Here is a 72,043-nt window from a genome sequence, read left to right as displayed (position 1 = left end):
AACAGCGTTTTCACCCAATTTCCATTATTTGCGTTGAGCGAAACTGAATTTCTGTATAGCCCACGGAATTTCTCGGCAGATAATTGGGAATTGATATTCCATCGCTTTGACGATGCATTATAGTGGAATTCGCTGTTTGGCTCACTGCTCCATGAGTGACTTACGTTGTAAAGTCGGTTGGCCAATACTGCGAGGAGAACTTGGACGTGAAAGATATAAATTCACCTGTTCATTGATAATAGCAGAAACATTGCTGTCACCAGATGTACATTAAATACTAATAATATAGTACAGTCACTTTCGCAGACAATAAAATATGTTCTTGGGCAAAAAAAATTATTCGCTCTTATTTTATCACATAAAGAACCATTGTAAATCAACACGCCCAATAGTATGCTTATAGGAGTAAACCAAGCCTATGAAGTGACAGAAAACCGAAACAAAATTACATCTGGTTCATGTAAAAGTCGAATTACTGAAGAATTTTGCAAAGAAGTAGATTTTTGTGGCCGTTTTGATTATCTGATTGCGATTACTTTGCATTGCGTATTACCTAGTACCGTACATCACAATGATTAAAGAAAAAAATAGAAAATGGTCAAATGTGGTAAACATATTCAAGATAACTCTTCCATGTACAAATTTTAGGAACCTCCGCACTGAGAATGGAATATTCCATCGGCAGCACAAAAAGTTAGCGATGTCAGTTACCCTTCAGTATGATAAAACTATTCAACTACAGACTATTTATGATGAACCTCCGCACTGAGAATGGAATATTCCATCGTCAGCACAAAAAGTTAGCGATGTCAGTTACCCTTCAGTATGATAAAATCATTCAACTACAGACTAGTTATGATGAACCTCCGCACTGAGAATGGAATATTCCATCGTCAACACAAAAAGTTAGCGATGTCAGTTACCCTTCAGTATGATTAAAAATATTCAACTACAGACTATTTATGATGAGCCTCCGCACTGAGAATGGAATATTCCATCAGTATGATTAAAAATATTCAACTAGAGACCATTCATGGTGAATACTGAAATTTGAAACAACAGCCACCTATATATAACATATATATATAACATCAAATCGAGTATATACATGATTTGAATTCACAGAAGTAACCTGCACAGCAGAATAAAATTCGAAGCAAGTTGCATATCTTCATGATAGTGACCTTTGTCGACTTCAAACTTGTAGTGAAGGTGTACTTCAACAGCTAAATCTGCACCCCTTTATACAAACCTTGTGCAATTGTGATATACCAAAGAGAAAAACGATCATTAGATTGTTACGGGAGTATTTATTCGGTAATTTGTCTCAATGTTTAGAGTTTTGAGTGGTAGTTATCATAGGTTACATTTCGAATCACAATAATTGTTACAGTATTTTAGCGGCACGCCTTTAAGGTAGCGCTTTAGACTTACCTTCCTTTGGTGTGTTTTGACTTGCCGATCGCGAAGGTTCCATACTTCGATGGGATGCTCAAGAATCAGTGACTGAGTGTATATAAGGCTGGTTGTGTTGACGACACACACACACACACACACACACACACACACACACACACACACATATATATATATTCACGCAAGGACTTACACAAGAGTTGCGTTATCATTCGGCCAATCTACATTTGTCTGGACCCGTGAAGGTCCGGGGTAGAAAAGGCCTTCAGCAACCCATGCTTGCCATAAAAGGCAACTATGCTTGTGGTAAGGGGCGACTAACGGGATCGGGTGGTCATCTGTTTGCCTGTTCGTCAACATCGACCTACATGCAGGACAGACCGCTTTCTGCATAACATTTAGTAGAACTGATTCTCACTCTCGAACCAAGACTCTGGTGACTTGATATTATATTTGTGACCCGTTACTTTAGATTTGACTCAGTTACTTTGCACTAGAAACCTCTATTGTGAATTTTTGTATCTTACTCTTTGGTCAATACATAATACTGAATATTTTAGACTTGTCTGTGTTATATTTTGTTCGTTCTGAGGAGATTTCTTTCACCTGTAATTTTGTCACGGCAAATTATTAACCGTAACAGGATTCACACATCTAAAATATTTCTATCCAACACGCACTAACAAAACCTTCCACGCGACAACACCAGTGTCAAAATTAAAAGTGTTTTCGTTTCGGTTTCTGTTGTGTTCAGTAATCTGAAATAAAACCACGACCCTTTGGGATTACAGTTAATCTTGTTAGTGGTTATTAGAGGAAACATGGCATGCACACAACAGAGAGCTGGCCTCTTCATCTGTCACGTATTAGCGTATATGTGACCGAAAACCCAGATTTATGGATGTTAGCTTCTTTATTGTGGATAGCACGACGTATGCTTGCTCGGTCATCGGGTGAATAGTAGGCAGTACCAAGGGGTATATATACAGAGGCACTACAAAGAAAACATGTTTAACAACGTTGAAGACCTTTGAGTTAAGAAATGTGTCTGTAAAGCAGTTTTCCTAGACGAATTCTCCCATGAGCATGTGTTCATGGTTCACTCTGAAATGATGACACACCAGTTGCTGAGGTGATCGCGAAAAGATAAACATATAGAAAGACAAGTCTACCGTTCACCTGAAGACATACTACATTTCTGAGCAAAGAAGTATACTAGATATCATTTTTGTCTCTGTTGAGTCGCATTTGAGTATAAATCCTGTATGCCAGAGGTAAATCATTTTGAAAGTTAAACAAAAAGCCATGTTATAAAGTGATCAAATAACGTTTGAGGTAGGGAAGTGTGACGTTATTTTTATTTAGCATCACTGAACACAGAACACCAACCAAGGATACATACAAAGCATAGCATGTAGTGCCAAAACGGTGAATGTAATGAATTCAAATCTATATTCGTCGCCATATCCTGTGTTTTAAAAGCATTTCAGATGTGAAATGTCACCTAATCTCTTTGTAAAGAATGTAGAGATATTATATTATTTACAGCACATTGCATCTATTGTTCAATCACTGCACAAAACGTTACATACACAAAGACACAATTTACATAATTGAAACATACATGCCAATGTTTATATACTTGTATATATTGATTAGAATATTCAGGCTGGAACGACGTAAGGTAACAGCCACAAACAGCTTTATACAACATTTGCGTGAGACTGTCAAAATGTGTCATGGAAACCAAATGAATGTCATGGAAATGCAGATCGTGATCTGTTGTGACAAAACAAATGTCTGTCAGAATCTGAGGATACGCTTGAGATTATTTTCGTCACAATGACCTTCGACCGTTGAAGATCTGAGTGAGAAGTGGTCTTCAGCAAGCAACCCATACTTGTCATAAAGGCTGAGTAACAAGATCGGTAATGAGGTTCGCTGACATGGGTCATATGCGTCATCATATCCCATTTGCGTAGATCAGTGCTCCTGCTTTTGATCACTGGATTGTCTGGTCCATATTCGGTTATTTATAGACCGCCGCCATACACCTGGAATACTGTTGGGTTCGGGTTTAAACCACAAACCAATGTGATGATCTTTCTTACAGTTTGTACGTTTGTACAAAATTCTGTATGTGTCACTTGATATGTTTTACTTATGACAGTTTAAGCCATGGTTATATCTGCGCTAAAAGTAATTTCCTTCGTCAAGTATTTGGATCAAACGTGAGGCACGGCTTTAAGAAAGTAAGAATTTTTAAAGATCATTAGCCAATTAAAACGAAATAGTGAATATATGGAACAACATAGAACAGTGTATGAGCACTGCATATCTATGAAATACTTTGTCACATGGAACTCCAGAGAGGTGTGCAGATACCTGAATTAAAGAACGTCGACTACATTTCTTACACGACTGTACGTTGGAAATATAAAATCATGTAAATGGGGTAAATGGTTTATATTCCTAGGTTCTATCCAGTTTAATTATCACCCCCTTAATGTTCGTCGATTTCAGCTAGCATGGTGCAGTTGCATTCGTAACGGCCAGTCTCTTTCCGTGACCTACAAGAAGACTGGTACCAGGCTGAGCACAGTACGCCATTAATGCCAAGAATCGTTGCAAATCATCAAGTCGCGTGTAGTAAAGTGTAAAATGTGGTCAAATAGTTTCTTTGTGATTATCGATTTCCATTGTTACTTCCGTGATTATAATATTAACTAAGGACATAGGAAACGTACTTAAAGTGATTCCTTGCTTTATTTTAAATATACTGCCGCTTTCCAGGAATAGCTATGTTTGGAAATTATCTGTTTGGATATCTTTCCTTCGAAATAGTCCTAAACTAATTTCATCTTCGTGTCCCCTTGCGCTAAGACAAGGTCCAGTCGAGAACATGGCCACCAGAGGGTTACGAATCGCCATCCGGCTGGCTAGAATGACCCGAGTAGTTACGAATGGGTGCAAGGGTGAAGAAAGATGTCACTGTACTTGTGCCTATCATATGTCATAAAACAACATAAAAGAGATTGCAGGACAGACACACGTGAAGTAACAACTCCGTAAGTGAGTTCCTTGCATAGCGTCGGGGATGGATTGAAGAACAATCCCACTGCTATGTTGCGGATTGGTAATTTGTGAGATTTTGGTCTGGGCTAACAGCGACATACATACGAAGCTGCTTGACTAGACTGATATGTAGTGATATGTAGAAAATATATGTTACTCTCAGCGTTAGTAAACTGTTTGTGGTCTGTTTCGGGCACATTCACGTAAGTTATACACATGTTGTCAAACTCAAGTTCTATGGTGTGAGCATTCCAACACGTCGCTACCTTCACCAATTTCAGAGTTGTCAATTTGTGGTCGAGAAATTCTCACCAACTTTTCCATCACACTTTCGGTGTTGTCAAACTCGTGTTTGACGTGTGAAGTTTTGTCAAACTCGTGATGTTTAGAAACAACAACCTGCAGTCAACCTGTAACGTGACTACACCAGTGGAGACATTGGAGCTCAAATGACACGAAAGTTTGACAACATGTGTTTAACGTGAGACAACTTTCAAAATGTTAGCAACGTGTATAGGCTACTATAGGGTAGGAAAGTGAGATTGATTTAAGAAAATAGTATGGACGGTGAATTCAAACCATAGTTTTTATTGAAGTGAATAAGAACATACAAAATTGGTTACATTCACAAAAGCGTCTCACATAACCACACCCATACACAGATGATCGTTCAAAACTGGGAACCACAAATGAGATGTCTCTTTTAGATGGTTTTTTTTATTATTGTTTTGTTATTATTAAGTGCAATAATACACACGACACATGGTAGTAAACACACACACACAATATATTGTTTATTTTATACTAAAAATATGATACAGTTGAGCAACATTTTGCTAAATACAAAATTGAAAAAACCAAAACATTTAATAGGAGCACGATTTCCTGTTCAAAAGAGTGCAAGTGTGATGACCTTGATCTACTTCTTCCAAAAGAAATTACTGGCGTAGCAGCGAATCTTCTGGCAACTGCAGGCATATGGTAGGATGATCCTCTCCCTGGAGATCTGAGTGAGAGCTGGGAGACCTTCACAGAAGGCCCACACTGAGAAGTACTGGAACTGGCGGATACATCGTGTCTCGCTGCCGCTACTTGAGAAGAAGTTGTCACACTTCTGGCAGCGAACGGTACTGAAAAGTAGCCAAAGCATAAATCAATATTTCCCTTCACTAATGCTTACTCGTAAATGAATGTTGACAAATGAATTTCAATTTGTCTACAGTTACAACAAATTGAACGAAAATCTTGAACGAGGTTTGTTTGATGATAAATGCTTGGTCTTGGTATGTCAGTTTTATCACATATGTTTGAGATTCGAATTCACGGTCATCGGAACGTTTTCTTAACTGGGCCTCACTTGCTAACTCTTAAATCATGTCAAGCAAGTATATTCTATGCAACACTGTGTTTTATAAATTTACATTCAACCGTGATGCTGGGGCAGTGGAGTAGCCTTGTGGTTAAAGCTCGATTTCCCACATGGATACAATGTCTGAAGTTCATTTCTGATGTACCTCGCCGTGATCTTTCTGGAATACTGCAACAAGCGGCGTAAAACAATACTCGTTCACCCACCTTCTCATTCAACCATGATGTGGAAAATGCATCTTGTGACACATTAGCAGATTCCTCCAGTAGGTCAGGTAGGCCAGAAGGCATCGCTTCATACACGATTCAGACAACAAACCTATGTTCTTCGAAAGGGGTGCGCGTAGCTCAACTTACCCGCATACAGTAAAGTTGATCATTTCTTGGACATTCTGAATGATCCAACATCTTGCATTGTAACGGAAGAAACTCCACAACATGGGGTTAGACGAAGGGCAGGTATTTATGGCGCTTGTAAGTCTGAAACGACAAATGGTGTCAGACCGAAATGCATTTTAGTAATTTACAGTGCAAAGACATGTGAACAAAGACTTTGCGTTGTGCAAAGGTTCATTTTCCATATATGTTTATTTCCCACAAATTGCCCCTATAGCACTCATTTACATGGACATATATTGTAGAACTAGTGTATGTAATGTGAGAAAAGATAACCCTTTCTATGGTTTGGTGATTTCGAACAAAGAAATTGTTTAAATGAGTGTAATTCGTGTTTTCATTAAGAGATTGAAATTTCAGTAAATTTGAACGAGCGTTCTATATTGCGCTTGTAACTCTCACGCTCACAACAATTATCAATTATATCGAAGCGTTTTTTAGCAACTTTACTACTTTCCAACAGTAACCGTAAGTACTTACACGGGATCTGCGGGTACTTTAGGCGCGGTGGGAAGGACAACCTCTCTCGCTAAGCAGTTGAGAAGGTCGGGTCGATTGGCAAGTTCATTGTTGATGGCAGCTCTAAAATAGAAAATAAAGAATAAGTTACAGACATTATCAAGTGCCAGATTTTACGGCAAAGTTAAACATATTACAGGTGTCGGTGTTATGTGTACGAGTATACCATACTTACAGTGGGTACCCGGTAGGATCGCTTGACAAGAGGAGATCAGCTGAGAAGTCGGTTTGTTGGGGACAGTTGTCGGTGCTGACGTGTGTGTTGACACCGTAACCAGTGTTAAAGTGTTGGTTACTGAAAAACCCGCTGAAGTATTGGTTGTTGTTTGCGTCGTTGTTGCTGACGCCATGGGCAGCTGGTGCAGTAGCGGGAGCAACGTTGATGGTGGCAGGGGGTGGTGGAGTGGCGACGCCAGGCAGACCTACTCCGCCCCCACCAGGGAGAAACTGGCCCGACAGCATCGTGGGCAGAGCTAGGGTCACCAAGAATATGTAAACCTGAAATTATAACATTCAATTACGAACGGAATTCATAAATATATTAATATAGAATATAAACTGTATTTGCGAATTTAGAATGATATTATCATACCAGTTTGCTCCCAGAATAAATAGACCCTTTAACTTAATTTGATATTATTTTAAGGGGTTTAAGATTATAGAAAGTGAATAAAACGTCAAATCATTTGCATTAATAGAACTTGGATCTCTTATCTTAGAAGAAAAGGGATAAGAGACACTCTTTATTTGATTGCTTGCTTGTTTGTACTGTTTGTTTCTTTCGTAGTTTATGCTGCACTCAGGTTAGCTCACAAAAGCTTTTAGATAGTCGATTCTTAACCCAACACATCAGTGATTGATATCATGAGCATCGATTCACCCCGTTGGAATAAGAGAGGACACCATCAACCAGTTCAACCATCAACCAAACCATCGACCCACTGGAAGCATGGCTAAGTATCACAACCTGTCCTTAAAATTCTGCAGGATTAAATACGCTACTAATTCAAATCTCAGTGATTAACTGGAAAACGTACATATGAAACGGCACTACCATCGCTGTTGATTGCTGCTGTGAATCGGTTAAGATATTCAAGCAAACCAGCCACAGAAACATATTACAGATGAGCTAGTTCTTTTGTATCACTGAAAACACAACCCTACCCGTTAAAATATTATCAGAAATTACGGAGTCTTTCTAAGCCTCGTCCTACCTTCATGATGCTGTAACTTGCCGTTGAAGATCTTCCGTCTGGTTTCTGTAGATCACAGTTCTAGGTGTAGACTGTAGATGACTGATGCTGAACACTCCATACCACGGTGTATATATACCAGAAATACAATCCCAATAAATCTACCCCCATGGTCAAAAGAGCCATTAAGAATGTCAAGTTAACACTGCCTGCATGTGAAGAAAGGGAGTGTTTAGGATTGATAATAGATATGGATTTGGCCGCTTGTTAGGAACAAACAAGCACTATTTCATCTCTGATCATTATTACATTGGTAACGGGGTGGGATTACCTTGACCATCGTCCACTACCGCGATGCCTTTAGATAACCATTATATGTTAAGGACACCCGGCTGTGACGTTGCCCATCTCTACACACATAAGCTTAACCTAATGATAGCAAAGGGGATTACATGTCAGTCGATGATGTTTGAGTTAAATCCAATTGAAATTTGTGAAGGAAAAGCAGATTTAAGACTTATCATCCTTTGTAGGGATTGTGTGGATAACAGGTGTATCGTACCATGTGGACTTCGTGATCACTATATATATTTCTCGTCTAAAACATTAATACGTTGTGTGAAACCAGGATATAGATAGATAGATAGATAGATAGATAGATAGATAGATAGATAGATAGATAGATAGATAGATAGATAGATAGATAGATAGATAGATTAATGTACGCAAATGTATCATCTAACTTTCACAATAAATATTTTTCTACTATTTGAATTCTTAAGAATATCTATTACACGAACGAAAACTTTAAAATCTGTGGTTAGATTCTAAATAAAGGTTGAACACGCTCCCTGAACAAATTCAGAGAAAACACGTACCTTTTCTTTAAATGTTTTGAAGTTATTTTTTAAAAATGATCCTTTAGATGTTTCATTTTTGGCGTGATGGGGATATGGAAAATTAGATGAAATCATATGTTTTACAATGTTGATCGAGCGTCATCAATCTGACCATTTTGTATTTAACTAATAATCTTTTACACCACACCTGGGCATTTATTTTCGCAGAGGCGGAGAAAACAGAGAATAAAATAAACGTTAAATATTCTTCCTGCCGGGATGAAACTTCCGGGCATGAATATTGTCGTGAACATTTTCAAATTCTGAATATGTTTCTTTTTTAAATTACATGTTAATACTTTAAACAAGGTGAGATCACCGATGACATGTGTCAACCATGTCAGCGAGCCTGATCACGCGATCCCGTCAGTCGCCTCTTACATACAATATCGACCGCGGACCTTTACGGGTCGACTTCGATAAGAAGGCTCATTTCGTTTGTTTGAAGACACGTAGTTTAGATAGAAAACACAAAATGCGTATTGCGTTTGCAATGTAAAGTTTACACATTCTATACAGGGCTAGATCTAATCATGTCTTGTGTGTTATAAGTTTGTACGTGTAACATGTGTGGCCGCGTTTGCCAGTATCCAAGCTATAAAACTGTCTGTATAGTGTACATAGAATATAGTATATAGTACTACCTATATAGAACTTAGTGTATAACAAATGTCCGAAGTGAAACAGGTGTTAAATGTTCATACTATTGAGACCCAATCAGCACATGTTACGGTAGACGTCTCGCAAAGCCGGGTAAATATGTTTAAAAGTTTGGCATAAGATTATAACAATTATTTCTCTCATTCCATGCAATTGCATTGTTTATTTTATTTTTATAAATTAACTGTTAAACTATTTGCAAATTTGGACTAAAACTATTTGAAACAATGAAATATAAAACGTAATCGCCAGAAAACCATTCAAGCAAAGATACCCCATTGCACCAAGCAGCGGTGACAGTTATCACTAACTGATCACTGAAAATATGTGTTAACACAAGATGTTCGCGAAAAGATATAACAAGGACATGTTTGCGACACTTCCGCCATGGACACAATTTGCCTAGCAGAGGGTGAGTGGGTTCATTAGTTCACAGACTTGATTGGAGAAGATGATCTATCCTGTTCAAAGGCAGGTCCCTGTTTCACAAAGCTATCATGGAGCTAGATCTGACGTAAGACTATATTACAGTATAGAAGTTGACAGTCATTACACGAAGATAAAGTTGTGAAATGGGGCCCTGTGAAGTGACTAGTGGTTAAAGCATTCCTTTTGTCATGCTGAAGACCTCACGTGAGAAGCGCACTTCTGGTGATAAAATTATAAGCTTTCCTTTAAAAACAACATAAACGATCACACCAGGGAAAGCTCTGTGTGTAAGTTACAATTATGCTATCTCAGTACATCGATCAATTATCGTTATTATTATTGGCCATATACTTGATGATACATGAAGGATTTTCCTCAAAATACTTAAATTTCGCCGTTCACCTCTCGGTCTCGTGCCTGTGTCAGACAGGTGTCGTGACCATCATGTATCATACTCTCTCTCTCTCTCTCTCTCTCTCTCTCTTTCTCTCTCTCTGTGCGTGCGGGCATGCTTGCGTGTGTGCGCGTGCATGTGTGTGTGTGTGTGTTTAATTTACCCTTTCAGTCTTCCTTTGTTGGTGTTTCATTATTTTACTGAGTGCCCTTTTTATTTTATGGATATAAACTATGTCACAGAACCCACGGTTTCTACTTTATGTTGTGTGCGTACCCTGCGTCATCAGTAGCATCTGGTTAAAACACTTGCAAAATAAGGAAAAATATTAAACATAAAATAGGAGGAAATATGTGACGTCGTGAGAGGCACATTCGGCCCATGTGCAATAACATGATCCAGAATTAGTTTATTTTTGGCAACTGAAGGCAACTGAAGCTATACATTATTTACTCAATGCTTAGGCAATGCTTAATATATTACACAGGTTTAGAAGAATGCTGGTATCATTACATTGCATCATTTATTAAAACTTAATGATATTTGAATATTGATCAAATTTTGGGCAAATATATATTTCGTAACATTACATACATCACAGACAAAAACAAAATGTAATTCACCCTGTGGGATGTTATTGTTTCAACTCTTATATATTGTTGAGGTAGAATTATCATCTTTACTTCTTTCATTACAAAGAAAGGGGTAGGTGATGAAGTCTCGGTAAGCACATATGTCGTCTATATTCTTTGAAATACACATTTGAAACATGACACTCTGCATCTAATGAGGAGTTGATAGTCTTAAGCTTGTAAGATTCATTAATTCTACTCAGTATGCTTTTCGCTTTTACTCCAAAAAGCCCTGGTTTTGTAATTATTAATATTGCTAACACCATGACTAAACCACACAAATACAAACTCGTTGATGTGTATCAAACTTTTAAATATGGTGTCCATGTCTTCTAGCTAGCTGAGTTGAGATTTTTCATCAAACATTTAACATATCTATTAACACATCCTCATACAATATCTACCACTCTTCTAATATAGCATTGCTGAAAACAGGTTTACAAGAACATATTTCCATAAGTGTACATAAGAAATGTAGGGTATTGTTCAAATGTTGTACCAAGGTGTACTGGCGAAATTCAACCACATCAGTTGAATTTAGTGACCATGAGAAACTTTGCAAGGTGTCGAATCTGAGTGGGTTTTTTTTCTAATATAAAGATGTAAATACATTGCATGAAAATAGCATCAAGGTGCATGGGGGGAATGGCGGACAGCAGTGGACTGTCCAGACTGATAAATACTTGACTGTAGATAATATAACAACCGCAGTATCAAGGGTGTTCTTGGCTGACTGACTAGACATGAGTTTCGTCTTGATATAATATCTCCAGCTGCCCCTCCCTCTGTGTCATGTATGTATGTTTGATAGGTATAGCCATACAGAGGGGCTGAGGGTTGGGATGCGGGTTCTAACGGGTATATCTAACATAGTAATTACTTAAGTACGAGGGGGTGTTCTAACGGGTACACCTAATTACATACTTAAATATATGCAAGAGGTGGATGATGGCTGGTCTGACGCATATATCTAACATGCTTAAATTTTAAACTTTAATTCTAATTATGATAACTAATATCATTTACTCAATTAGATTGTTATCTAAAGATCTTTTTGTTGTTTTGTTGTTACGGATTTGGAAAAGGCTCAAACATTAAATGAATACTTTGTTTATGTATCAGATGCTTGTGATCGGGGCAAGACTTTGCCACCTATTTGCCATCGCTGTGCTTAAAGTATAACAAATGTCATTGTATCCTCCTTGGTTCAAGGAATAGCACAGAAACGCTGTGAATATGTTACGATCAGATTGTGAAATCAGTCATTTCGTGAAATGATTAAGGAGGTCAGCTATCTCGCTTCATTTTGTGTAACAACGATCAATATACTTCAGTCATTTCATGAAATCTGGTAGACAGGGGTTTGTGAGGTGTGTCCGCTGAAACAAACATGTATGAGTTCTTTAACGCCAAGCTGAAGTCAACAGTCGCTGCCACAATAGTTTTAAGTGTTAGTGACAGTAAGTGATATTGAAATTGTGATTCACTTTTGTAGATTGAATTACTAAATGAAATGTCATGAATAATGATTATTGTTACACAGAATGATGCGAAATCACTGACCCTCTTTCACGAAATGATTTATTTTTAGTCATTTCTTGAAATGACTGATTTCACAATCTGACTTAACATATACATTAAAGAAGAAGTTGACATCCATATCTATATCACACTTGAATACCAACTTCTATATGCCTATTAAGATCCCCGTGAACCTATTTCCCAATACAATTTGCGTAACTTGTCGACGTCCAGTTTGACTTTTCCAAAGTTTCGAACCACGGTTTTTCAAAAGTCATTTATCCATGATTGGAATAATCTCTCACAATCTAATCTTATTCACAATAAAGTCTTCCCATTCATGTCCATCGTCTAGATTTAACCTATCATAACTGGGTTTTTTTATAAAAAATCTTAAATATTTCCTATTTGGTGGAATGACGATTAATATTCTATGCTTGCCTTTGTGGTGGTATTGCGGACGTTGTCAGTCATTTATTTCTAAACTGATCAGCGTATGTTGCCGCTTTGATTTCATTTGATGCAAGGCTTTGAAATCCTAGCAGATGGCTTGGATATACACACCATTGTGTACGGCAGTCTGATTATGCCACTAACTATTAACTCAAAATGTTTCTAGTCAAGTCCTGAAGTTCAGACCTTTCAATTAACTGTGAAATACGTCTTGCCTCTGTTCATTGTCCATTGCATGTATGTTTCGATGTATGTGGCGTCTGAATGTGCATGGAATATGTAATTTTTACAACAAATGGAATTCGTAACAACGGCAATACATGTTCATGGAACCCGTGAAGATCCTTGTTAGAAATGATCTTCAGTAACTCATGCCGTGAAGATCCGGGTTAGAACTGATTTTCTGTAACCCATGCTTGTCGTAAAGGTGGTCAGACTTGCTGACTTCGTTGACATATGTCATTGTATCCCAACAGCGTAGATCTATGCTCATGCTGTTGATCACCGAATTGTCTGGACTTGTCCTACAGACTGCAGTCATATAACTGGCATAATGCGGACTGTAACACTAAACTCACTCACTCATTCCTTCATGAATATAAGTACAGAAACAAAATGATAAGCTGTCGAATTGTTTATTGGTATAAATGATACAGTTACAGAAAGAAACAGTTCACATTTAAGCTCAACTAATAAACCAAAACTATCGGCTAAACGTTCGTGCAGATGATTACTTTGAGTAAATATCATCTACCTGCTGCCTCGAATATACAACTGTTGACCTTGACCTCTGATCCCACTACAACTGCACATAGATGTCCACATATATCTAGTGGTGTCCGTCATTGGCGTAACAACGGAGTTTGTTGCAGCTGCAGCTGACGGGCAAGATGATCCTCTCCCTGGAGATTTGTTGAAGGTTGGGAAGACCTTGACAGAAGGCCCACACTGATACATACTGGTACTCCCTGATACACTGGAACGGGGACTCTCCGAACCCTAGGCTGTTCTTGCCACAGGTGGTGCACTCGCGCGTCCTGGAATGTACAACAGTGTGAGTGAGTGCGTGAGTGAGTGAATGAGTGAGTGAGTGAGGATGGATGCACTTGGAGGCCAAGAGAGTGAAGGAGTTAAACTGAGTAAAATGGCATATTATTTCAATTTATATGCATTATTGATCCTGGTTTACTGCGTCAACTCTTACTGCATGCAGTGGTCCCAATTGATATTACTCAGCTTGTCAAAGTTTCACACTTCTTTGAAATAATTCACATTTGCATACATGTACTAATATGATCAGCAAGATTCAAGCTTGAGTATCAGTTCCTATGAATCTAGTTACGCTCAGTGAAACATTTCGACCAGCAACTCACAGGCATGTGACATATCTGATGACTTCCTGGAACTGCCGCAGTATCCAGCACTGACTGTTATACCGGAAGAAACTCTGAAGAGCGGTCTCCAGATATGGACATGTTGGCTTGGCACTGACCAGACTGCAAAGAAATAGATAAACGTTCAGTCAATACAGTACAGTACGGGATATCAGAACAAACGGTCGGACTAAGTGTCAGTCGTTGATAAATTGATACCAGTAGGGTTACAATTAATCTTCAGCAATGCATGATTGTCGTTTGATCCGACTGACGGGATCGGGTGGTCGGTGGACTTTGATGCCGGATGTCATCGTATTCCATTTACGTAGATATATGCCCATGCTGTTGATCACTTAACTGTTTGGTACAGACTCGATTGTTTAAGACCGTATATGCTGTCTTAGATACATACATAGGGTCAGCTGGCACTGCAGGAGCGGTCTCGGGCACTAGTTCTCTGAGCAGACAGTTAGCCAGGTCTGGGCGGGCAGCTAGTTCTGCTGCTATCTGGTCTCTGTAAAAGGAGATTTTCAGCCAGTCATCATTATCATCATCAGCAGCAGCACACTAAACACTCTGCTTATTATCATAAACGTTATTATAACTGGCGTTATATTATATTGTTCAATTTAGAAACTGTTTGTGAGTCTGGATAACTGCATTTAAAAATATTTGCAAGAAATTAATTCAGAGGGAAGTTCTGGTGGTTATATTCACATGACAGTAACACAGAGACACTTACACGGGGTATCCTGTAGGATCTGGATTGAGTCGAAGTTCTTCTACTAAATCAGTCTGGTTGGGACACACTTGTCCGAACTGATTGTGTCCAAAGACGTTGGCGCCAGTATTACCAAATGTGTTGTATCCAGTTCCAAGGTGGTTGTTGTTGAACACGTTGAAGCCATTATTGAAACCTGAAGTTATTACATGATTACAAGATGAGTGAAATCAGTAGCTAGACTACTTGACAAATGATAAAGGACGCTATATTATAGAGTGGCTGAAGTGAACAAATAAACGACATGGCAATACGGCGGTGATGTCTTTAGAACACTGTCACACCTCAGATCACGTTGGGCGACTGTCTGTTGCTTAATAATATTTTTTCACGTTTCAGATTGTTTTGTTAGATTTCATGATCACGTTTGTACTGTTGGAATGTTTATTTACAGTTTATACGAAAAAACGTTAGTCAGATATAATATGAAAAGGATAAGGAATGTAATAAACAATGTTTATGTTTACGTAGAAAAATATATTTCTACAACGTTTAAAGTAACGTAAACAAAGTGTTGTAGACAGAGCGATTAGTATGAAACTTCTACTGTCTATTCTTCTAAGTGATGCAGATATACTGATTGTATGCATACCATGATGAACGTTTGTATTCAGCCCATTTCCCAAAACACCTGGAGTAATACCGTTGAAAGGAGAAGCAGCCACACATGACACACATGCGATTAGGATCAGTCCGGACTGAAAATAAAGTAAATGTGTTTGTGAAAGCAAACAATTAGTTCAAGTCAGTGCTACACCAGGTTGTTTTGTGATAACGGCCTAAGGTTACTCTTGTCTTAGAAGACTTCCACTTTCCAGAAATCTACATGTATCATGCATGGTGTGATAAACTTTTATCATGGTTTCGGCAGCTACATCAGCGGATCCTGGTTCGATTAATGGATACAACTCTGAACGCTTTCCTCAAAACCGCATGAGTTTTATAGAAACAATGCCTTTTTCTTATTAAGGCAAATAATAATGCTTGCAAGTTGGAGACTTTATAGCTATGTATACATACTTATGTTAGAATATTACAGTCGCTTCTTCATACTATCACAAAAAAATGGATAATAAACAGTTAAACTGTCGAAGTGTCCATGTACCACTTACCATCATAGTTGTTTCGTTGCAAGCGCAGATAACATGTCTGGACAAGATCTCGTCTTTATATACCTGTTGAAACTATCATCAACTATAGCTAATGTCTTACACCTATTAGCATTAACAAACTGGCCTCAAACACCTTTGAATATTAGTTTGATATTAATTTTAATACCTCAAGATCAACAAAATCTAAAGACAAAGTGGTTTCACAGGTTAAAAGGTGTTACTCAACGATAACATTCCCGTTTAACTACATCAGGTACGATTGTTATTAATGCAGTTAAGCCACAGGGTGCATGTTGGGGGTGCTATCCCTGAATGGTCAGTAAGCTTGACCAGTCCGTGTCAGTTGCAGATAAGATTAAGACGCAGGTGGGCAGTTGCAGCTAGTGTGCTACCGCTCGGCATGACCTCAATGTTGGGATTAGTGTGGATTACTGGAGGATATCGGGGATTAGCTGCTCATAGCAGTCGGGATCGGTTGATGACTAATACAAAGGCTTTAAGCTTGATTCACACCGACATTGGGATCACACGTAAGACGTCAAACCTGTCCAGACATGAGGGAACTTGGACACATTTCTCAAGACAGCTTCTATATGGGGATCATGAAGTTAATATGTTTTCATCTAACTTGCGTTAACCGTTCCAACAGTAACATGCAAAAAATGTTGGCTATTGGTTGTTTACAGAACAACACAAACATCGAGACACCTAGATCGAATGCTAGTAACTAATGGGTTATCGAACAAGAATGCATCGACGTCGAATTATAGGGTTCGCTCCAACTTCACTTTATTGTATGTGAATCGGATGCTAAATCTAAGTGGTTGGCCCCTATGAGATGAGATTGTTTTCGCACCTACATCTTCAGAGCAACTGTACATGCATTTGTTTCTTGTAGAAACTGTTTTACGGACCATGTCATACATGGGATACACTCCGCAATAATTATTGAAGATGGCAGATTGATAACAATTGTACATCGTTTCAAGTGTACATCGCAAATAGCCAGGACATGTTTGCATCCAACTCATGGTGAAACACCATGTATTGTTTTAACATTTCAAGGGACATGTAGTCGATGATGGGTGATTTGAAGCTCGTATATCTATCGTGTTCTCTTTCATGGATTTATCTACACCAACCTAACATGTTTTATTTGTGAGTGTAAATGACATAATGATTGTGTATTCACACGCGTTAAGCACTACCAATCCAGACTTATTAAAAAATATGTTATTTACCTTTGATCTAGAACCCGAGGCAAGAAACTACGACAAAAGGTAACCATTATTCTTCACCAAGAATCAGTCACATAAGATGGTTCAAGCTGCTATTAACATGACAATATTGACAAAGAACAGTATATAGTTACGTCGTTTTCTAATTCATACATCCATGTTGCCTTAATGAATGGGTGGCATGACGGAGAATGCAAAGAGGAAAAGGGAGACAAATACAGGAGAAAGGCGGTATAGCTCTTGTCAATAATAATTTCTGCATATACATAGACTACCATATAGCTGGAATAGTGCTGAGTGCTGCGTAAAAGTAAACTCACTCAAGCTCATTGTAAACTGAAAAGTAGTTATTGTTTGTAACAGTGACAAGAATACCTACTATGACATACTTACGTAATCGCTCTGGGTCTCCTTTCACACAGCAACCTTTACTAAGGTTAACCTTAACTGCCATTCTTTAACATTGCACTAAGTCTAAGGTAACCTTAGTGCAGTGTTAAACAATGGGAGTTCAGGTTAACCTTAGTAAAGGTTGCTTTGTGAAAGGAGCCCCTGAATTATAAACAAAGACATAAACAGGTGATTCGAGACAGACGAAAACGTACGTTAGCAGAGGAAATAAAAAAAGGTAAAGTGTTAAACGTGAGTTTGGTTTTCACAATATCCCAGCATTATCCGACGGTGGACGCTAGCAATTTGCTTCCAACATTGTACCCGTATCGGGAATGGAATATGTGTCTTATAAAGTGACGAGCGAACGTTTTAACACAAGAAGGATGATAAAGGCTAACAACTACTCTCTGAAATGAACATATTTTACAGAAAATAAAAATCATAATACACAGATAAGATGAAATGAAAAGGAGCCTGTAGACTCACTTCATTTCTTGACGCTCTGATAATCTAGACTTGCCATATTTTCTAGACTTGCGTGAACTTGGATATATTATCATCAGGTTCTGTGTGACAGAGTATGAATGATACAGAATGTAGTATTTCTACTTTCTTTCCAAATGACAGATTAGTAGTTTTTTCTTGAATGAAATACTAACCACAAAAATATGTCCAGGACATCACGTGAACGTAGCATCATTCCCCAATAACCGACCTTACTAAGTATAAAATTTCAAAATCTCTACTATGGTATAGATAAAATATTCAAATGTGTACATGTATACCGTGATGGAAAATATGATTGTCGTGACGAAAACAGGATCCCGTCTCAGATATAAGATCGTCAAACACATTTTATGTTTATGTCTAAATACATGGTATGCAAGAAGCATCTGTATGGTGTATTTGTAAAATCACAACGCCCTATCTACATATATATTTATATGTCGATGTGTGATCAAGTGATAAGATACATATACCACACTAATTGAGCACCTCTCCCACCAAATCCATGGAATCAAGATATATCTTTTTATCCCTGCATGTAAGTGAAGCATCTTTAGTACGGGCGAATCCTGTTGAAAAATGGCTTTGCATGATGCAATGAAGGATTTTGGAAGAGCGGAAACTCGGTGGTTCGATTCCCATTTACGCAATACTCAGTGACGTCATTGGGCAACAGTTGTTCTGTATAATGTATTCACCTGTCGGCATACTGTAGTAATAATGTGGCGTAGCTGATGTATTTATTGGATCCTGTTGTTTGCCATAAATTATGTTTCCTGATACGTGTGGACTGAATGCAATTTTACGCCGCAATCAGCGTTATTCAAGACACACCGTGTGCTTGAGAGAAGGGACACATAGAGACGCTGATGCATGGCTAAACACAGATATTATGCTTGTATATATGCATATGAATGTCACTAGCTTTATGAGCACAACAATCCTGGAGGGGTTTTACTTTAAGATCAGCAATATGGACTATTCAACCCAGATTTTCCATGTCAAACTTATAATCAATTTTAGATGACTGTAATAATGCCACAACCCTGTTTCCGAATTTTCACACTTTTATTCATAAAGCATAGTATAAAACACAAGCATGATAAGGCTCCTCAAAGATTCAAATTATTCACAGCGCCTTAGACACACTGGACATTTTTACAGGAGCAGTATTTGGGAACACGGACGGCTTCCTCTCTGATCCTCAAAGTCGCGATGTTGTAGCTGTCGCAATAGACCCAGACGTACATGGTGTCGTAGGTCTCGATGCACATGTTGCGGGACTGAAAAGCGTTGCTGTGGTGATGGCTGTTACAGTAGTTGTTTCTGAAACAGTGGTCAAAGGTCACACAAAGGTCATTAAAACATGCTACTGGTAGTCCCTAGAAAAAATAGCATCATATTCACACTATCAAATTTTCAACAGGCCTAACGTTTCATTGTTACAAGCACTTGCTAAAATACAACCACTGTAGTCATGTACTGGCTAACGGCTTGCGATTTATGTCAGAAAGTACTTGCTAATGGTTAGCGATCAATGTAGAAAATTGCAGGTACTTCATAATGGCTTACGATCCATGTCAGATATAAAGTGAACGCTTTAGTTAGTTTTATGACATTTCATGTTTTCGAGACTTACGTCTCTTTTGTTTTTCAGTATATCTGTACTTAATCGCTAGGGGAAAATTGATTAAGCTCGTATCCACATTGTAGGATTGCGTTTACTGAGTTTAAGCCTCAAAGTTAGATCACCTACACCCATTTTGTAATACCCTACGACCAGTAATGGAATGCCCTGGATCATTCACGTATTTACGAGTGCAGAACAGTATGGATGGACTTTGTATATGAAAGTCAGCAGGCTTTGTGCGTTCTTTCACACGCACAGATATGACAAAGGCATTAAACCGACAAGGAGAACAATTCCCACAATATCTGTACATTATTGTTTTAAGAACAAAACAAAAACGAGGCTAAACTTAATAAAAGAACCCATTAATGGCTGGATATAAAATTCCAAGGGTGACAAAAACACCAGCAGGTTGATTAAAGGATATACAGCCAAAAGGTGCAGCGCGTTAGCCTTGGCGTGATGATGTCCCCGCGAGGGGTTAAGCCAAGAGGATTACCCTTAATCCCTGGATCAAGTCCGAGTAATACACATAAAAGATCTGCCACTGCCAGATCGTTGGGATGGGAAAGTAATTTCGGTTGAGATATTTTGAATTTGATCTGACTCACGTTGTGTCTGGGGGTTTTAGGGCAATTATTCAAAATCGTGTTTCGTGTTTTCTCTGATTGTTGTGTCTTTGTTCTGAAAATTTCCCCGTAGTTTTGGTGATTTTAGCATGGTACAGATACACTAGTTTGTACGCCGTAGCAGCATGTGGCTTTGTAAGAAAAACACATCGAATATGTTCTTATACACTGCCTCTTTGTTTCATGTAGACTGTAAGAGTTTATTTAGTTACATTTCATTGCCAAAATATTTTAAAGCCATTATGAAACATATCGCTTTGTGGTGTTTACTGATACAATAAATGTAAACACAGATCAAGTACCGTTAGTTGGAAAGAAATGTACCTAAATCTCAAACTCTTCAAAATGATTTAATCGTTTAAAACAATAACCTTCAAATTTCGTTCAAAACTAGAAATGAACATACGAATCCGTGTAAGCATTGTACTCTTTGGAATCCCACGTTCAACGTTGGACGTAAAGCATGGATCATGGGTGTGATGCTGTGTGTGTAAGGTTCGCGTAAGATCCGTGTGCGTGTGTGACATGCGTATCAACCTGTGGGACTTACGCGCAATATCCGTAGTCCACTTCCTGCAGATCAGCCAACACCCAGCATCGACCGCCATACCTTTCGAAGCTTCTCAGTCTCTTTCTGATTGTTGGACAGGAATAGGAATAGTCTCTGAAATCAGTGATCACCAGCGGGTCAATTTCATAAAGATTTATGTAAATTTCTTACCAGTTTTCAAGCTTTTCCGTTTTGCTTGTTTCCTTGTTCTGTTCGTTGTGTTACATCATTGAATGTCTTTATTTGGCTTTATTTGGTTTCAATTTAGTTTCTGTATGAAATGTTGAATCTGTATAAACATGTTGTTTTTTTTGTACTGTTTGTGACATACACGTCGAACACGTCGCTAGTTGGCTCGGTAATGGCCGGGGGAAGGTAGATGGACAGGTCCAGACGCTGGGATTTCTCAAGGTTGATGGCATCACTAAAACAGAAAATAGATGATCGGTTGTCATGGTAACATGCTGACGAACTGATCATCTTCATCCAAAGCTCCCTGTATGAGTCTATTGCATATCTAACATACATTTGTTTGTAACGCGTTGTGTTAGTATCAAAGACGGGGAAAATATTGACATTTTCTGATCTATTTTGTTTTATTCCAGAGTGTGCCCAATAAATACAAATCCAAAACATGCATTGTAATATATTGTAAAATTGTTACCAATAACAATAAGTAACCGTTTATGAAATTAATATGAAACGTTACACCCGTGTCAGCTATTAAGACAACATTAGTTTTGAGAAATAAGATGTACAGAAAATGGCACGGTGTGAATATGGTGACAAAAATAGCATTAAAGAAAATTAAGTAAAATTTCGCTCTTTCCTTTCGTTTCACTTTTCACATTGATGGAAAATAGACTAGCCTACATTTATAACAATAAAAACATACATTTTAACTACAACGTTCCGTATGATATTTTATGAACTACAACACAATCTTACATTGGGAAACCTTCAGCGTTGTCAGACAGAATAGCAAGATCAGCTTCAAGGTTGTATGGCTTGACACATTTACTGTTGACGTCCGGGAAGTGAGTGTCGAGGTGGTTGTAGAAGTCGTTGTAGTGGTTGTTGTAGTGGCTACCGTAAGGAACATTCTGTTGGGCAGGTTTTCCAAAAGGGAAGTTCGGGCCGAAGGGATGGGCTGGCGTGTTGCCGACAGCAGGATGAAGTGGGGCATTGTCGTTGAAACCGGCGTTGTTCTGGGAGGGAAAGTTGCTGCCGAACATGTTGGCATCTTTGGAGAGGACGGGGGAGTTCGAGTCAGCCTGGCGCTTGATTAGGGAATGTTGATTCACAGACGCAGTGAATGCGTATGCTACACAGGCAAATAAAATGAAAACCTGAAATAGAGAAATATATTACATAGTTGCATTCATATAAGCATAATCAGCATAATGTATACGAGTTCGAGGTTTCAGGTATTTTACATGCGCTTCTTGTATTATAACTCACTGAGAACTACAGCGCTGCTGCTTCCAACAGCTGACTTGCTCCAGGTATTCCTTTTGCTCACATCAGATTATTCAAAACACATTTTCCGTTAACAATACACAAACAAGCAAAATGAATTCTACTTAACTCATAGCAAATTTCAAATTATGACGGTCGGTGGGTTAACCAAATGGTTACAGCATTCGCTCGTCACGTCGATTCCCCACAAGGGTACAAAGTGTGAAAGCTCATTTCTGGTGCCCCCCGCCGTGATGTTGCTGGAATATTGCTAAAAACGACGTCAAACTAAACTTACCCATTTAAAATTGTGAAATAGCCTTTACGTCAAGTTATCCCGGTGACCGGGAATCATCTAAATATTTTACGTCCACTTCTTATCTCGGGTTCATGAACCCTGAATTGGAATTATCATTGGCCATCATGTTCAGCACGCTGCTGGACTTCCTTCAGACAATCGTTATTGTCTTGAACAATAGTGCAAATATCAGATTGTTTGTGTTATAAAACATGTATTATACATCAAAGGGCGATGGTTATTATATCTGCATGTAAATGATAGTATTGCAAAAAATCATTTCAATATTTCAGAATACGAAATGCGAAACTATGAATGAGTGAGTCAGCGAGTTTAATTTTACGCCGCTTTTAGGAATATTCCAGCAATATCACGGCGTTGGACACTAGAAATGGGCTTTACACATTGTACCCATGTGGGGAATAGAACCCGGATCGTCGGCGTGACGAGTGAACGCTTTCACCACTAGGCTACGTCCGAAATGCGAAATAAATAAGATATGGTAAATGGTTCTAACTACAGGGAATGATAGATTTTTTATTAAATCAACAAATCAACAGGATGACTATGTTACTGGTCTTTGATTGTCTTCAGAGCTTAGAATTAAACAGATATTTCAAATCAGCCGGCGCAACTATTATAATACAAATTAGTAGAGAACTTATGCCGTAGAATAAATACTTATGTCATGCCATGTTAACGTTTTGGCATCACAGATATCAATCCTGAATTTCGAAGAATTGAAAACTTTCATGGAAAGTATCTTCAAAATGTATGGTAGCCCTGTCCTTATCCCCAGTGTTGTATTACACTTCAGCTTGTATGAGTTTAACGCGCTTTCAGAATCGAAACATGACCAACGAATACTGGGTCTTTCAAATATGAATGTTATACAACACACAGGTCCCAGACCAAAACCACACAAATGCCCACACATACAATCTTTGAAATGTGTTACTCCTGGTCAGATAGTAAGTGTCATCACTTAAAAATCTGTAAAAACAGCTTTCTATAATCATTGGTGTCTTGAAAGTCACAAGCCTGCCTTATAGAATTCTAAGATATGCATTTAGAGAATCGTGAGTAAAATTCAAATCTCTACTTTATTCATAAATTGAGGAATTCCAATTCCTGTGAAAATATCATTTTCAAAGTTTGATAATTTGATCAAAGAAATGAGCAAAAACACGAGTAAAACTGAAATTAGCATAAAATGTACAACTTACCTTCATCTTGAATGTGAACCCGTCTGTCAAGCAGATTGTACAAGACTGCTGAGGTACGCCTTCGATCGCTATTTAAACCATTTTTGATGAACTGCTCAACAATGTCGCACCTTGAGGTAATCCAACTAGCACATTTTCCTTCTAATAAATAGCCCTTAGATTACCGAACAGGTTCGTGATGACAGGCACGGAGTTGGTCAAACTCAGTGGTCAGTTTTAGTACCCATCCTGGAATCTGTTTACACAGCAGGGATCCCCACAAGCAGGCAGGTCAGATCATATTTCATTTTCTTTGCGAGCGTGGTTTGAATTTTATTTCTTAACAAAATGCAGTTAAACCCTTAACTAACGGATGAAGCGTCAATATAGAGCTTCGCTTTAATCCAGGAGGGCGCATTTCGATATAGCTTAATAGCGTCATGGAAACCATCGACTTATATCGTTTCTGACATGTGCGACACGTATTGTTCATAATGTGCATAAAATGCTTTTATCGTCAAGGCTGACTGTTACCTTAACCTTTGGTTTAAATTCTGAAGAAGCACTATACTGCTTTGAGGTGGCAGCACCCGTTCTGTTCTTTATGATTGAAAATTTCACATTAATTCCTCTTTAACAGAAGAGACAGAAGAACTAAGTCTTTCAGTTGACGATAAAGTCATGTATTTCATTGTTCTAGTTACCGATCAGATGTAAGCGTGTGACTTACACTGCTGCCTAAATGTTCACTCCCCATGAAAGCGTCTGAAGTGCATGTGACACGAGTGTACAACGGGTGTGCAGCGCGCTTGGTTCCCGTGTCACACGCGTGCGCTACGAGACTCATGTACCATAAACGTAACAAGCGACTCACAGACGCTGCACAGTTTCGGTTGAATTTTGACCGAGAGCGTCATGGTTGCATACTTAAAATTGTATGAATATTTAATATAGAAATAGGATAGAAGTGGTCGGGGATAACGTAAGGGATGTTTTAGATGGTACATGTTTCGTGCGTTTTTATGTTTTGTTGTTGTAATGTTTGTGTTAGTACTTTATTTTGTTTTGTTTTTTGTTTGTTTGTTTGTTTTGTTGTTGTTTTGTATGTTGTTGTTTTTGGTTTTTTGGGGGGTCTTTTTGGTGTTTTGTTTTGTTTTTGTTTTTGTTTTTGTTTTTGTTTTTGTTTTTGTTGTGGGTTTTTTCTTGTAGCATTAAGTACGTGTTTGTTTCCAGTGACCTGTACCATTCTATATTGTTGTAGTGTTGTCCGTGATGTGGTTAGACTATTGTAAAATGAGTCGTAGACTAATACGCATCAGGCACAACAATACTAATCGAATCCTAATCCTATAATTTATTTACGTACAATGTGTTAAACCTGTCCTCTTTCAATCGCTCTTTTCTCTGTTATCAAATACTTTGAAGAAATAATGCAACATATATGCTATCACGCGCATAACGGAAATGCACAGATCATTCATGCATGGATTTGGGCTTGTTGCTTTTTGTATATTTTAATTTCTTTTGAGGATTTTTAAAAGAAAGAAGTAGGGTCTATGAAGAGGGCAAAACATCTTCAACTCATATCACAGATGTCAATTACTAGACGAACTTCGCCTGGGCAACGACTGTGCTCATTTAATACACACTATGCATATATCATAAGTCGTAGTAATAAACTTTACAAGTATAATTTTGGAATACTGCGCTAAACGTATATGAGCGAAGTACAGAATCTATAATCTATCCGAACCTAAAATTGTTTACTGCAGGACACGTCAAGTACATGTGTCTACCCGAAGTTTCATTGTCCCATGTATTTTGCCAAGAGGTATTTCTTGACGAAAAATGAAAAACCAATAATCTCTTGGAATGGGCTTAATTGACTGAATATCTGTCTGTGGTCTGTTGCAAGCCATCTTAGCAAGCGTGTCAACTACTTCGTTCCCAGCTACACCCACATGTGCAGGAATCCAAACAATATCACAGCTGATGTACATGGAGTTTAGAACAGTATCAAGGTACAAGATGTCATATATAATGTTATTGCGTGGACCTTGGACACCTGATTGAATTGTTTGTATAGCTGACAACGAATCAGTAAGAATTATTGTTTCGTGCTCATTATCTTTTGTCCATTTTAAAGCATGAAGTATGGCTGTCAATTCTGCTGTAAACACAGACAGATGATCAGTCAATCTAAATCTTTTAGATAAACCAAGATAGAGAACATAAAAGGCCCCTGCAACAACAGCATGTCTCCAGTTCCTGGGTAACTTTCCAGATATCCAGGTTTCATTTACGATATTATAATATCTAAAGATGAGCCTGGCATATGCTTAAAGTGTTCGTAGCACAATTCATCGGCACCAGATGTATACTTGCCTTTTGATATTGCAGATTTTAATTCTCCCAGGTGGAAGGATAAATCATATTCAGGAAAAGGTTGTAATAAAGAATCTGAAATTTTAGGGATAATCTCATTCTCTAAATATGTGACTTCGTTTTCAAATTGAGTAGAAATGTTTTCATAGCTGCTAACAGCCTCAAACTGATCTGCTGAAGGATTGGCTTTCTCTTCACAGGAAATAGCACTTTGATTCAAAACAGGAATAGGGGATCTATCGCGGTTCCCACTAATCCTTTTTACTTTTCCCAAATATAGGACAACGAAGTATGCCTGTTTATTGTAGATATATAGGAACGCCAACTGCTGCGCTTTAAAGATCGTACAAGACGTTGGAATTCAGCCCGTTTTTGGCGAAAGTCTTCTAAGTTAGCCGGTAAGAATGTCCTGCGAAGTCGGTTATAGGCCTTTTGTCGAGCTTTGTCAACTTTGTCACAATCCTTATTCCACCAATGCTGAATATTTCGAGTATTTGGCTTTCCAGAAGTTTTACCAATAGCTCTTTCTAAGATTTTAGTCAGAGAGAAAGTTAGATTATAATTTGAACTTTCAACGTCATCTGTAAGCATGTCACACGTTATTTCATTTGAACGAAGTTCAACAAATTTATGCCAATTTGCAGATTTAAATCTCCATCTAGCGCAGGTGTTCGAAGATGTTTAAATGATATCTCAGTGAAAACTGGAAAGTGATCACTCCCCAGGCGAAACACGGGTAAGATCCAATGCTGAGAAAGTAAAGTTACCAGTGTTTATATGGGTAATTTCGCCAGAGTGTAGCACTATCAAACCTGTGTCATCCAAAAGATTTTCTACAACTTGACCAGCATGATTTGCATACCTGCTCCTCCACTGTACGTTATGACTATTACAATCACTACATATCAAAACCGGTGTAGCCATATATTAACAATTGTTTAGGAATTGTTTCTCGTCTGAGATAATTTCCACAGCATTTGCCTCAAAATTAAGTTTAGGCAAGGTATGGCTATTATATGTTACATCCGATTTAACAAAAATAGCACAACCGGGATTTCTAGTCTTGGGATCATTTTCAGTGTGGTCTGTTCGAATGCAAACACTCAGGCCAGAGCAAGGTTTCTTGAATGCATATTACATCCGGTTTGAATGCTAGTTTTCCAAGAAACGCCTTAAGATGAGGAACGTGTGTTATTACACTCTGTGCATTCCACTGCAAAATAGTTAGTAGCAAGATGGCGCTATCCATCATGATTTATCAGTGGAAAAAGAACGGAAGATATCTTCAGATATATCAATGTGAAGATGAGACTTTGCAGCGGACATAATACGATATATTTGGTCATCACGGGTTGTAGCACCAACGCTGACTATAACCTCTAGCTGGAATGCATCAAGATTTTCAGCTGAATATTCAACTCGGGATGTGCCCCGTTCGCCAGATAGACGTGTAGAGTGTGAATGATCAACCGATCTATCATCATCGATAGAACACTGACAGGAGCATTTATTTGCTCTGTTCGAAACCTGAGTGACCTTTACTGAAGGTCGACTTACTGCAACTTGCTGAGAAGATGAAACAACTGGCTGTTTAGGACGACGTTTGACAACATTTGCAAATGGCACAGGCATAGTAGTGTCGTCCTCTTTGACCATTTGTACGGCTTCTTTATAAGAAACTTTGTTCTCAACTTTTACACGTTGGATTTCAACCGCTTCCTTGTATTTACTACAACCTCTGTAGGCTGCGCTGTGTTTTCCTCCACAATTTGAACATTTCAAGGTATCTTTTGGACAGGCATCATAGGCATGATCCCCACTGCAGCGAGCACAAACCTGGATTGTGGCCGAAACGCTGGCATTTATATCATCTGGGGGCCGCACATACGTTCTTACCTTGAAGGACTGATAGTACATCTATACATGCTCAGGCAATGTAGTACTTGCAAAAGTTAACAGAACTGATAATGTCTGCTTTTTTTCCTTACCTCTGGTCAAACGTTTAGCATCAGTAATTTGAACGATTTCAACTGCTCAACCAGTTCATCTTCAGAAATATCCAGAAACACCTTTTGTTTCTCACAGACTTTGGGGGAAATAGATTTTGATTTGTTTCCCACAAATTCGCATCAGAGAGAGAGAGAGCCATTTTGGACTGCTCAGCCGATCTGCAGTTTAACACAATGTCACCTTTATCCAACCTCTTCAGGCTATGGATATCACCAACATGTTTTTGAATGCCCTTAGCTAGTGCAACGGGACTGACGGATTTCAAACTGACACTTGGGTCAACCAAGGAAAAAATAACAATGGGTTTCAGGTTATGTTCATTAAAATTCAGTTTTGTCAGAACATCGTCATCATGTTTTCGTTTCGGACGTTTAGCCAACATAGCATTATATTTCTCAGCGAATTCGGCATGAGTTGAAGTTTCGTCAAAATCACCATGAGCCGACCAGTCGGCTCTAAATTCCACATCAGAATCTGGATTCATAGCCCTATCTGCGAAGAAAACGCTATCACTGTTGTCGACAAGCCTAATCCGAGAAGTAGGTTCTGCAAGAACATTACGCTGTTATACGCAGGTTTTCTCTTGTATGATATGCCCCGCGGGCTTGTCGTTGGAGGCCTGCATATTGCACTGTGGTTGGTTTGCATGTTTTCAATGACCTGTTGACAGGATGTTCTCACAACCAGTCGGCTGGGGCAGGATAAAGTCATCACAACCCGTTTACATGGTGTAACATACATGTACGCCTGTTCATCTCGTGAATAATAATATACCCCCGGCTAAACGACATATTTGCCGAACAGTTCTGTGTTTCCCTTGAATGTTTTCGTTCCTAACCGTCATTCATTTTTCAAAATAAACTGAAGTATTAAAGAATGTACACCAACTGTTTACATGTTTGGGTGTTTTGGGGATTTTTTGTATGCATTTATTTTTTGTTTTCTTTTGTTTCTTTTTAATGTAACTTACAAATTCTTTATGAAGCGTATTTTGAAAACACCACAGATATCCACCAGTTCATATTGCTACACATCTGTTTGATTTATATTTTAGAAGTTGATGAATAATAAAAAAAGGTAAGATACTATATTCGTGACAACTTCTTTATTATATTGTGATGCGACGTTTCAGTAAAGGTCCTCCACTCTTCCTTGAAAAAGATGCAAGAGCCAATACCGAAACTCTTGACGTGTAAATGCAGTTTATACATTTTATGGTTATAAGTACCGCAAAGCCTCGGATGAGTGAGTGAGTGAGTGAGTGAGTGAGTTTAGTTTTACGTCGCACTTAGCAATATTCCAGCTATATGGCGACGGTCTGTAAATAATCGAGTCTGGACCAGACAATCCAGTGATCAACAACATGAGCATCGATCTGCGCAATGGGGAACCAATGACATGTGTCAACCAAGTCAGCTAGTCTGACCACCCGATCCCGTTAGTCGCCTCTTACGACAAGCATAGTCACCTTTTATGGCAAGCATGGGTTGCTGAAGGCCTATTCTACCCCGGGACCTTCACGGGTCGCCTCGGATGAGTAGCCGGTTTGGTTGATAATCTTCCATATATTACGTACAAGCTTAAAAATGAGTGAGTGTTGTTTTATGGCGGTAGACACCACATACTGGCTTCACACATCACACCAATGTAGGGAATCGAACCCGTGATCTGATCTTTCAACACCGGCCTAGTCCTACGTTAATTCAATTATTCCAGGACAGTGATTTGATCTTCCGACACCGACCTAGTCCTACGTTAATTCAATTATTTCAGGACGGTGATCTGATCTTCCAACACCGGCCTAGTCCTACGTTAGTTCAATTATTCCAGGACAGTGATCTGATCTTCCAACACCGGCCTAGTTATACGTTAGTTCAATTATTCCAGGACAGTGATCTGATCTTCCAACACCGACCTAGTCCTACGTTAGTTCAATTATTCCAGGACAGTGATCTGATCTTCCAACACCGGCCTAGTCCTACGTTAATTCAATTATTCCAGGACAGTGATCTAATCTTCCGACACCGACCTAGTCCTACGTTAATTCAATTATTTCAGGACGGTGATCTGATCTTCCAACACCGGCCTAGTCCTACGTTAATTCAATTATTCCAGGACAGTGATCTGATCTTCCAACACCGACCTAGTCCTACGTTAATTCAATTATTTCAGGACGGTGATCTGATCTTCCAACACCGGCCTAGTCCTACGTTAATTCAATTATTTCAGGACGGTGATCTGATCTTCCAACACCGACCTAGTCCTACGTTAATTCAATTATTTCAGGACGGTGATCTGATCTTCCAACACTGACCTAGTCCTACGTTAGTTCAATTATTCCAGGACAGTGATCTGATCTTCCAACACCGACCTAGTCCTACATTAGTTCAATTATTCCAGGACAGTGATCTGAACTTCCAACACCGACCTAGTCCTACGTTAATTCAATTATTTCAGGACAGTGATCTGATCTTCCAACACCGGCCTAGTCCTACGTTAGTTCAATTATTCCAGGACAGTGATCTGATCTTCCAACACCGGCCTAGTCCTACGTTAATTCAATTATTCCAGGACAGTGATCTAATCTTCCAACACCGACCTAGTCCTACGTTAGTTCAATTATTCCAGGACAGTGATCTGATCTTCCAACACCGGCCTAGTCCTACGTTAATTCAATTATTCCAGGACAGTGATCTAATCTTCCAACACCGGCCTAGTCCTACGTTAGTTCAATTATTCCAGGACAGTGATCTGATCTTCCAACACCGGCCTAGTCCTACGTTAATTCAATTATTCCAGGACAGTGATCTAATCTTCCAACACCGACCTAGTCCTACGTTAGTTCAATTATTCCAGGACGCTGATCTGATCTTCCAACACCGGCCTAGTCCTACGTTAGTTCAATTATTTCAGGACAGTGATCTGATCTTCCAACACCGACCTAGTCCTACGTTTGTTCAATTATTCCAGGACAGTGATCTGATCTTCCAACACCGACCTAGTCCTACGTTTGTTCAATTATTCCAGGACAGTGATCTGAACTTCCAACACCGACCTAATCCTACGTTAGTTCAATTATTCCAGGACAGTGATTTGATCTTCCAACACCGACCTAGTCCTACCTTTGTTCAATTATTCCAGGACAGTGATCTGATCTTCCAACACCGGCCTAGTTATACGTTAGTTCAATTATTCCAGGACAGTGATCTGAACTTCCAACACCGACCTAGTCCTACGTTAGTTCAATTATTCCAGGACAGTGATTTGATCTTCCAACACCGACCTAGTCCTACGTTTGTTCAATTATTCCAGGACAGTGATCTGATCTTCCAACACCGGCCTAGTTATACGTTTGTTCAATTATTCCAGGACAGTGATCTAATCTTCCAACACCGACCTAGTCCTACGTTAGTTCAATTATTTCAGGACGGTGATCTGATCTTCCAACACCGGCGTAGTCCTACGTTAGTTCAATTATTTCAGGACAGTGATCTGATCTTCCAGCACCGACCTAGTCCTACGTTTGTTCAATTATTCCAGGACAGTGATCTGAACTTCCAACACCGACCTAGTCCTACGTTTGTTCAATTATTCCAGGACAGTGATCTGAACTTCCAACACCGACCTAGTCCTATGTTAGTTCAATTATTCCAGGACAGTGATTTGATCTTCCAACACCGACCTAGTCCTACGTTTGTTCAATTATTCCAGGACAGTGATCTGATCTTCCAACACCGGCCTAGTTATACGTTAGTTCAATTATTCCAGGACAGTGATCTGAACTTCCAACACCGACCTAGTCCTACGTTAGTTCAATTATTCCAGGACAGTGATCTGATCCTCCAACACCGGCCTAGTTATACGTTAGTTCAATTATTCCAGGACAGTGATCTGATCTTCCAACACCGACCTAGTTATACGTTAGTTCAATTATTCCAGGACGGTGGTCTGATCTTCCAACACCGACCTAGTCCTACGTTAATTCAATTATTCCAGGACAGTGATCTGATCCTCCAACACCGGCCTAGTTATACGTTAGTTCAATTATTCCAGGACAGTGATCTGAACTTCCAACACCGGCCTAGTCCTACGTTAGTTCAATTATTCCAGGACAGTGATCTGATCTTCCAACACCGACCTAGTTATACGTTAGTTCAATTATTCCAGGACAGTGATCTGATCTTCCAACACCGGCCTAGTTATACGTTAGTTCAATTATTCCAGGACAGTGATCTGAACTTCCAACACCGGCCTAGTCCTACGTTAGTTCAATTATTCCAGGACAGTGAACTGATCCTCCAACACCGGCCTAGTCCTACGTTAGTTCAATTATTCCAGGACAGTGATCTGATCTTCCAACACCGACCTAGTTATACGTTAGTTCAATTATTCCAGGACAGTGAACTGATCCTCCAACACCGACCTAGTCCTACGTTAGTTCAATTATTCCAGGACAGTGATCTGATCTTCCAACACCGACCTAGTTATACGTTAGTTCAATTATTCCAGGACAGTGATCTGATCCTCCAACACCGGCCTAGTTATATGTTAGTTCAATTATTCCAGGACAGTGATCTGAACTTCCAACACCGGCCTAGTCCTACGTTAGTTCAATTATTCCAGGACAGTGATCTGATCTTCCAACATTGGCCTAGTCCTACGTTAGTTCAATTATTCCAGGACAGTGATCTGATCTTCCAACACCGGCCTAGTCCTACGTTAGTTCAATTATTCCAGGACAGTGATCTGATCTTCCAACACCGGCCTAGTCCTACGTTAGTTCAATTATTCCAGGACAGTGATCTGATCTTCCAACACCGGCCTAGTTATACGTTAGTTCAATTATTCCAGGACAGTGATCTGATCTTCCAACACCGACCTAGTCCTACGTTAGTTCAATTATTCCAGGACAGTGAACTGATCCTCCAACACCGGCCTAGTTATACGTTAGTTCAGTTATTCCAGGACAGTGATCTGATCTTCCAACACCGGCCTAGTTATACGTTAGTTCAATTATTCCAGGACAGTGAACTGATCTTCCAACACCGGCCTAGTCCTACGTTAGTTCAATTATTCCAGGACAGTGATCTGATCTTCCAACACCGGCCTAGTCCTACGTTAGTTCAATTATTCCAGGACAGTGATTTGATCTTCCGACACCGACCTAGTCCTACGTTAGTTCAATTATTCCAGGACAGTGATCTGATCTTCCAACACCGACCTAGTTATACGTTAGTTCAATTATTCCAGGACAGTGATCTGATCTTCCAACACCGACCTAGTTATACGTTAGTTCAATTATTCCAGGACAGTGAACTGATCTTCCAACACCGACCTAGTCCTATGTTAGTTCAATTATTCCAGGACAGTGAACTGATCTTCCAACACCGGCCTAGTCCTACGTTAGTTCAATTATTCCAGGACAGTGGTGTGATCTTCCAACACCGACCTAGTCCTACGTTAGTTCACTTATTCCAGGACAGTGGTGTGATCTTCCAACACCGACCTAGTCCTACGTTAGTTCAATTATTCCAGGACAGTGGTGTGATCTTCCAACACCGACCTAGTCCTACGTTAGTTCACTTATTCCAGGACAGTGGTGTGATCTTCCAACACCGACCTAGTCCTACGTTAGTTCACTTATTCCAGGACGGTGATCTGATCTTCCAACACCGGCCTAGTCCTACGTTAGTTCAATTATTCCAGGACAGTGATCTGATCTTCCAACACCGGCCTAGTTATACGTTAGTTCAATTATTCCAGGACAGTGATCTGATCCTCCAACACCGGCCTAGTTATACGTTAGTTCCATTATTCCAGGACAGTGGTCTGATCTTCCAACACCGGCCTAGTCCTACGTTAGTTCAATTATTCCAGGACAGTGATTTGATCTTCCAACACCGACCTAGTCCTACGTTAGTTCCATTATTCCAGGACAGTGGTCTGATCTTCCAACACCGGCCTAGTCCTACGTTAGTTCAATTATTGCAGGACAGTGATCTGATCCTCCAACACCGGCCTAGTTATACGTTAGTTCAATTATTCCAGGACAGTGATCTGATCTTCCAACACCGGCCTAGTTATACGTTAGTTCAATTATTCCAGGACAGTGATCTGATCCTCCAACACCGGCCTAGTTATACGTTAGTTCCATTATTCCAGGACAGTGGTGTGTGCCTGTGCATCGCGTACCCATAACGTTCGGTCGAATAAGCAACCTATTGCTAGACTAGGTCTTATTCATGTTCATGTTTATCAATGCTTTATGCCTCATCTAGTTTGATGAAACCCACCCGAACCGCGGAATCTATATAAATGTAACGTGAGCACAAGAGATAATGTCAGGTCCCCCATGCAAGAAACGTTCCATGTGACTACACATTACAACATCCACAGGCATGTCCCGACCTAGTTACTCTCACCGCCAGGTAATGTCATTCGTCTGTCCTACAAGTCTAAACACTATGTTGTGGCATGTCCTAATTTAACACGACATCAGTTCGTGCACCCAAGAGCACACCAAGCTTGTCCTGTCCTTAACGATCGGCACCGTGCGCTATAATATTATACTAACAAATTGAACCACTTGCGCTGTAGGCGATCCCAGTAAGAATTCATCTTCAGTAACCCACGCTTGCCATAAGAAGCGACAAACGGGATCGGGTGGTCAGGCTGGCTGAATTGATTGACACATGTCATTGTATCCCAACTGCGTAAATCGATGCTCATGTTGTTAATCACCGGGTTGTCTGATACAGACTGGTTTATGAACAGATCGTATCCATACAGCTGAAATATTGCTGAATGCGGCATAAAACTAAACTCACTCACGCAGTAATAAAAAAATGCAACCTGCATACTGACATCTCTAGTAGATAAACTTCTTACACAATCACTGCACATGCACAATGCCCTCACACCTGGAAACAGTCCACTCTGTGTATAGAGGTTATGGTGTACAGTTTCCAGTTTGTTTGCTAGACGCTCGACTTGTCCTCGTTGTTGGAGCTAATCCTGGCAGGATCTGTGAACGCATCTGTTTGTGGTTTCGTTCTTGAGAAACAACCACACCCATTCTTCATCGGGCACGACAACGCGGAGATCAGAGCTGCGCGGTTACTACAACGGTTTAATGACATCGCCATTCTCAACGATGTTGCGGTTACTAGCAGCGCTTTGTCTTGTCACATATTCAGGTGAGAGACGTGTCACGCAAGGTGTCAGTGTGATTAATGGTGGAGTGTATGCATGAATAATAGTAATGTGTGTGATTTTAAACATTCCTGTATGTCAAGCCACGTTGGCCGAAGGAACAAGGCATGGAGGTTGATATAAAGAGTTGAATTCGCAACTACAATGTCACCATGCCAAGTATGTCTTGTCGTGTATAAAAAAGTTGTCTTCTTGTTTTGTCTGCGATAGCTGTCCTTATATGTCTATTAGCTAACACGAATGAATAACTGGAGTTGAATTACCCTTACATGTTACTGTTGGACAGTTACAGGTGGTTTTTTTCAAATACGTTAACCTGCAGAGTTGCCCTTTTTGCCTAGATTCCTTTTGATTACGATCCTTGATATGGTGAAAAGCACTACTAGTATATCCGTACTCGTGGCTTTCACTACTGTGGTAAACTTGTTAAACCTGCCCAGCTCTCACATACAGGTGGCAAGCCGTGATAAAACTATGCTGCTCAAAATGTTGAACCGAAACCATCCATAGCTACTCATGGTAGTAGGAAAATGACACATCGGCCGATTGGATTATTCAGACCACTGGCGAGCATTTAGATGACCTTACGTTGCCGGTCATCTATTTCGTAAATAAGCGGATCCAGGAAAATCCGGGTTAGAATTGGTCTTTAATGAGTGAGTGAGTGAGTGAGTGAGTGAGTGAGTGAGTGAGTGAGTGAGTTTGATTTTACGCCACACTCAGTATTATTCCAGCTGGATGGGTGTGGTCCGTAAATATTCAGGTTGGGTGGTCTTCAGCAACGACATGTGGTCCATACCCGTTGACACAATCGTGTCCCCCTATCCCATTTAAGTAGGTCGTTTCTCATGATGTTAATCACTTGGTTGTCTGCTCCAGACTCCTTGAACAACACAAACTTAGCTTAAAATCTGTAAGAGGATATAGAACTTTGAGTAGACGGGGTTTCCGTTCTATTTACATAAAGACTATTTTACATAATGCATATCTGCATTGATCAAAGCGATGCCAAGATCAAGAAGGACGTCAGACACCTGGTGTAAACGCTACACAGTGAACAGAGGGCAGGACACTGTGATATTTTAGATACTTCACTTGTGTATGAACACATACATTTAAGAACAGACTTGTGATGTTCCTGGTCATGTGCATTCGTGTGTGTGTGTGTGTGTGTGTGTGTGTGTGTGTGTGTGTGTGTGTGTGTGTGTGTGTGTTAGTGTTAATAATATTGTTTAATTGATTATAATCAATTGATTTTCACAGTACTTGATCAATGTGGATGCATATTTTTACACACACAACTGCAGAGTCGATGTCACATATCACTATTTCTAAGACATACATGGAGGTGGGGAATATATTAGCAGGTCATGTCGTTACTCCCACGGTCATATATACAGCTTCGCTTTGTGAAGAAAACTGATACCGTCAGTCAGCAGTGCGCACCTCTATATATATACAGAGCAGCGTGTTGTGTTTGTTTAGGAACGGCATATCATACTGAGACACAGGGATGAGTGTTAAACATACTTGCATTAGCCTCCCGTGATTTACACGACAGAAGGTTCATGACACCCTAAGTTGAGTGAGTATGGTTTCACGCCCCTTTTAGCAATATTCCAGCGATATTACGACAGGGGACACCAGGAATTGGCTTCACACATTGTAGCTATGTGGGCACTCGAACCTGGAGTTTCGGCGTGACGAGCGAACGTTTTAACCACTAGACTATCCCACCGCCCCACCTTAAGTTGACCTTAAGTACATATACAAGAACCCCATATTACTGATTACAAATAAATTTTCTAACTGATTTGAATACTTTTCCCGTCATGTTTGTAATCTGTGAAGCCCATGTATGTTGTCCCCCGAAGTTGTATATACCAGATATATTTCTTAAAGCGGCGTAAAACCATACTCACTCACTCAGGCGGCTTGTGAAGTCTGAAGTCTAATGGAATTATAGGCCTGTGGAATGAGAATCCAGAAAAGCGCCCCCTTACAGAAATATTATTTGTGGCCAGCCAAGGCTGACATAGATAATTTGCATTTTTTTCTTTTGTTGTGTCACAACCTGGCCCAATACACAACTACTTCTCTAGATTGTGCATGTTAAAGTCAATAACACGGTTCAGTGAATGAAGGTTATTTCATCAAGCAATGACGAAATAAGACACGTGGCGTTTCAGAGCATTGTGGTGTGAATGTTGCTGGGAAATGAGAAACTGCTGGTCGCTTTTTGTACGAGTAAGTTATCTGTTTGTCTGGCTTCCATCTCTGAATACTGTGACAACACCGTTACACATATATTGAGTGCTAAGATCTGTAAAGCCGGACTGTGAATCGCGCAGCGCTAATTTTGACGTCAAACACTTCCATGTGGTTTTGTACTGTTAAACAAGAATGTAAGGATAAATAACAACGTGAAATGCTTCTCGGGCATCGGCACTTTATTTGTGCGCTTAATAATCTACAAAAATTGTTTTTGACTTAGTCGCGTCCCGGTCATCCATTTTCCGCTATAAGAATATATGTCTAGGTCTGTAAGAACGAGTGTGACTGAATCTATGACTCATTAACTCGTGCTAAACTTCCCAAACTGTATTTCTGAGAGAACAAAATAAAACTGTGTTCCTCCCTCGTCACTTTGTTATTTATCAGAAATTTTAAAAAAGTCCTACCGCCTTCGTCACATTTGAAAACAAATGTGACCTAAAAACATTTATTTTTTAAGCAGCCTAATAGGGACAACAACTTAACAATTGATCTAGCACATCAAATAACACTTACCCGCTGCTTGTCACTTGTGAATGCACCATTGAACTAATCAGTTACACAATATCAATGAGTGAATGATGTTTCATGCCGCTTTATGCAATATTCCAGCAATGTCGAACCCTGGTCTTCTGTGACGAAAGAACGCTTTAACCATTAACCCGCCCCACCTCCCACCTACAATCACAATGCACGTCGCGTTTATTTAAGCAGTTGTTCGTAACGTCGATGTACCATGTTCGATTCCCCTTCTTGGTATGTACAAACAATCACGAACTAGCATTCGTTGGGATGGCATGGTACCTTCCCATTAACCGTAACGCGGGAAAATGTATATCCACATAAGACATATTTATAGTTCACCCAGACCTCATCAGGTCATCGCCAATCTGTGTTACAGATTGTAGCCTATATCCGTACGGTCCTGGGGAGGGAGATATGACCCTGCTTTCAAACAACGAACCTGTCAACCTTGGCAATAGCTACAATTACTACGGCAGGAAGTTCAACACCGTTTACGTGAGTACCACTGAGAGAAAGGACGTACAACGTCACTGCTGGCATGTTCCCTTGTCATTTTTGTAGAACGCACTTTACATCCAAGACACATCTTTGATACACGAGCAACCTTTCATCCATTGAAAATCGCCAAGCAGAAGAATGTATAGTGATGTAGTGAATTATTACACGATTCGTTTAACTTAAAAACACGCAGGACGGAAAATCAAGTTCTGTGGATAGTCAACCTCTTTATTGCAGTTGATGCGACGTTTCGATGTAGGTACTAACACCGTTATCACTTGCTTGATGACAGCAGCAAAGTGAATGCGGGGTGTAAGTTCAATTTATTCCCAAGTGGATGGTGGTGGCCAGGAATACACAATAAACCCTGAAACAATTATAGCAACAATCTAACAATAATACAATAACCAACTTCAGTGTGTGTGCAGAACATACATTTTACATCTATGTATACAGTCATTACAGTACATGAAAGTTAATACACCTTAGTCGTATGAGCGCCCGGAGCATTCTGTGTGCATTGAAACACTACCGAAACATATTAATGAAAAGTTGTCAATATCAGGGGCGATAACTCATGACATGGTTTAGACAATGTCATAACTGATAACAGCGGTAATAGCCGCTTAGCATACAATATTTACCTTAGAACGTTAACATGAGGTGATGATTCTATGTTAGAATGATAAATATACACATGATGTAAACAGTACAGTACAGTACAGTACAGTACAGTACGGCACATTACATACCCTGTGTATGGCACAGAGGCCCGTGTTCATGAATGGTTGTCGTAGCAGACGATTGATTTATGTACGTGTATGCTGGAAATAAGATATATTGTGAAAAGAAACAAACCGATTGGGTGTAAACTACTATTCATACAGACATAATGATAAGCCTTGAAAGATATTTCATACACCATAAAAGCTTAGATCGGGATACTTTGCCATTACCTGTGCAAAATAAGATAATAATACTTGGACAATATTCATACTCAAAGCATACTCACAACGCTTCGTTTTGTTGTTATTTAATGTGATATATATTTCAAAGGGAACCTATGGCACACATTAAAATAGGAACTTTGCGCTTACCAGAGTGGCGCTTCCTACGCCTGCTACCCTGACGGCATTAATTACTAGTGATTTATTTACTATACGTATTTATGTGTTTATGATTACCTATAATGTTATGGTTACATTAGATATGATTAGAGATTGTTTAAGATAGTTTGTTTACTAACCTGATGACGATTTAGTACATGTCTAGGCTTTGCTGGTCACACAAGTCTTGTCGGGTTACTATATGACGTGTCGGGGTGCGAGATGTTCATGCATAGAAAAAGCTTGCAGGTTTGAATGGACCAATCGTATCGTGTTGTCATGGTTGAGTAAACACTATTGATTATATCATTGAGACTAAGCGATTAAACTCTATGAACTATTCCAGCGCTGATGTGACCTGAAATCAAGAACTTGTTTAAAATACATAACTTATTACCTATTTTAGTTCAGCCATTGTAGTAAGCTGAAACTAAAGTAATATGTTAAGACTTATATTTGCATTGCATCTTTCAACGTCGGCTGGATGCTGAAATAAATATAGAGAATTAATGGTTATTTACAATACTTAGAACTAAGTAAAGCAACTAATTATATGTATAGACATACAAATACACAGGCATACAAAGTATGTCACAACGGTGTTAGTACCTACACCGAAACGTCGCACCCATTGCAATAAAGAAGTTGACTATCCATAGAACTTGGTTTTCCTTCACCTATACAACTTCTAAAATGCCTAAAATGCCTAAAAGCAACCATTGTAGACTGAACACGGTTTGTGCTGACTTAAATGACTGGTTAATGTCAGCTGTAATTTATTTGTATCAGTTAGGTTTAACTAATTTGTTTTGGCATACACGGTAAAGCAACCAAAGTTGAAATAATTATCTGGTTGGGTCATTACTACAGAGTAATGTCCTTCAGTAAGGACATTCGTCATTATATAGAGTTTGGTCGTTCTATTTTTGACTCCTGAATACGAACAAGAATTTCCCATAGGCACAAACTTTGCTATCAAAAAGATAATATGACAATACTTATTTTTAAATTTGGTTCATTCCCCGGAAGATGTTTACTGAAGTTCATTTGCCGAAAGAAAAACAAACCCTCAAGAAAGAAGTATCCTCCACGGCCTCTCAAGAGTATATTGCAGCGCATTTCAAGTGCACACGTATAAACTGCTCAGCAAAACATATTGTTATTTTACTGGAAAAGAATTATAATAACCGGAATAATAATTCTCAGTTTTGTCGGCTTTAAGTTATTATTACACAGACATATCATTTTAACACTTTTGTTATGGCGAAAGCTGAAAAATAGTCTTAAAGAGTAGGCCTAGACTACTATGTACACACAGTTGAGATCATGCCTTGCAGACATGGTGATAGAAGAATAGGTCCCCAGTTATAGAAGTGACTTGATGGATAAGGATAATCTACTCACGTGACTGAATATATTAGCGAATTATCAATATCCAAAACAACATTTATAAGATTGTCTGATTCAACTTTTTATTGATTACCGTCATGTAGTTTGATACTGCAATGCTAAAGTAAAAAGCAAACAAACAAATATATTCACTTTGAATCAAGAAACATACAACATAACGTACTGAAAGCACTTATTTTACCCTATGATTTATATTTATAAATTAGATTAGCCAGGACGGTGTTGTCGGACTACACCCTGACGTCAAGTATGAAGAAGTTAGTTTTCGAGATGGTGGCCGTGACCCCGCCCATGACCTTCCCTTTCTGGCGCCGTTCCATTTTAACGGGAGCAACATCACAAGTGATTCAGAGGGAAAGATCTACTACAGACTATATGTCAACAACATCACTCAAGACCAAGACTTCCTGGCGGAGCTACAGAACTACATGCTTAATGCCACAGTTGGTAATTTGACGTTCGAGCCGGCAATAGCTTTAGTGGTCACGTGGGAAAACGTCACAGCTGCGTCCCAGGAGCCGTGTGCAGGGGGAGCATGTCAGGTAATCACTATGTGTATACATTTGTCATGCTCAGCCTTGTTTCTCTGCCTTCATATTTTCAAGGACTTGGCGTTAGTTATTATTCTTTTAAATCCCTTTAGTTGATTTCCTACTGGTTGCCTTTCTGTCCTTAACACACAGAGCCGCCACACATGTAACTAAATGGCACCTTTGGCATAATAAACGACAAATGGTCTGCCGTGTATCTGATCTGGACAATGTACAGTGTCTTCAAAATACATAAAATGTATTATACAATACGATATAATCTGTTGCTGCGATATGTAGAGTTAGAAAGGTATGTAGCCATTACCAAAATTATAAACATGAAGCATGAAGAACTGAATATTATTGGCTTTTGATTTCCATTCTCCTTTCACGTAATGCTTATCAACCAATCAGATTGCAACACAACATCCCTTCTGAATTCAATTTTAGTGAGATGCTCTTAAACGGCTTTGAAGCATTTCAGTAACAAAATTTGCTTCCCTGTGTAACATCTCCGAAATTCTTGACATTAATTATAACTAACATTGTGGATTTGGATTATGATAACCAAGGGATGCAATCGTGTGAGCGTGTTACGGAGCTGTAAAACTGTAACAGCTCTGTAACAGTTACAGGGAGAGATGTACGTCAGTATAATAAATAAAACTGTGTCATTTTTCACTTTCAGAGAGCAACATTCCAAATGGTCCTTGTTGCCTGCTCACTCAATACTTTCATTATATTCAACTACAACGATATAAGTTTGCCGATACTGCAGTTTTACCAGGTACGGGCATGTTGTAACTCTAACATATACAACCGGGCATGATTAAGGATACGTCTATGTTTGATGGTGACTTAAAATACAAAGATTATTTGATCATTATGTATTAGCTACTGGGATTATTTGTGATGTACCATGCGTAGTATCAGCGACCATCTCAAAGGAGCTGACCTGCGCCATATCGTCTCGACGTAAAATTGTAAAAAAACGTTACAGTATACAATAATGAGTGAGCCATTTCAAGAGTATTCTTTCTTTTGTCTGAAAGTTGTTCCACACTGTGCGTCCATTCTGTCTGTTAACTCAGTGTCATGCTTTGAATCAATACCTATAAATATGTTTGGGTGTGTTTTCGTGTTTCAGTTTATTCAAGGCGTTATACAAAATTATTACACAGATATATAAAAATAGATTTTGCCAGTTCTAAACGTCATTCGAGTATATATTTTCATTACGGGTGTTAGTCTTGTAATCTTGCATATTTTCAATGTATTTAATTTTAACAGTGCTACTAGAATTTTGTGTTTTGTTCTGAAGGCGGGTATCAATGGAGGTAATGGGATTGGATGGACAAGTGTGTGCACCGAATGTAACCTCACCGACCTGCCGTCTACAAGAGGAAGTGACGTCACAGGCAGATTCATTTTCCGAGTGTCGAAAGATCAACTTGAACGTTCAGGCTGCACTATCGATGGAAGTATGCCCTTGCTCTACAGTCTTTGCTTTTGTTAAATGTTACAGTGTGGACTACATCCAAGGCAGGCTGTACATAACTAGGCAAACAAAGTATGTAGTGATGACCAGCATTTTTAAAGCTATTATTATGCTTCAAAATGTATGACTTTTACAACGTGTTTCTATGATAGCCCTTAAGCTGTTTGCCTATTGCAATTCATTGCATATGGTTTGCAGTTGTTTCCCCCAAGTTAGTGGAGTAATTCATCTTCATTGTAACCACACAAGGTGTTTTAAATGACTTTAAACTTTTGATGGGTAGTATATAGATCTTGCAAGTGGTCAGTGCAGTTGTATCTATTTTTTTTTATTTCAACGAGACATGAATCGTGGGATCCCGATTATGATCTAGACTATTACTTGGGCCTGGTGTTTACACAAGTGATGTCGCCTTTCCGTGAGAAGGGTCACATTTAAACAGTTACACACTTGTCACTTGGCGAATCATACCAAACAGTTTGATTTTATGGATCGGGTGAAGGCTCACCTTGAGGGTTAAGTTGACATAATTATATGAAACCAAAATTAACTGCAAGCACTGTCTCATCTTTTAGGTACGCTTCAAATTTTCCCCAAATATGCCGGAATGTTTGGAGGCGAACTTCTGGACATTTCCGGTCCGTGTCTTGACGATGTCAACGTGTCCGTCATGTGTCGGTTCGGAAGTGGCGAGAGTTCAGTAACCTCCGAGGGGTTCAGGTTTAACTCTATGAGGTTGAAGTGCCCGTTGCCGAGACTCACAATGAGGGGACCAGTACCGGTGGCTGTGTCGGTGGACGGTGGGAGCACCTTTACTGGAGATGGAACTATCTACGTTGGTATGTTACTGTGTTAGAAAAGTCATTACTTTTTCTAACTTCAGTGTATTGTTTAAGAGGTCCTTAAGAGGTCATCTCGGTAAACCTAAAACAATGTACAAGGTTCAAAGGTAATGCTGTTCATTTCATTTTCATTAGATCTGGCAAAGCTAATTCTATCCTATCTTTATCACCAGTTCTCTTGTTCCAAACAGGGAATACGTTCTTGTTAAAACGTTTGATATGGACATTTTCAAATTGAATGTTACATCAATAATAGAAGCGAAAAAATCCTTTCCATATTCTCCATATACAAATCTCTCCCCAAATCAGAGACGATCGTACAATTGTGACGATGTCTTGAGTAGATATTTGTTTCAGCAGTATTACAGCTTTATAATGTTGAGAAATCGAGTCTGTACCAGACAAATAAATGATTGTCACCGTGCAATGACAGAGCATGTGTTTATGAATCACTATGAAACAGTGTTTTCGCCAGAACTGTATGGGCATGTTTTTTAACGTTATCACTGTCGGTCTGTGATGTCAAGAAATGTGAAGATGTCAAGCAATGAAAATAACACAGTGCTATCGAAAGTAAACAAAATTACGCTGTCAATCTATCATACACCAATATTAATTGAGAAGTCAGTTTTAATCAATAATATCGAAAAAGATATAAATGCACTTAATACCTCAAAGTATTTCCGGTCCCTTGCAAGGAAATAGCCTAAATGAATTTGACATTAGTAGAACACGTTCTGTTCTTTCTATACTAGTTCTACCGCTACGTTTCCCCGAAGCAAGTCTAAAATTGGGCAAAGGGTGGTACGATGTCACACCCTCAGAACTGAATATGACATGGGACCCACTCGACATGTCCACTGATCCAGATGCCAAGGTGGACATCACGCTCGTTGGTTACAGAGAGACAAAGACAGAGGTGAGGGATGGACATGAATATATCAAAAGTTACAGATAAATACTTAGGTTCTTTTGTAAACGCATCCAGTTTGACCCTTCTTGTGAACCTTCTCTGTACGTTAATCCAGCCTAGTTACCTGGTGTCTCCGTTCACATTGCCTTCCCAAATGCTGTCAGTGACAAAACATTCATTAATAATGTCTATGGTGACAGATGTGTTGAACATTGACCCACGTCTACAGGTCAAGAAGTAAAATCAACCAATAAATGCTCCACAACTCTACAATCAAATGTCGATCTATGCAGGAAGTTGTTATCCACTAAGTGGTATGCTTCAGTTTTGACTAAAACTTGTAAATAGCCGACCAAACAATCAATAAATGTATCAGTGATTTCGTTTGTCTCCCCTTGAAACATTTATACCCGATAAAACCACCTCCATGGTGTAGTTGTTAGGGAGTCTGCCCCAAGAGCGGAAAGTTCGACACCCGATCGCGTCATAGAAAAAGACATTTACTATTGTATCTGTTCTTCCCCGTCTTGCGCTCAGCATCAATGGGAAAACAAGGACTGGTCAGTTCGGTTCGAGTCGGATCAGCTTAAACTTTGCTAGTACAAGCAGCCACACACACACACACACACGCACGCACGCACGCACGCACACACACGCACGCACACACACGCACACGCACACACGCACACACGCACACACGCCGGCATGTCAGCGAAATATTCTTAAGTACGAAGTTAAAATCCATTTTCCTCATTTACCTCACCTCACCTCATACCTGACAAAGAGTCCAGTGCTGCAAGAATCTCATTTACAAGTATTCCGGTTTCGTATATTTTACGTCTGTTTCCTAAGGTGATGTCTGAAACATTCGACTCACAGAAAGTAGGGTGTATTCCATTTTGGAAGATGTTGAGCAAGTTCGGTGATTGTATATGGATTAAGAAAATGATTAGTCCATTTACAACGAGTTATACATTTCTTTCAAGCGTTGTTTATGGTAAAAAGTACTATTACCCACGAGGGCGAACGTATCGGGGTTCGTATTATTCGTAGGATGCCCTAAGGCAAAATATCAGTTTCTCATGGTAACGTGACGTCATGAACAATGCCATGACGTCACGGTTCTTCTTCATCTACATGCGGCGACGGCGGGTAGCCAGCCTATGTTTGAAAGTAGATTTGGGTTTATTTTCCCCAGTTCAACGACTTCGGAAATAAACAGAATATTATAGTTGTGCCCATAACATAGTATGTTTACGACACTCGTACCTAAATATCGGTATATCCCTCGTTCTCGCTCGCTAAATACCAACATTTAGGCAACATCGCCTTGCTGTACATATCTGCAATGGGAACCACTGACCTAACTCTTAGTGTTGTTGGTGCTATTTTCCTCTCCCACGTCTTTAGGTTCTCACGGGTGGCAAGATGTTCTAAGACACTATATTCTGCCAAGTGCATGTGTGTCCCTATATATGTCAGGATGGACTTATGCCTAATGTGTCTTGATTATGAACCATTTTCTGGGAGAACCATATCAACTTCAGTACCGTTAACGTCTCCGAATTTGGTGCTTTTGTTCCCCAGCTAAAATGCAGTATTTCATGCAAACTGCACACTTTTCACCTCAGCTCATCTGGAAGACTTTGACGGCCATTGCATCCTCTGTAAACAACACCGGAAACTACAGCTTCCGCACAGCTGACCATCAGTGTCAAACAACTGACTGCGAGCTGTTCGAGGTGGCCGTCATCGAGGTACAGCTGCAGAAACCTTACCACGCCCAGGCCACGTCAAGAGTGTAAGTCTTGTCCTTTGTACATACTTCATTCCAGTAAAGAGTGAGAGGTAATAGTAACGGTGCAGGAATATGTATCTTACTAACGTAATATAAACCTGAAATGGCAGGATAACAAATACCGCCCGATGATCAACCGAGATACACTCCATTTGGGCAAATGGCGAAAAAAGCTGTGATTATTACATGAACGGATAGCCTGTATTCATTGCTGACACCATGGCTTCCTGATAGCGTAACCATTTCCTACTTTACATGTAACACTCGTCATTCAAATGTTTTGAATGAAAATGGGTTTTTGTTGCCTGCAGTATTTCTGTTATGAGACCACGGGCCGTTAGCAAAAACAATCATTGAAAATAACCATGAAGATTGCTTGAACAAAGACATATTATTGACATTTTAACATGTTTTTGTAACATTTGCCACTGCTAAACGAATGGTTTGTATATGCATTTCATAAAATTGTCACTAGACTATTTGGGCACCGGATGCCTACGAATACAAAATTTATTAGTTTTTGTGAAAACATTTCTTTGTCTTCCATCTAATAGATTTACTGCAACTTCATTGCTAATGAGTGGCATTACCTAATTCGGTCTTCAGCAACCCATGCTTGATGCAAGACGCGACTTAATGGATCGGGTGTTCAGGTTATTTGACTTGGTGCACACCTGTCATTGTATCAGTATATTGCGTACATCCACGTTCATGCAGGTGTTCACTGGACTCGATTATTTACTGACCATATAGCTGGAATACTGCTCAAGCGACGTTGCACAATAAACCCACCTTACCTAGTTAGCTATTTGGGGAAGTATGTAGAAGTATGTAAGTACGTAAAAGTATCAAGTATATGATTTTCGACGCCATTGCTATGACCAACCGTTGGTCAGATTTTATTCTCAGCAACACGTGCCGGTCGTGGCTACCAAATGGATGGTTGCTCATTGTATCGATCGCTGTATTGTTTTGTAAGGAGACTCGATTTTTTCACCGGCCGCCCCGCATACAGTTGTATAATGCAGAGGGAGTGAGTGAGGTTTAAGCAAATTTCCAGCAATATCACGGCAGGGGTCACCAGAAATTAGCTTCACACTTTGTGCCCGTGTGGGCGGACGCTTTAGTCACAACTCTGAGTGTGAAATTAAACAACTATGCCACAAAGCTGTGAAATTGCCACTTCCGTTTCAGAGCAATGTCACCTGATGATGCTGTCACACTTGGCTGGTTCGTCAAGAATGAAATGACCACGCAGTACGGATCCAACTGGCCACAGCAGCTCTGTACACGGTGGTCAGACAGGGACAAGGTGGAGTCGGCCTGGATGAACAAACTCTTGTATTGTCCGTGCAATCTTGGCCAAGCCCTGGCTGACTTCGGCCGATGGCAGGCCGACCTCGGCTGTAACATATGGTCATCCAGCAACAGCAACTGTTTCTATCACAAAGGGGCTGTCCACTGTGTGAGGTCATTCCTGCCAACGTAAGTATCAACTGAAACTATCGTGAGAAAATAGATGCTTCGGAGTGTTACTAGACGAAGAGCGCTCGTGCCAAAGTAAGTATCAATGACTAAATCCATCAAGGAAAACTACCAGCTTCAGTGTGTTACTGGATGAAGCTCATTGAGAATTCCTACCAATGTGAGTATCATCAACTAAATCTATCAGATTAAATACATCCTTCAGTGTGTTACCAGATGAAGAGCATTCCTTCCAACGTAAGTATCAACAACTAAATCTCTCCATTTCAAACAGTGTGTAATTGGATAAAGAACTTTATTGCTAATGTATCAGCAACTAAAACTATCAAGGACAAACAGCTGCCTCAGCCTGGTATTCGGCGAGAGACATTCCTGTGACGACAGCTAAAATTACAGTACACCACAAATGGGTTTCACTCATTATACCCCTGTGGGGCATAGAACCTGGGTCTTCGGCGTGACGAACGAACGATTGTACTACGAAGTTACCCCACTTCAACCCCATTCATTCTTTGACGTCTCCATTGTGTCACAGATGTGTTCAAATGGAGAACATTCTGGACTGAATGCTGTTCATTAGTAAAAGAATTATACTTCTATGGTAGTATTAGTCAAGTCGTGGTCCTTTCTTTCAGATCTACAGGAGCGGGCAACCAATGTTGCTATGGCAGTGATGGCGTGCTGAAGTACGCCGCCGACACCTACCAAGGCAGCACCCCCGACCGCAGTCACGACTGGGGTGCCGCCCCCTACAACAAGCCCGACTTTGTGCCGTATTTCTCCCACTGGATACATGACGTAGTCACCTTCTACTACTGCTGCTTGTGGACAGACAACAGTAACTGCGACGACTACATGGCAAGGCGGCCTACTCGCGACTGTAACGGCTACCGCCCTCCTCAAGCAGGTGAGTGTAACAATGCATATTTAGGTACCCGGTGTTGAAAAGGGTACCGCCGTTCTTAAGCGGGTGAGTGTCACAGTGCATATGGAACCACCCGGTGTTGTAACGGGTACCGCATCATCAAGCAGGTGAGTGTAACAATACTTATTGTAAGAAGTACGTTCTTCCTAAAGAAGACGATGTTTGAGTCGGATTGAATATGTTACGTACTAGACTTTGATAAATGGAGTGAAGTCTCTACCGAATATTCTCAGTGTTTTCTGAATTTGTGTGCTTCCCCCGACAGCAATGGCTTACGGCGACCCCCACATCATGACATTTGACGGTCAACTGTACAACTTTGGAGGCAAGGGAGACTACTACCTGGTGAAGTTGGACCAGTTTTATCTTCAAGGGAAGTTCGACATAGGACAGCAAGACCACGGTAAGATGAATTCGGGGAGATGTTTACGTCTAATATGTAATATTTAATAAGCTATATGTACATGTCATCCAGGTCACTGTTACATACAGCAATGTACAAATATAGGTCACTGAATTAAAAATATCGATGATGTAGTATATGTTCGTATGTTTCAGCTGACGGCAACAGCGTTAACGCCACCGTATTGACGTCAGTGGCCATGTCGGGGTTGTCAGGTCCCAGGGTTGAGATACGTCTCGCTACCCCCGGGCTCAACAGTGACAGGCGTCTCGATGTCTTTGTGGATGGACAAATGAAGCTGTTTGATGCTTCGGCCATTTTTAAGCAAGAGTTCAGCGGTAATAATTATTCAGTCAGATCTATTCAGATAGACCTATCGGCCTATGGGGTTGATTGAATAATGTTCAGGGAGTGGAGGATGCATTTAAAGCAACGTTTGCATTGATTCATGATGCGAAGTTTTTAACTGAATGCTTCCCTGGGGGCTGATCGATCTTTTAAAGGAAATGCATTTAGTCACTTCCTTTATTTTTCAAGAAGTGGGGTGTGGGCCTTTAAGTAGCGGCTTTAAATGGTCTAAGCCACATTTGTGCTGTGTCAACCATTTCTTGTACTTTATTCCTACAACGTTTGTGTCTTGTTACCATTTCGAAAACGCCGTAAATACCACAATAAGTCCTGAAAATAAAAAAATGAGAACAGTATTGCTGCAAAACTATAGGCGGAGTGTCTGTCATCAACGTTGCTACCGACCCAAACAACAACGCACACGACAACTTCACCGTCATCATGCAGTCGGGAGTAGGGGTGCAGGTGGCGGCGTCAAACAGACTCCTTCACGTCATCGTCAACATGCCGCCCAACTTCAAGGTAACCATGAATCTGATTTCTGGAGATTGTAAGACATACACCTGCATCATTTACAGCATCCCTGCGCCTCACGGGCTTACGTTGTGCACTGAGTGGTGTAGACGGATAGTCCAGTGGTAAAAATGGTTGCTAGTAGCTCCGAAGGCCAGTGTTCGATTCCCCTCTTATAATCTATCTTTGAAGCCAACAGTTTATGTATGGTGACCATTGCCATTTGTAACCATAAGCTGTCTAAATCTTAGTCATACAAATGTACTTTAAGTTGCACAACAAAAGCATACACACCACATTTACTCACTCACTCAACAGACCATGACGTCAGGCCTGATGGGGACGTGGAATGGAGATATGTATGATGACTTCACAGCCCAAAACGGAGACGTCATCAATGCTACATCATCAGCGGTGGACATTTACCAGGAATTCGGAAGAACATGTACGTATCAGTCAGTCAGTCACTAATTACTTCGGATGTAACGATTTTAGTAACTTGGTCTTACCTCCACCTAGATAGAATCAAATATTTAGGAAAAAATATTTGACGGGAAAAGGACAATGCTTGCAATTAATGTTGAACTTCTTTGACCGTTGTCTATGATGCACGTATCATCTGGCTGATCCTCATGTTCAGACGCGATTATCCGTGAGGATCTGGATTAGAATTCCTCTTTAGCAACGCATGCTTGTCGTGAGAGACGACTAATGGGATCGGATGATCATGCTTTAGCTGACTTGGTTGACACATGTGATCATATCCCAACTGTGTAGATAGAATGACGCTGCTGATCACTGGACCAGACTAACAGCCATATAGTTTGAATATTGAAGCGTTAAACAACGAATCAACCAGTCGTGATGAATCGGTCATTAGCAAACCACGACGGTCGTTAGAAGCGACTAATGAGGTCGAATTATCAGGCCTACTGACATGTAAACGCGTGTTATCGAATCCTGTTTGCGTAAATAGATACGCAGTTGATCACTGGATTTTCTGGTCCTGACTCGATTATTTTACATATAGAAGTAATATTGAGCCTTATACAACAACAAAACATGCAAATCTGATTATCGCTAGCGCATTGTTGCGAACGAGTTTGAGAAACAAAACACTAAGATCGGGTGAATGTTGTTTTACGACCTATCTGACCCTTCTTATAGCTTTCAAAATGTGTGCCAGACAAACCAGTTGTTGATGGGATGATCAAAAATAACATCGTCATAGATTATTCACGATCAGCCAAATCATACAGTGCAATAAGTGGTAACGACTATAGATGAAGACGTACTTTATCTTCAAACAGTTCACGGTGTATATTTCTGTTTAAGGGGATGTGCCAGTAAACGAGTCCTTGTTCTCATACCACAACATGGCGGACATGCAGTTCGTCCCAGTTTTCGAAGCTCCCCAGGGCTCAAATATTGCGGAACCAGACCTCAACGCTACATGTGGGGCAAATGCACAGTGTCGCTTTGACTACACTGTCACCAGAAACGTGAACATTGCGAACGCATCCAAGATTGCCTCTGGCTGGTTCACTGAGCTCAAACGTTTCCAACAAACCAGTAAACACTTTTAATATTTTAACATGTAATAAATATAACAATTATTGAATCCGATTACTTTAAATACATGTGTCAGTAGCTGAAGAATTCACAGTTTGAGCACAATTGGATCTCTTCTCTTTCTTTAGCAATATGGGGCGGTGGGGTAGCGCAATGATAAAGCGTTAGCTCGTCGAAAACCTGAGTTTCATTCCCTACATGACACAATGTGTGAAGCTCATTTCCGGTGTCCCCCGCCGTCATGCTGTAATAGCGCCAAAAACATTCATTACAAAGGAATTGTTAAAAATGAGTGTGTAAATAACGCTGTTTCATATACATGTATATTGTAAATGTGCTCATTTATATTTTATAATAACAATGTTAAGTCATGTTATTATTATAGAATGTCAACGCAGATTGTCATCATCACTGTTGTTCATTAATAATGACGTACGTATTCTTAAGTCTGTTATTCACTGCACTCATTTATTCAGGTGAGACTTGCGGTCTGCTAGATGTGCCGTACTCGTTAAAAGACAACTACAACTACAACCTCAACAGCACCGTCACCATCACCGGCTGCCGCAACATGGGCCTCCTCCGCGGCGAGACGACCTACATGTGTACCAGGAATGATACTGGAGGACTGGTGTGGAGTCCTGACATCACAGCCGAGTGCAGCAGTAAGTACAACTCTGTCATCGTCAGCGCAGACATACCGTTATGAATACTACACAAATATACACTATGAAACAGAGCATTCGGCCCTCTGTATACAGTGGGAAATGTGTGATTTGAGGAATGAGTGCTTAGGTCTTACCACCACTTTGGCAGCATTCCAGTTATATCAGCATATGCCTGCCTGATGTGGGAGGAAAGTCTCAGGTGTCACACATGATGCATATATGTCCACGGGTGGGGTGTTGACAACCCTGGCTATATAATCAGGCGAGCGACCGTATATTTCTGACTGGTCAAAGGGACACAACTCTGCAAAGCGAATCGCACTGCCTTGGATGACTGGACATCCATGTGAGTGAGTATGGTTCCACGCAGCATTTAGCATTATTCAAGCAATGTCACGGCGGAAGACACCAGAAATGGGCTTCACACATTGTGCCCATGTTGGGAAACGAACCCTGATCGCGTGATTAGCCAACGCCTATACCACTTGACTTATCCACTACCTCCATCCATGTGAAAAGTAATCACATTGAAACATACCTATATTAATTAGTTCCTGTTGAGAGTATGTGCAGCATTGTAGCTAGAATAACGTATGGTGCTGTTACGGGATGGGTAACTGTCACTAGGTAACGGTAATGCGAGAACATGTTTCATATACAGATAGGTTTAGGTAATACTCAGATCGTCAGTTAGGAATAGGTTACGTCGATCTCGATACATGATCGAACTATGCAGGCTAAAAACACGTCCAGCGACTTGAACAGGATCCTAGTTTCTCACGAAATCAATTGTCATGGGCGTTAATCAGACTACACTGTTCAAAGTGTGTGTTACTATTGTGCATATTACTCTTGTTACGAATGACAAAAGTTGCCATTGATAATTACAAACGTTCCTCACAAGGTCATCAAACGAGAGGAATCTGTTTTAGCAAGGTCCTTGTTAACGAAGTGTCACAGTGTATGGCATTGTGTCTGTTGTACCGGATTTTTTCTGTGTATGTAGCTGGAAGCCTCTACCCTTTCGGTCGGAAGACAGGAGACATGACCCTGCAGACAGACACCAACCTTCCAATATACCTAGGGTACGACATCAACGTCTTCGGCAGAAAGTACGACACCGTCTTCGTGAGTACATTGTGTACAGTCTCTAATCTTGAAAACAAATATTTTGAGGATTCAAATATGTGTTCAGTATATTCGGAATGCGACGAAGGCATTTCAGCCCACCACTGCTGGTTGTCACATACCCTGAATGAAATGGGTTATCAGAATCTTTAAAGACATGGTCCTTTTCTCCCGAAGACATTTACCGATGCTTGCTATATCAACCATTAGACTCTTGGTCCATGTACTGTTATTAACACGCCGCTTTTGTAGAGCTAGTGGTGGAGCTAAGCATAAAACAAGTATTTCATACAATTTCACGCAATTTATTGTTTCAGGTGAATAAAGATGGGATTGTGGGATTTGATTCAATGGTCCGATATGAGAAGACCTATTACAATGACAGTTCACGTGATCCGAGTACGGATTTACCATTTGCTGCACCGTTCCATTTCTCTGGGAGAAATATCACAAACGAAGACGAAGGAAAGGTGTATTACAGATTAGCGCTCAACAATACGAGCGGTGCCTTCCTCAAGGAGCTTCAAAAGTACATGCTGGATGCCACGATTGGCTGGGAACCCTTTGAACCTGTGGTGGCGCTGGTTGTCACGTGGTATGACGTTGTGGACGGTGGTCAGCTGGGGTGCAAGGCAACTAACACCTGCAAGGTAGAGAATGAGTGGTCATTGGCGTGAGTCGTGGTCATCAGTGGCATTATTATTGTCAGCTATAGGATCTGTGATCGAGAGAAGCAGTAGTCGTAATGGTAGGTGTCGTGGTTGTTGTTGAAGTGCGTGGAGAGGTAGTCGTCAGGAAGGGAAGTTGGACTTACTAGAACAAGAAAGCTAGGGCAATAGCAGCAGCAGCAGTAGTAGTAATAGTAGTAGTAGTAGTAGTAGTAGTAGTTATAGCTGTAGCAGCAGTAGCAGTAGTTCTGGTCGTTGTAAGAGTAGTAGTGGAAGTAGTAGTAGTAGCAGTAGCCGTAGCAGCAGTAGTTCTTGTCGTTTTAGCAGTAGCAGTAGTTCTTGTCGTTCTAGCAGTAGTAGTGGAAGTAGTAGTACCAGAAACAGCAGCCATAGCAGCAGTAGTTGTTGTAGCAGTAGTAATAGTAGCAGAAGTAGTAGTAGTAGAAGTAGTATTAGCAGTAGTCGTACCAACAACAGTAATAGTAGTGAGAGCAGCTACAGTACTGGTACTTAGTACTCCGAGTAATTGTAGAGGTAGTAGTAGCAGCAGTGGCAGTAGTACTAGAAGGACTAGTATTTGCACTAGTGGCAGTAGTAGAAGAGGTAAAAGAAGTACTATCATTAGAAGTATTGGTCATAGTAGTATTTTTTCATACATAACTATTTAGATACGTAACTGATGACAGTTGTGTCAACATCTGTTTCAGACCGCCACATTTCAAATGGTCCTCGTTGCCTGCGAGATGCACACATTCGTGGTCTTCAACTACCTCTCTATGAATATCCCTGTCCAGCAATTCTACCAAGTAATTTGCATATCAATCACGCATCTGTTGCGGTTAGATACGCTACGTTACACGCCTCCTGAACTAATGGAGGCCAAACACAATTTGATAATGGCAAAATATGAGTAAACCCTTGCTATACATGCATGTTATTATTCAAGACCACGGGTCAGGTAACAAATAACAGTAATATCCTAACTGACCCTAATGTCTGGCCATCGGCTATCCTTGATATGTTACTAAGACGTGTTCTGTTCCCTAAATGGGTACAACTTGTGAAGCCCATTTCTGGTGTCCCCAGGTGAAATAAAAGTAAAAGAGTGAAAGCGGCATTAAACTAAACTCACTCACTCTTTAAGTGTTTTCAGTGTGAATGTAGCCGTTCGTACAAGTGTTCACGTCATAACTGCAACACCTGTGTCACTGTGAGCTTCCTGATTGGCACGTGATAGGGAACGAGTGGATAATTAAAGCACCGTCTTGGGCTAAAATGTACTTAAAATGATGGTTCCATTGAGTTCGTTGCAACCATTGTTTACTGCATGCCTGTTCGTAAAAAACGGTGTTGAGGGTAGAAGTGTTAGAGACCCATTGATTGATAGCATGAACAAGGATGAACAAGGATGTTCATGCCTCCTCGGGTGCCATGCCTCCTTTTGCCATGAGGAATTAGTGAGAGCTGGTGCCATGTAGCTTTGAAAGGAATTCGTTTGAAGAGAGATTAGTGAGAGCGAGTTTCACACAACCTTCAAATCAGTTTAGTTGCAATACAATTCGTCAGAGGAAACCAAGAAATCAAGCAAATACGCTTACCACTTAAAAACACGGTTGTGGCTCTGACAACCCGATCAGAAATGGCAATGACAAGGTGTCTATTTTGTTTAGTTTAGTTTTGTTGAAGACTTCAACTATTTTATGTCATTCCAGGCTGGTATAAATCAAGGTCACGGCTTGGGATGGACTGACGTGTGCACCGGGTGTAGTTTTGGTGACCTTCCCAACACAAGGGGAAGTGACGTCATTGGGAGGTTCATATACCGGATATCCAAAGATACACTTGAGATCGGTGGTTGCTCAAGGCACAGAGGTAAACCACTTGTGATTTTCATTACTTCAATTCAGCGTATACCTTTGCACGTAGGATAGAACATAACGGAAGCCATAAATAGTTTAGAATTACTGGCCTCATATCCCATGGCACCCAATTCATTTAAATTGATAGCACTGCTAACTCACTTGAACAGGATATCGGTATCTATTATGCATACATTATTTACATGTCCATATAGCAGAGAGTGAGTTTAGTTTTACGGTGCACTCAGCAATATTCCAGCTAAATGGTGGCGGTCTGTGATAGTCGAGTCTGGGCCAGGCAATCCAGTGATCAACAGCATGAGCATCGATCTGGGAACCGATCACATGTGTCAACCAAGTCGGAGAATCTGACCACCCGATCCCGTTAGTCGCCTCTTGAGACAAGCAGAGTCGCTGTCCATATACTAGATACTTAGATCTATAGTTGAGTATATTGTGGATACTTTTATCCGTATCATATGGTTATATTTGCTTTGAAACCTTATAGATCTGCAGATTCTTCCAAAGGTAGCTGGAATGTTCGGAGGGGAACTTCTGGACATTTCCGGTCCTTGTCTGGACGATATTAACGTGTCCGTCATGTGTCGGTTCGGGAGTGGCGAGACTTCAGAAACTTCCGAAGGGTTCAGGTTTAACTCCATGAGGTTAAGATGTCCAGTTCCAAGACTTGCAGGAACAGGCTTTGTCCCTGTATCGGTGTCGATAGATGGCGGGAATAATTACATTGGGAGTGCAGATATCTATATTGGTGAGTGGTACAATAAGCTGGACTTCACAGCTACCGCTATGACATGAGAAATGCCCCGTGAGTTTCTGGGCTTTGTGTTTTGTACAGGCACCTCACGTTGATGTGCTTTCATAAATGCAGACGAAATAGTGGATGGGGCGATTAAACTCTGTGACTATTTTCAATAAACGTGTTGTAAGATCATTCATGTTGTCCCCCAAATACAATGATTCACGGAGGTTTATAGAGACCCCATATACAATGATTCACGGAGGTTTATAGAGACCCCATATACAATGATTCACGGAGGTTTATAGAGACCCCATATACAATGATTCACGGAGGTTTATAGAGACCTCATATACAATGATTTACGTCATACGTACCTAACCTGTGGACCTATGTTTATGCATCTCTCCCCTTCGCCATCACCCCACCCAGTTACTCCAGTCCTTATCCAAATCTTGGATCCGCCCCAGCACAAGAATGCCCTGTCTTTTAATGTTATACTTTAACATAACAGTTTGTTAAATGAATTTTCAGTTGTGTTGAAAAGACTGGAGCTGGTTGCTCCGGACGGAAGTAACCCCTGGAGAGAGGTCAATCCGCCGAGCCTCACTCTGAGATGGGATCCGATTGCTTTGTCAAAAGAGGAGGGAGTGCTCGTGGAGATCCGAGTGGTTGGCTACAGGGAGGATGGAGATCAGGTGAGGAAGCTACAGGAAACGGGACATAATTAGAATCACTTGACCGATCGATTAGATCTTTGTTCCTGATCCCTATATGAATATTATGATCTTGTGCAACTAAATGTTTGGTTAGTTAACTTCACTGGTCCATTTTTTCAGATGAGTTTATTGATATTTGTCATTGTCATTGTAAGGTATATACAATTTGTTTTCTGTTTAACGCCCTGCTCAACAATCAAGCTATAAAACGGCAGAATGTAAGGAATCTACTCTGGACCCCACAGTTCAGTCATGACAGTCGTGTTATCTCCGTGTCAAAGCAATTAGCATGTTCTTTAACTACTGTAAGATATCCCCGTCCGTTACAAACATCGCAAGTCAAGGACATGTAACTGGTTTTTGTTTTGGTGTGGTTTGGTTGTTGTTTAGCGCCACACTCAGCAATATTCTAGCTATATGGCGGTGATGGTCGCCTCGCTCGACAAGCATTGTCTATTGATGGCCAGTTCTAACCCAGATCTGCACGGGTAAGTGGTTATTTTAGTATTACGAGATACGGAGCCATACAACATTCAAAACATTGCTAAATTTGATATCATTTCGTAGAAAAATGTGTCCCAAATCTAATTATGAAATACAAATAGCAGGTCACCCCAGCATTTGTTTGACAAGTGGCGCTCCTTGTGGCACCGTTTGTATTATATGTCAAGATATTTCAGTATTGATGTGAAATAAATCAGGAAAATCAATTTTCGAGGCGATATGTAAGATTTGACACATCGATTAACTTCTAGAAAACTCAGGAAATTAAAAAGACATAATGCTTGATTCATCAATGATTTTATAAATATATTTCTTTTTATTCTAACAGGATATTTTTACATAGTCAGTTCACACTGGATAAATATTAATATGAAATATGTTACCAGAGGGTATCAGCATTATCTCAAAATATAACAGCATACCAAAATTATATTTAAAAAGAATGTAGTATGATTAGAAGCAAGATAGAGGGAAATAACTGCGTAGCGTACATACGCGCTCCTACTGTTACATCCCGTCGCATAAGGTACACGCACAAACCACGGTATCCAGCAACGATGCATAGTTAAAAGTGCCTCTTCCCCAAAATGTACAAGTATATGTAAATCGTCAATATCACTTGAACGCTTTCACTCCAGATAAACTGGAAGACCCTCAGCATCCTCTCCCCCGAAGCAGCCAACACAGGCGAGTTCACCTTCACACCCTCTGACCACCAGTGCCAGCCGGAAGACTGTGCAGTGTATGAGATCGGCTATGTGGAGGTGGAGCTGAAGAGGGATTTCCACACACGGGCCAACACTAAGATGTAAGTGGAAACCTTGGCGTCGACATTTTACTTGTGAGATATGACCGACCATACTCTTCCAAAGATTGTTAGAAGTATGACTGTACGACTCTTCCTCTGAGTTGTCTTATCAGGGTCACACGTATCAAGTCCCCAGTACGATTGTCATGAGTGTACGTGAGTAACTTTAGTTTTATGCCGTTTTAGGCTGCATCACCACCCACAGACTTTAAAGACGTTGGTATGGTAGAAGAATGGTATGGGAAACTTTTACAAATTTGACACGTCACTGACAGTGAACATTCAGGTTAGATCTGATCTTCAGTAATCCTTGCTTTTCGTAAGAGGCGACTAACGGGATCAGATGTCAAGTTCGCTGACTTGGTAGACACGTCACCGTATCCTAGCTGATACGTATTGAACAATGCTGATACTGTTGATCACTAGATTGTCTGTTATTGGGTAAGAACGCAGGCGAAAATGCTGTTCCGAATACTAATGTTACACTTAGAGATTAGAAAAACACCAAGTCTGCAGAATATCATGAGAACATTTTTTGGTAATCTGTTTCAGAGCAGTGAAATCAGAGGTAACTCCTTTAGGATGGTTCGTGAATGGCGCCATGAGCAGGCTCCATGGCTCCAAATGGGCTCCTCAGCTTTGTACCTCGTGGTACAACAAAGACAAGGTGGACATGTCGTGGATGGACAAGTTGTTGTACTGTCCATGTACCCTCTCCCAGGGACTGTCCGACTTTGGTCGCTGGCAATCTCAATCTGGGTGCAACATATTCTCCAACAGCTCGGACAACTGCTTCTACCACAAGGAGGCTGTTCACTGCGTCCGGTCCCTCCAGCCGTCGTACGTATGCAGGGAGCTGCTATTCGGCTACAGGAATTATAGATCAGTATAAATTCCTTAAATGGAATTACAATTTTGGTTAGACGGCGAAATTCCATTTGACGTAAAAGGCAAAACAGTGTTGGCTTTTTCCCCATTTAGCCAATCAAGTCTGAGCCAGTGAATCAAGATCTGTCAGTTTCTAAAAATAATGATTCATGGGGGTGTTTTTTTTAGATCTACAGGAGCAGGAAATCAGTGTTGCTACGGTAAAGACGGGCTGCTCATCTACGCCGCTGACACCTACCAAGGCAGCACCCCCGACCGCAGTCATGACTGGGGAGCCGCACCCTACAACAAACCCGGACACGTCCCATCATTGTCCCACTGGATAGAGGATGTTGTCACCTTCTACTATTGTTGTCTGTGGACGGAGTACAGTCACTGTAATTACTACATGGACCAGCGAGCTACCCGGGACTGTAACGGGTACCGCCCACCTAAAGCTGGTGAGAGTACCACATTTGATTCATTTGCATATCGGACAAACAGGCGTTGTTACCCCACCTTAAAGTCAGTAAGGGTGTTCAGTAAGACACCTGGTTCTGTTACATCCTCCACCCTCCTAACGGATGTAATATAAGAGTGGCACCTTGGCTAACGTTTTGTTGTTTAGGGTCAATGTTTTGCTCTAGAGGGTGTATCTCTCCTGAGGCGGGTACCTCCCTCATAAACAGATGGGGTACCATATTGTGGTCTCGGCGTTACTGGCCTACTGATTCAAGCAAGGTGGAAGTTGTAAACACTGGGGATGGTAACAACCTAGTGCTTGCAATACTTTAGTTTGCCTGTTGGCCATTCTATCTACCCCTGAATGAAATGTACAGGCCCATTTTGTTCCAGTCAAACCAATAAAATAGACTGTACACTGTGCACAGTTTCACAGTGTTTATACAGATTCAATTAGCAAAGCCTATGAATCACAGAGAATTTCTAACTTGTTAAAGATTGGTGCTGACATTCCCATGCGCAAAGCGCTGAAATACCAGGACGTGAAACTGTAAGTTACCATAACTTGATGAATGATTCCCAAACGACATTAAAGAAAACAATAATGGGAAAGGTTCCAGTTGAAAAACTGACAGTTAATTTACCGAAGGCCACAAGAGCCTGCAAATACTTGAAAGCCCGATACAAGATCAACCGGCGCAGGGACTCCGGGCCGGCGAGTATTTCGAACGCTGAAAAACAGATGACATGACGGTATGCTCTATGACTGTTCAAGTGAATTGTGTTAAATATCTGCCGAAGCCGATTCAATGAGGCAGACGTACGCACTAAAGAAAACCAAATTCGTAACATGGAGTCATCAGACAAGGCACTGGGTGACAATCTTGTAAGTGTGGCCAGTCCAACTAACATATCTTTGTTCTGACTTGAATAACACTTTCGCCCAAAATGTGCGTTTTCTTCTTTATTATTCTAGAACAGTATACGTTAAGTAGTCGCAAGATACGCAAACGAATTCACCAATGTCCAAAGTACGAAACATATTAAGTTCCGATTTTGTAGTCAGTTTTGTCAACAATAATCTAGGACTATACATAACCTTGTTTATCATTTACTGTGTGCATTATACGTAGTTTATTGTTTGATATATCAACACCGAACATAAGGGGTGAAATACAAGACTGTACCTACTGATTATTAAGCATGAACACGTTTTGATATTGCTCAATTCCAGCATTTGCATACGGCGACCCCCACATCATGACATTTGATGGTCAACTGTACAACTTTGGTGGCAAGGGAGACTACTACTTGGTGAAGTCGGACCAGTTTTCTCTTCAAGGGAAGTTCGACATCGGAGAGCAAGACCACGGTAAGATGAAATTCTGGATAAAATTCAGATATTTGCTTCGTATATACATGTCTTAAAGGCATCCTTGCATATATATGGATGTTTCAACATTTGTTTCAATTGTGGTGGTGTTGCTTCTGCTGATGGTGATGGTGATGATCTTTAGCCTGGTTAAAGGTCACATGCAACCAAAAAATCAAACATAATTAAAACACATTTATCACTAATTCATGAAATATGATATACATTGCTGATTTTAAAAAACAAATAAACACAATTATAAGCGTACAATCGCGATTCAAAAGTGCAATATTTTGTACTTGGGCTTACTTCCCCCGAAACGAAGCCCTCGGGAGACCGACCCCAGTCATAGCGGGTGGATATGCATTCAAGTGTAACGACGGTTTCCGATTGGCTGTTTCATTTGCTGATATGCTGAGGGCTCATTGTGTGTACAGAAAGATCATCTGTTTGAAGGGCATTTTAGAAGCATAGCCAGTCACAAGAAAGTAAGATTCTTTATGGATAAAAACTTCTTTTTGTGTACTTGATGCATCGTTTCAGTATGGATTCATATACTGTTGTCAAGCAAAATCATATACACGAAAAGAAGTCGTTATCCATGAAGAATGTATATAGAGATGTTGGGTTTTGAAAATACATGTTCTCTGAATTTGCGCTCGATCCAATCAAAAATCATGTCAGTAGAAATGGTAAACTGCTGCGTGGCTGGAATCTGTCATTCGTCCAAGTGCAAAGCAGGACTTGAAACTGACAAGAGTTTGCACCAGTTTCCGTCAGATCCAGTCATCCGAAAAAAATGAATGTAGTTCGTTTGCAACCGACAGACATAAAAACATGTCATGTGTATCAACACCTGCCTAATTACATAATGTGGCAGACTCGGGTGCATAAATCAACTTATTTTCTTTATGTCGTATAGTCTGATAGGTGTTAAGTTCAAATTGCACGTGGTCAATGATTGAAGCTGTGTATTGCATGTTGTCTTTAGCAGACAGGCGGACAGACATAAAGGTGTGAATAAACCAGACACTGAGCTTTCTCTGTGACAGAGAGTGCTTACCACCATCAACAAGTTGTTTTACGTAACGAGTAGATTATTTACTTGTTTGTGTACACAATCAAGATTAGACTACTGCTCACGACCTCAGACGCTGGGCATGCATACTGTTTCAAGCTCCGCGAACCTATTCACTGCGCATGCGTTATGGACGCAGCGCAGCACAGCTGTTGAAACCAGTTTTCCCCCAGCGCTGTGGGGAATTTAGTGAAACGTTTGAACTCCGATTTCGCGGGCTTTTTTTTCAACATTTATAGGTTGAATTGGCATTTTTTATGATTTGTTTCGGTAAGTGCATACCGAAAGGTACCAGAATCTGCAAAGTTTTGTTTTACGTTGCATGTGACCTTTACGATTTTTGCTAGCATTAGATTACATGATTGTATGTTTCAGCTGATGGTAGCCTCTTCAATGCCACAGTGTTGACGTCGGTGGCCATGTCGGGGGTGTCAGGTCCCAGGATTGAGATACGTCTCGCTCCGCCCGGTCTCAACAGTAACAGGCGTCTAGATGTCTTTGTAGATGGAGAAATGAAACTGTTTGATGCTTCGGACATCTTTAAGCAAGAGTTCAGCGGTAATATATTAACTTTCAGGGGAATGACAAAATATGGCTGACTAAAACTGCAAATATAACATTGGGAGAGGTCGTGATTATCTATTTATGGAGATTTAGGACTGGGATAACGGACATTGAGTCAACATGCTCTGCTACTTCTATCTACTAGCATGTCTCCCTACTTCAAAGGCAGTTAGGTAAACATTTTTTCGTCACGCCGAAGTCCCGGTTCGATTCCGCGCACGAATATAACGTGTGAGGCCCTCCTCCCGAGCCATGATATTGATTGACTCATCCTAAAACAGCATGAAGTTTTTTCCGTTCAGAGCATACGTTCCTTATAATTTAATCACTATACTGTCTGGTCCAGATCTGATGATAGGCACTGTCATATTGCTGGGCATAAACTACATGCACAGAAACAAACCAATCATATGCATTGACGACATCAAGAAAGATATTTATACCATGCTATCAGATGGTGTGTCTGTCATCAACGTTGCTACCGACCCAAACAACAACACCCACGACAATTTCACCGTCATCATGCAGTCGGGAGTAGGGGTGCAGGTAGCGGCGGTAAACAGACTCCTTCACGTCATCGTCAACATGCCACCAGGACTCAAGGTGGGAGCTTTACTGACTGGTTGAACTGCATTAATGTATGAAATGTGTTATTGGGAGTGATTAAAAAATACATAAACCCTACGACAGAGATTTATAGTGGATGAGGTTTGATAAAACGTTCTAGCTAACACTCCAACAATGTCCAGCATGGTTCCCCGGCTCTGTTGCGCCTGCGCTGACAGTGTCGGAGCATTAGCACAGGCGCAACAGGCCCAGGGAACTAGACTGGGGTCAGGGACGAAAATGATGGACCTGTGTTTGACCTCTTTAGGCGAAACTCGAAGCATAACGCATGGAATACAACCTGAAATACAAAACAAGATGGCTTCCATGAGCAATCGAAGCGGAAGAGCAGTGTATTGCAATGGCACACCTTTGAGATGTTTCCAAGCCTTTTGCTTCACAACGCAGCCATTGTACCTTTTCTGTTATAAAACAACAAGAATCTGACAACGTGCCAAAGAGATTTAGCATCCAACATGCTCGTTTGATTCTAAAGTAATTATGTCAAAAATCAAAAGATGAAATTGTCAGGTGTAAACTAGTTAATTTTCAAATGTTGGTTTTGGGTTTTTTTTTCATTCATGATGGTACGTATCATTCTATCAAATAGTTTAACAATGACGTCACTTTTTACGCCAACCTTGGAAATCCGAAACCTAGACAAACTAAAGTCTAGCGTTAATTCTGTGAGAAGGGATTCACATTGTTCAACCACGTTTATCTTTGTCAACACGATTTCACCAGAATCGTTTTAGGTATGGAACCGGCGGCAAGTTCATGTTTGCATTTCAGTCACTATGTTTCAGAACTTTGACATTTACCGTTTTTGGTGCAGAAAATTCAATGGTCACCCAAAATATCTAAAACAGAATCCTGTGATTCTGTCTGAATTTTACTGAACAGCAAAAGAAACGCAAGTTTCGAAAAATTGAAATCTCATAAAAGTGAGTTTTCACATTTATGTCTTCTATTTCAAACTTTGACGAAAAATTAGAATGGCGTTTCTTTTGCTCATCAGTATATGAGATACTGCTGTGCAGAACCTATTACGGTGGATTTTCAAGGTTTACGTGTAGATCGGTCGACGTGTATCTTCTCAAACCATACATAAATTACCATACAGTTATCATCCAGGAAAAAGTGGCAGTTAGCCCTGCATATTACCCCGTGAGACAGGATAGAAATAATTTTGGAGTTATATCAACATACATGTTCCGGTACAGTTGAAAATCTATTATTGTTAGGTAACCTCGCTGTACACGTGTGTAGTACAAGGGTAAATCAATATATGTTGTAATTTATAGAACACGACTTCTGGTTTGATGGGCACCTGGACCGACATGGTGGCTGATGACTTCACCGCGAGGGACGGAAGTGTCGTTGAAATCGGGGACTCGAACGAGAACGTCTATCAATTATTTGGCAAAACATGTATGTAGGCATCTTAGTGTGTACGGATATTAGTCGCAGACCGCCATCAGATAGATTGAATATTGCTGAGTGCGGCGTAAAACTAAACTCACTCACTAGTGAGTGGACATATATTCTGGTCCTTCAATGAAACATTCTATTGTGAACAACTAATGTGGTAACCACAGAGGAACGCTAACGTCGAAATCAATCATGACAGTGCTAAACGCTTGACAGAACTCTCACATGTCAGAAATGTGAACAGAAACTCCCAAGGGCGGGAATGGTGCTGAATAAAAATGATACAAAAGTAAGGAAACATAAGGATTCGAACTCACGATAATAGGATCATGGAAGTCTAGGGATGAATGCAAAAATGTATGTTTGTTGTTGATTTCCTTTAGCCAGTATCTACTGTTGCATTGCAAGAATATAATATAATACTGAGGGGGAAAATAAGGGATCACATGAAAAATAAGTGTTCTTTTATTTTGGTCAGGGTTTCTTCACTCTTCACAAGCTGCAGCCAAACTTGTGAAGAAAACTGGAAAAAATAAAGGAACAGTGGTTCTTTCATGTAATCCTTTATTTGTTTCCCTCAGTATATGTTTGTTAATGTCATTCTCCCGTGTCTACATGGTGATACATTCCAAGAATACATGTTTGCTGTTGGTTTATTCACTCGTGTCAACTGATACATTGCAAAAATACATGTTTGTTGTTGACGTGTTTTCACCCGTGTCAACTGATACATTGCATTAATGTTCGTTTGGTGCATTCAGGGAACGTGCCTCCAAGTGAGTCGCTGTTCAAGCATCCAAACGCCGCCGACATGAACTTCATCCCTATCTACGATGCATCCCAGTTACCTGCGGGGACAGGTGTCACGGAGGCCAAACTTGCCATGGTTTGTGGGAGCGACGCTCAATGTCGGTTTGACTTCGTCGTAACAGGCAGCTCAGTTGTGGCAGCTGCTTCCAGACAGGCTGCCGGATGGTTTACCGACATTAAGAGCTTCCAGCAGCCTAGTATGTATCGTGAATACACCATTCTGTTAAAAGGTATTCTGTTTGAGCAGGAGGTACACAGCGGGATTCATTTGAGTGGAATATCATTGCAGCATTGCAGTTATATAAAGTACGTATGCTGTGTTGAGTGAGTGAGTTTAGCTTTACGCTGCATATAGCAATATTCTAGCAACGTTACGCCGGGGAACACCAGAAAGGGGCTTCACACTTTATTGATGGGCGAGCGAAATCTTTAACCTTAGGCAACACCACCGCCCTCTATTCAAGTACAATAAATAGATTAACCTCCATGATATATCTAAAATACCTTAAACATTCTCATTGGTTCAAACGATCAGAAGGAACGGTCCATATAACCTCGGAAGGCTCACAACGTCATAATGTTTGATGTGACGTCACTTGCTTGCCACGTCATTATTGATTCTGTTCGACGTTCGAGTTACGGTACTGATGGTCAGATGGATGAAGTTATCATATAAATAGTTATAACATATGAAGAGTTCCACTGAATCTTCATACATTCCTTACATTCGTCACAAACAGGATGAACAGAGTTGACCGCCTCGTTTGATTTGTTTCACAAAATACTGGTTTTATTTCAGCACAGTCCTGCGGCCTACTTAACGTGCCCTTTGCTACAAAATCCAGTCGTAACTACACATTTGGAAACACTGTGACCGTCACCGGCTGCCGTAACAAGGGTACAGTGAAAGGGGAGACAACTTACCAGTGTTCCATGAACAGTAACAACGAACTCCGATGGACGCCGGACGTGACGGCAGAGTGTGTTGTAATGGAAGACGTGAAGGCGGAATACACAGGTATCAATAAATGGTCAAAACGTCGGAGGCCACCTTTCAATATTACATTAATTGTTTATTTAAACTCATATTACAACACATCCTATCTTGCCTGGTGCACAGATGAATCAGGGGTTTTAGCGTCAAGATAATGGTCTTGGGTTCGAATTCATGACGTGCACACATTGTGGCCTTTATCAGTTTATCTGTCTTAGTGTAAGCTTCAGCGTGGCGTTTACAAAGTGCAGCGTATTTGACTTGTTTATTTGTTCCTTAACTATACATAACAAAAGTACTGTAAAAAATGGATGGACAATCAGATATATATCTTTCAAATATTCTGATCAGATCTGTTTGCCAACAAGGGCAAGTAAACAATGATGAGACTGTGTGAGACGTTTATTGTTCACCGTCGGAGTGAACTGTCGCTCACAATATCGGTCACGCGTTTATCGGGGGCTGGAGGTGGCGGGGGAAATGTGAGGCAGGTGTTTAAGGAAAGCCCGAAGTTGTGCGGGTCTCGTTTATAACATCGGTGATGCGCTGGGGCTCAGGTATGGCGCTGATTGAGTAAGAACATAATCGGGGCGGACCAGGATTCCAGCACACAAACATGGGTTCCTTGTGTGCAAAAGAATGCAACTGGACACTGAGATATGCGGAAGTTTAGGTGACGTGGGATAACAATATCAAATTGTTAGTGCAAAATTATTTGTCATTCCTGGGGGGAGGCCATAATATGACAACAGAGTATGGACTCACACTCAGTATCACCCTTACCATCATGTCAAGTACAATTAAACGTAAATCAATTACTGTCAATTTCTTCCAGGCCCAGATAACGTCGCGGCAACTGTCGGCATCATCGTTACCGGTTCTGTGGTGGCCATCATAATCATCGTAGTAGTTGTCATGCGCGAGCGCCGGAAATATAAACGACAAGGTCTTTTTAAAAAGGAGAGGTAATCATTGTAACAGTATTTATGTACCAAAGCATCATTAACGTCATCATTACCCTTTAACATATAGTATTCCCAGAAATTATTGAGAATCATGTTGCGTCATGTAACTCATTACGTTTATTAGCTTCTGGCGTTTTACTTACATAAACATGTTAAAACATCATCCTTTTGCAGTCTCAGTCTTGTTTTAGTACTTTGTTAGACCTCCTCGCTCAGCAATGCGTGCCTGAATACGCCTAGGCACACTACCCATCAAAGTTTGTAGGTAATCGTGTGACAGGGTATCCCAATATTGGACCACCTCGGCCTTCATATCTTCAATATTTCTCAGTCCCTTTTGGTTTATTCTGTCCTTCATGACTCCCCACACATTCTCAATTGGGTTTAGGTCTGGGCTGTAACTGGGCCAGTCTAAAACTTGAACATTTTCGCCCGACAACCACTGTTTTGTGTAGCGCGCAGTGTGTTTCGGGTCATTATCATGCCGGAAAATCCAATCATCTTCATACAATGTTTGTGCTGTCGGAAGAAGGTGACCATTTAGAATGTCAACGTATCTTTCTTTTGTCAAGTTTCTCGTGAAAACACACAATGGCGTCACTCCGCGAGCCGATATGCCACCCCACATGTGAAACTTCGGGCTATGTTTTGGTCGCTGGTAGATAGGTTTGACAGTATCTTTGGTCCAAATTTTCACACAATTAGGGGAAAGCCAAACAGAACTTTCATCCGAAAAGAAAACATTATCCCAATCTTGATTTTCATGAGCCCGACACCAGTTTAAACGTTTTTCCTTTTGCGCATCTTTCATCAACGGCGAGGGAATTCCACGTTTTTTCACCCCATTAAGTCTCTGTAATTCCTGCCTAACTGTTTCATTGCATACCTGAGGACTTCCTCTGCTAATCATTTCATTTCTGATGTTCTCAACACTTTTCAATTTGCCCCTACTCACAATCTGCCCAAGTCTTCGGCGATCCACAACACTGAATTTCCTAGGCCGACCTGCCCCTGCTTTCTGCTCTATCCCGGTTCCAGTTTGAATATTCTTCAAAGTTCTGTATACTGTAGACAGAGGAATACCGTGTCTACAAGCTAACACTTTAGCATCAGCCTCACCCCTTTCAAAATCATCTAGAATGAGCTTTCTTTTCTCTCTTGCTGTAAATTCTGCCATGTCAACACAGGAAGCCGTCTGCTCAGACAAGGGAGATAACTCTTGACGTAATGAGCTGCCTTCTAAGCCTTCAAGATTTGTCTCCCTTATTTAGTATGCTTTGTGCATAGTGAAAGCCCTTTTTCCAATCTTAGCATCATTAGAAAAAAACAAAGATTTTCTCAATAATTTCTGGGAACACTGTAACAGTTGGCTCATTGACAGCCAAGTGTTCCATTTACTTTTCTGTACATGAACAATTTGTGACGTAACCGAGCGCACTTCCAGTTGTCAATACGACCATCATGGTTTAAGCTATTTTGGAGGGACGGTGGGGTAGAATAGTGGTTAAAGCGTTCCGGCTTCGAGTCCCCATATGGGTAGAATGTGCGAGGCCCATTTTCTGGTGTCCCCCGCTGTGATATTGCTGGAATATTGCTAAAAGCACTCACACAATTAAGCTATTTTAGTGGTGTTTTGTCTTTACAGAACCATGTCTTGATCTGACGTCAGACTGATTGCAAGACCAACGTTTGTTACCAAGCGGAAATGAAATTCATGTGCTGTGAATACTGTCTCCACACACTCTTCAAGTCACGGTGGTGAATGAGTTCTGTTTTCTCCCATCCTTCTCTTGAAATGAGTTCCGTTGAACTTCTCTGTGTCAACTATATCATTGTGTATTGGAAAAGATTTGAGTTCACGAATACTTTTGGAAGTTATTTTGTAGAAATAGTGAAACTATTCTTACATAAGGATGTTAACCAACATATTCGCTTTTTGCGTATACTTTGGATGTAAATATACACTTACGTTACCCTAGCACTAAGGAAACCTGTCAGAGGAGGCGTGTGTTTTGTTCCAGTTATTGTTAACTATCTCCACTTCTGTATGTATAGAAAACATGTTTAGCGAAAGAATTGTAATACACCTAATGGGACTGGAAGACGAAAAGCATCTTGATAACTGCTTGTCAATGAGGGACAACAGGGTAGCCTAGTGGTTGAAGTGTTCGCTCGTCAAGACCAAGACTCGGGTTCCATTCCCAACATGGGAACTATGTGTAACGCCCATTTCTGGTGGAATATTTCTGAAAGTGGCTTAAAACTCACTTACTCATTTTGTCGATAACATTGACCGGTCGGAATCCGTTTACAGCGCGTAAAATACAATACACAAGTATTGTATAGCTCAGATGTTTTAGAGACCCATTAGCACAAACATATATCACATTATTAAAGAATATTGAAACAGGACATTTGCTAATATATATTGCTCCGTGGGAATTACATATATGATCTATGAATTCGTGAAAGTGGATGTAACCTGACTCTGTTTTCGTTATTTCAATATTCAGTATTTGTAATAGTTCTTCAACATGCGACATAATAAACGTTGCAAACAGGTGTCTCTCGTAACACTTGTAATGTCAAATTTGCCCCTGCTCTATGATTATTTGGAATGTGTGTGTCATGTCGCACTGTTAAATTGTCACCATCATATGTGAGCGAATGATATTTGAATTACGAGGCGACTGCTCCATTACACATAACACACTCGCGTGTTTAATCAGATATTAAAAAGTTATTTTGAACGTATATTTTTCATTCTTTCCACAATCGTTTTAATGATAACACACAAAAAGAACTGGTTTGGCGTTATTATGTTTTTGTCCTATCAAGTGGAGAGCCAACCTCTTTATCACCAAGTCAGATCGCAGTGTTCAAGTGGGCAACGAACAACGCTTGGCGTACAAAGCGACACAAAATACTTTGTAGCAAGCTGATGTCGATACAGTAAGATGAGTGTGCATGGCGTTTGTAATCTGAATGTAATGACAGGCCCATGCAAACTGATGCATGGCGTTTGTAATCTGAATGTAATGGCAGGCCCATGCAAACTGATACGTGACGTTTGTAATCTGAATGTAATGACAGGCCCACGCAAATTGATGCGTGATGTTTGTAACCTGAATGTAATGACAGGCCCATGCAAACTGAACTGAGTCGATTAGAAGCCTCGGTAATTAAAATCATACAGAACTTTACGTGATATTGTAGTTTTAAACAGTCACAAACCTCTGTAGCATACTGAGACACTATTCAGTTTATGGGATAGAATGTTCAGACATAAACTAAGAATGTGCTTGTGGTCTAGAGATACACCGACAGAAATATTGGACACGGCTAAGATCCACATACTTTCAAGTTCAAACTGTCGTGCTCATTTCGACTACTTGAGACATTAT

At 40.4% G+C, this 72,043-nt stretch overlaps 2 protein-coding genes across 3 annotated transcripts; one reads left to right on the top strand and one right to left on the bottom strand.

Moving 5' to 3' along the window:
- Window positions 1-19,428: 19,428 nt before the first annotated feature.
- On the bottom strand, window positions 19,429-24,159 carry LOC137272073 (uncharacterized). The gene is made up of 5 exons (XM_067804440.1): window positions 24,154-24,159; window positions 22,120-22,520; window positions 21,503-21,595; window positions 21,172-21,285; window positions 19,429-19,688 (listed from the first exon to the last, which is right to left on the bottom strand). Exons 1-5 carry the CDS (start codon window positions 24,157-24,159, stop codon window positions 19,502-19,504), a joined length of 801 nt encoding a protein of 266 aa, XP_067660541.1. The 3' UTR covers window positions 19,429-19,501.
- An 11,380-nt stretch (window positions 24,160-35,539) lies between these two features.
- LOC137274528 (uncharacterized) lies at window positions 35,540-71,438 on the top strand. Of its 2 annotated transcripts, none has more exons than XM_067807767.1 (33): window positions 35,540-35,723; window positions 38,915-39,033; window positions 41,759-42,094; window positions 42,771-42,869; window positions 43,404-43,563; window positions 44,156-44,419; window positions 45,178-45,341; window positions 46,967-47,136; window positions 48,328-48,618; window positions 49,254-49,525; window positions 49,809-49,946; window positions 50,102-50,284; window positions 50,668-50,816; window positions 51,126-51,252; window positions 52,143-52,379; window positions 52,856-53,044; window positions 54,054-54,175; window positions 54,493-54,825; window positions 55,551-55,649; window positions 56,556-56,715; window positions 57,211-57,471; window positions 57,994-58,157; window positions 59,321-59,490; window positions 60,043-60,330; window positions 60,547-60,818; window positions 62,054-62,191; window positions 63,645-63,827; window positions 64,288-64,436; window positions 65,744-65,870; window positions 66,632-66,877; window positions 67,480-67,698; window positions 68,510-68,639; window positions 70,285-71,438. In XM_067807767.1, the coding sequence occupies exons 1-33, from the start codon at window positions 35,660-35,662 to the stop codon at window positions 70,295-70,297; spliced, it is 6,036 nt and encodes a 2,011-aa protein (XP_067663868.1). In that variant the 5' UTR covers window positions 35,540-35,659; the 3' UTR covers window positions 70,298-71,438. The 2 variants fall into 2 exon arrangements, with proteins under 2 accessions (XP_067663868.1, XP_067663867.1); XM_067807766.1 differs by having other exon boundaries at window positions 70,266-71,438.
- Window positions 71,439-72,043: the final 605 nt, after the last annotated feature.

The sequence above is a fragment of the Haliotis asinina genome, chromosome 2 (genome assembly GCF_037392515.1).
Source record: "Haliotis asinina isolate JCU_RB_2024 chromosome 2, JCU_Hal_asi_v2, whole genome shotgun sequence".
NCBI lineage: Eukaryota > Metazoa > Mollusca > Gastropoda > Lepetellida > Haliotidae > Haliotis > Haliotis asinina.
This window is presented reverse-complemented; position numbering and strand designations above follow the sequence as displayed.

Coding starts and splice junctions, on each gene's coding strand:
- LOC137274528 (XM_067807766.1), top strand. CDS start 35,660: ATGACATCGCCATTCTCAACGATGTTGCGGTTACTAGCAGCGCTTTGT. Junction 49,947..50,101: donor CATAGGACAGCAAGACCACG/GTAAGATGAATT, acceptor CGTATGTTTCAG/CTGACGGCAACAGCGTTAAC. Junction 67,699..68,509: donor CGTGAAGGCGGAATACACAG/GTATCAATAAAT, acceptor AATTTCTTCCAG/GCCCAGATAACGTCGCGGCA.
- LOC137272073 (XM_067804440.1), bottom strand. Junction 21,286..21,502: donor ACTAGCGACGTGTTCGACGT/GTATGTCACAAA, acceptor CACTGATTTCAG/AGACTATTCCTATTCCTGTC. Junction 19,689..21,171: donor GTGGACTACGGATATTGCGC/GTAAGTCCCACA, acceptor CCACTGTTTCAG/AAACAACTACTGTAACAGCC.